Source organism: Alexandromys fortis, unplaced genomic scaffold (genome assembly GCF_014885135.2).
Source record: "Alexandromys fortis isolate MF-2015 unplaced genomic scaffold, M_Fortis_MF-2015_v1.1 scaffold_183, whole genome shotgun sequence".
Taxonomy (NCBI): domain Eukaryota; kingdom Metazoa; phylum Chordata; class Mammalia; order Rodentia; family Cricetidae; genus Alexandromys; species Alexandromys fortis.
In genome coordinates this window covers 2,242,981-2,315,069 of record NW_026068079.1, presented here as the reverse complement: position 1 = coordinate 2,315,069, position 72,089 = coordinate 2,242,981, and the positions used below count along the sequence as shown (strand labels likewise).

The window sequence follows — 72,089 nt, the reverse complement described above, 5'->3', positions numbered from 1 at the left end:
TAACCACTCCTCCCTAACTCATCTTTGTTCCTTTTGGCTTCTATTTGGATATCAATTGTATTGTGTGAACAAACAAGTGCCTATTCATGCCAGAGAAGACACTGATGATGAAAGAAACAATTCTACCTAATTATGGCTTAGTGAACCAGTTAGTTTACTGAGGTTACTTATGGAGTATGCGTAACTCAAAGGCAGCTGCATCACACAAGAAAAACAAAAAACAAAACAACAACAACAACAAAAACCCCATGGTTTGTAGCATTACTTCCTGAGTCTTATGAGGTCCTTCCTTCCTCTAAGGAAGAATTTTAATTTGGAGGAAATAGCTTACAACTAAGAATATGTGAGTTTACATTATTATATGACTTATTAAGGGTAATGGAGAGAAATAGTGTATGTCTTAATTACTTTTCTATTGCCATGATAAGTCACCATGACCAAGGAAACTTATAGAAGAAAGTTTATTTTATTTGGGGCTTGCAGTTTCACAGGATGAGTGTATGACCATCATGGAGAGGAGCATTGCAACAAACAGGCAGGCATGGCTGGTCATGACAGATGCTGAAGCAGTAGCTAAGAGCTTACATCTTGAGAATCCAACAGGAAGGACAGAGAGGAAGGGAGGGAGGGAGGGAGGGAGGAAGGGAGGGGGGGAGGGAGGAAAAGGGCAGAATCTACTGTGGTGTGGCCACCACCAGCAGGAGCTTCAGGAGCTTCCTGGCTGCAGTGTGTCCCCGGTTTATTTTCTGTTTTTAAGTCAGTCAAGGATCCCAGCTAAGGAGACTGTGCCCCTACAGTTAAGGTGCGTCTGTGGGCCTCACCTAACCCAATCTAGAAGCTCCCTGTTATAACCATCCCTGTATCTGCTCTTTTGTGTCTGTATGACCTGATTTCTCTGTAAAATCGGCCTAGGTGTGGAGTAGTTGGATCATAAACAAGCACAGGTACTGCTTTGGTGAGCCCTGCTGGACAGTGCTCCAAATAACAGCACCACTTTCACTTCTCCCACAGCCAAAGAGATTTCCAGTTGCTTCACAACTTAGCTGTGCTGGTCACTTAGTGTTGGCCATAGCTTGATTTCAGTCTTTTGGTGGGAGTGTAGTTACATCACATTGTGGTTTCCATCCTCATTTGCTTGGTGTCCTAGTAATACTATCAGGGAATTATTAACTCATCTGACACACAGTAATCACTTTGTTGAAGCCTTGTTCAAATCATTAGCTCAATATACATTTGAATGGATACTATGTGTCCATATGAAGATGATTTGTCTATTTAATGGACATGTAGAGATTTTCATGTGGCTCTGAATCCTTTACTACATAGCAAGGGTCTTCTCAATATGTGATTTTTCAGTTCACTGACATAGGGGGAACCAAAAGTTCTTCATTTCAGTAAGTTCTAGGTTAAAAGATTTGTGCTCTGTACACTTCTTCATATATGAAGGTATTCTGTATATTATTTTAAAAGGTTTGTTGTCTTACCGTTTACATTCAGTACTATATCCAGATTATTTTTTCGAGATGGGGTTTCCCTGTGAAACAGTCCTAGCTGTCCTGGAACTCATTCTGTAGACCAGGGTGGTCTCAAACCCACAGAGATCCACCTGCCTCTACCTCTCAAATGCTGGAATTAAAAATGTGTGCAATCACCACCTGATTCTAATTTTTAATGTATGGTATGTACCAAGTGCAGGAACCAATAATACATTTTTATGTGGATAGTTAATTGTTCTGACATTGTTTACTAGGGAGAATATTGACATCTTCTTGCTGTTATTCAAATACTCCTAAGTATTTGAATTCATTTACCTGTTTTTCTCTTCCTGTTTTAATTTGGTTTGCTTTGTAGTAAGTCAACTTCTGATGATAAGTCTCACAATTTGCTCATGTTTTTCAAAGCTATTTTGGCTATTTTAAGTTCTGTGCATTTTCAAATTGATTTCACAGTTTGTCAACTTCTTTTCTTTCACTTTTTTTTTGTGGTGCTGGAGATGAGACCCAGGGCTTCAAGCATTCTAGGTAAAAACTCTGCAACAGAACCATGTCTTCAATCTAGTTTGTCAACTTCTTTTCTTTTTTTGATAGTCTCATGATTTGATAGAATATGATTTTGTGATCATATTCGCCCTCATAGCCTCCTTTCATTTCCTGCTTTACCCCCTCTTCTTTCTACTTCGTTCCACAGTGGCTATGTTAGAGAAAAATGACACCCTGTCTTATTTACTTTCCCATTGCTCTTACAAAACACCAAACCAAGAAACTTATAAAAGAAAACATTTAATTGGTCCTATGGTTGGTTCCAAAGGGTTAGAGTCCATGATGACAGAGCAAAGGCAGAGCAGCTGAGAGTTCACGTTTCGATGTACAAGTGGGATGCGAGAATCTTATGAAACCTCTTAGATTATCCCTAATCCTCCAATAATACCACACCCCCAATCCCTTCCAAAAGGTTCCACCAACTGGAGATCAAGTTTTCAAAGGTATGAACCTATGTGAACCTTTTTCACTAAAGTTACTTTTCCTCCAGTCACTAGTGATCATTAGTTCATAAAGAAGGGATGGGCCTCATGGGTACTGTCATGGTTGTTTTTTTTCATTAGTTTCCTAATTTCTATTAGAAAAACCACACTCGTAGGAATTTTAGCTGGCATGGCATTGTTCCTCAGGCTCAGTTTGGGTAGACTTTTTTGGCTTTTACTTGCAGTCTCTGTGTAAGGTCCTCATCTTCTCCCAGAACTGTTTTAGAGTTTTCAGTCTGAAGAATGTTTATATCTCTCATTAGAAATTACCTTCATTTCTGTGAAATTTTAAGTATTATAATTGCTCTACTTCCCTGAATATTATTTTCCAATTACTTCTTGGAAGCTTAAGGGATAGAATTTATTTATAGATATCCACACTTTACCTATCAACTTGTTAAAGAAGGAAAGAGACTGGAGGACGATGGAGACTAGGGGGAGCTGAGAAAACAAAAGTATGGGGGTCAAGATGAGCAAACAAGAGGGGAGCAAATCCTGAAAAATGACGTGGTGTGCATAAGGAGCTTTATGAAATGCAATACCATGAGCAAAGAATAGATACCAGTACACTTGCTTATAAATCTATTAATTTAAAATTATTTACATTTTATCATAATGCAAAATTTTATGTCATATCTTTATTTATTTACTTTACTTTTTAAACTCTGTCTAGATGCTCACTTTGGTATTGAGTGGGCAATAATGGACAACCCTCAGTATTCTACCATGGAGCTTCATTCCAGTTGTGTGCTTTTATTAACATGGTTCCTTTGTTTCCTGGCTTTATGTTAAGGGGCAATGAATGCAGGAGGCACACTCCCATTCTTTAGGCTTTTCATCCAAAAGAAGAAGTAAGATGCATGCTACTCCATCCCTTGGCTCTTGTTTATTCAGCCCCAGGAAGGGCCACTCACTGATCTGCTTGGTCCCTGTGCTGGCTGGTGGAATATCATGTTGACACAAACTGGAGCCATCTGAGAGGAGGGAGCCCCAATTAAGAATGTTTCTGTAAGATTTGCTTGTTGGCAAGGCTGAAGGGAGTCTGCTCAATGACTGAAGTAGGATGACCCAACTCATTGCGGGTGGTGCCACCCGTGGCCTCTGCATCAGCGCCTGCCTCCAGGTTCCTGCCCTGTGTGAGTGTCTGACATGATGGCCCTCGATGAGGTGATCAGTGATGTGGAAATCAAATAAACCCTTCTTCTTTTCTCGAGTTGTTTCTGGTCATGGAATTTCATCCCAGCAGCAATGACACCGCTAAGAGTTCCTCTGGAAACAGTGACCACTTTACATTGTCTCTGTAACGTTTGCAGTTTTACATGGTTTTGGGAATCCAATTCATGTTACTAGGCAACTATCATCTCAGCAGCCCCTCTCAGTATTTTTTAATAAAACATGTTTGTCTGAGCAAGACATATTCAAAGTATGATGTTCAGGGATCCTTGGCTTCTCCTTCTTCATCTGGCCCTTTCCCTGCCCCATTTCCTCTCCGGTGCTCTTCCTAATATACTTTTTCAGGCCTGATCCCCCTACATCTGCACACCTATCATGGTCCCCCTTCCTCCCCAGCGGGTGCGATTTACAGGGTGGCTTCCTAATTTATTTCAGAGCTACACCCTCAATCAGCCACCACCACCACCATGTACACTGAATTAAATTAGTCTCTCAGGACCTGATTGCTTCTCTTGAGATTGGGGATAATAATAGGATCAACCCCACAGGAATAAGATGAAATGAGCCCTCTGGATGTAAAAGTCCTTAAACAAGTGACCAGCAGATAGTAAGCTCATCATACATCATTTGTGCTTTCCAAGCTCCACAAAAGCACATCTCTCATTTCCATTGTACTCATCAAATTTGCTGACCAAAATTAAATAATAAATTGGAATTTGGGGGTTTAAAAATCTATATTTCTGGTAATATCATTAGCCCGAGCCTTTTTAAGGCAGGGGAATGGCAGTATGCTGCTCTGTGCAGATCTTTTCTTCTTTTGAGTAGCCATGAAAGAGATGAAAAAAGCTTCTCAGAAACTGAATGAAAACAAACTTGTCTGAAAATCTGGCTTGAAGCACCACGGAAGCTCTTCTCAGCGGGGTGTCCTTTGTCTCATCATCAGCATCTGGACTTCATGTCTTTAAAGGGGAAACACAAGGACTTTCTTTTAGTGCCATATTTAGCTTTCTCTTACATTCAGATTTAAAATTACTCAAATAGTCATGTCTTTTCGATGAGAATAGTTCTCAAAGGTTGCTGGAGCACTGGAATACAGTGTCAATTTTGCAGTCATGCATGTGTGTGAGAATCTGTGTGTCCACTAATACAACATTGTTGAGTTGACAACAGCTGTAAAGAAAGCAGACCAATCACCCAGGACAGTTTTTCTACAAATACTCACAGTTTGGGTTGGAGCAGGTTTAAGAATAGGAAAAAAAATTGGATAACCGTAAATTTGAATGTACAATAACCACAGAGGAAAAAAATCAGTTCCATTGTCTAGGACATAAATTATGTTTTTATGGGTAAGAGTTATGTGTATTGCTACCAATTTTCTGCAACTTTCAGAATTATGACAATTTAGAGACAATGGAAGCTTGAAATAACCTCACTTCGTGAAGAAATGCCCCCAGGAAGCTTGCGTCTCAGAATTCCCTTCTTTACCTCATTTTATTTTTTTTCAAGTAGAGCATCATTCTTGGTCATGCTTCGTGTAAAAGGAGAAAAGAGTAAACATAGGAAATGTGTGTTTGTAAGCGACAGCAACTTCTATTTAAATCAAGCTGCCCACCACATGACTCAAAGAGCGATGGTGGTGGCATTTTGTCTTTCCTGGTCATCTACTGTGTTTCTCCTCTCTCAGTGATGTGCTTTGGTGCATGTTTTTAGCAGGCCCTCATGTCTGATATTATAATTCTAGAAGATGGAGTAATTCAATTTAAAATAAACTGTAAAGAGAATTTTAAAATCCATGTCACTAAATGCTCTTACTAATGTAAATGGAAAAATCATTTTCCTTTCCCTCCAGCGCACCACCTGGTACTGCCTTGGGTAAGTAGCTACCTGAAGACCAAAACAAAGACTCACAGAGCAGAAACCATGAGATAGCTTTCCTGAAGCTCCGCCTTCTCATATCTTCTTTAGAGAGACTTTTATTCAACTCCCTTACATTTTCTTAACTTTCTGAGATGAGATCTTCAGTTTGCTATATCTTCAAACTCTCCTCCTGCCTTGCCCCTCCCCCGCCCCCCACAATGCTGGTTCTACATGCGCACCCCACGCCCAGCTCAGAAGCCTCCTCACTACCCTAAGTTCACATACTCACATTGCAGCCTCCTCATTCTCAGACAGTCTTGGCTTTGGTAACCAGATAGGCTAATGCACCTTTAAAACCAAAGGAACTCTTGGCCTGTCAGATCAAATCCAAAGTTTAGATAGTAGGAAGCTCTCAGCAGCTGATTCTCTAACTCAGTCCATCAAGATTTAAGATGAAATAAAAAACAAAGCAAAACAAAACAACAATACTACAACAGCAAAATAAATACGTTGTTAAAACACAGCTATGGCGGACTTCTCGTACTGTAAGAGTGGGCGGGACTTTACCTCTGTTTAGAGGGTCCATGCTGTTATCTTTTTCTTCTTTCTACTTTTGGTAGATTTGTGTCAGAGGCCTTTCTTTTCTTCCCTCCCTTCTTTTCCTTTTTCTTTCCTTTTTCCTTTCTTCCCTCTCTCCTTCCCTCCCTTCCTCCTCTTCCACTCTTTTCAAAACTTTCACATTAGGGAGATAAAGAAATGTTACCAAGTACATGGTTAAGGCCTGTGAATCCCACAAACATTGACAGACATAACTAAAATCATTGATTCACTCCCTATCACAGCAGGCAGTCTTGAGGGGTTCAGGTAGAGGTATTGAGTGTGACTCTCTTTGTGGGTGAATTTATAATGTGTGTGAGTGTGAACTGCGTATATCTGAACATACACAGCACCGATAATAACAACCATGGCTGATGAATATTTTCTGTGAAGGGCCAACAGACTTTCAGAAGTGTAGGAGCTCTTGCTAGAGCAGTCAGCCTCCTCACTGCTAGTAAACAAAACCAGCCATGCATTCTGAGCAATAAAAGATGAGACTGTTCTCCTTTAATTGGCAGAGGCTGCCCATTGCTGACCCCTAAGCACAGTGTAGCACTGGGTAAAAAAAAATATATCAATACCAGGGACCCCCAGTCTTTCTCAGTGAACAGCATTGCTGAGTGCTCTCATCTGTCATTTTAAGTAATTGTTTTGTAAACTCAAAAGTGCTGTGTAGGCACCGAAGATAGCATTTGCTCTATCTGTCATTTATTGAAGAAATATACATAAAATCCCCACTGTGTGCCAAGAGTGCTCCTCCGATCACAGTGATGATAGAGCCGGAGCAGTCACATGGCGTTAGGAAAGGCACTAAAGCTGGTGTTGCTGGCTGTCAGGTTGGGCTCCTAGCAAAGATGACAGTATGAAAGTGGGGGTGGGGTTTTACCCCCGAAGGAATGAGTTCTCAGACAGGCCCTCATGAAGGGAAGTGGTTTGTCCTGGGCAGGAAATGAGTACACACTTCGGGATGGGGGTGGCCAAGCTTCTTCCTCTCTCTGGTGCCCAGAAAAGTTGTGCCAAGACTCCAAATTACAGAAAGATCTGGGTGATTCTGTATGGGGGAGTGAGCTGTTTCCTGGCTATTCTGAGTTTGGTTTAGGGTGATTGGAATTATTCAGTTCATAATTTTCCACTCGCCAGTGTTGGTGGCAGAAAGGAGAGATATGGCATTTCTGGAACAGCCAGCCTCAAAACTCAAGATTCTGCAGAGGCTCAAAAGGGCAGGTGCTTTCCAACAGCCCAGAGTAGACTGAAGGGCAGAGGATCAGGCCGGAGTAACTGAAGGAAGAATGTCCACTTTGCAGACATGAGAGGGTCTGCGTTTAGATGGCTTCTTACAGAGCAAAGACACACACACAGGGTGTCAAGTGTGAGTGGCTGGTGGCGAGGCCGGCAGACTCCTGTTGTAGGCCCAATCTAACCTGACAGTGGTTCTTGAGAAATGACGTCTAATTTAAGATTTTGTCAAAAAGTCAAGTTAACCAAGCTGAAGGGGGAGAGGTGGGCAAAATCCTTATGGATGATGCTTGCACAAGGTCAAGTGGCCTCCTGTCTGGCTTGCAGCACACTGAGGCTGGATGAGATTCTGGAGCCAGATGGAGAATGTTTACATCTGGTTCTACAACTAAAAAGTTGCCTATGCTGGGACACGCTTTTACATTTCTTCGACCCCGTGTTTCTCCAATAATCTCGTGTGACTAGCAGGAGGGTGAGAGGGCTCCAGTTTCTGAAGGTTTCGGCTCACCGCTTGGAACCCGGTGAGCAAAGATTCAGTAAGCATTACCCATCATGCTTATGTGCCCGAGTGGACTAAGTCTCTGCGCTGTGACTGACATCAGAGGGGCGTGAGAAGAGCACGGTAGAGGTCTGTGCGTTTGTGAGAAGGCAGCAGCGCCAGAAACCAGGTCTCCTTCAGCATCTGGGTGTTGGTTCCTTAATTGCACGGCGCGAGGACAGCCAGCAGAAGGAAAGCAGGGAGACCACAGAGGACAGTTGCGACATCTGTGGTCCTGGCCATGGGAATGGAATGGTTAATTACTTAGGCTGGGGATCTTTTGGAGGAAGACTGACCTTCAGCTTGATGTGTCCTGAGATACTTTAGTCAAAAACCTGGGCTGGTCATTCCTTCATTCTAATCTCCAGATTCCCATCTGCTAGACATCTGTTTCTGTTGCTGTCTCAGAGATGGATGCTGTTTTCTTTTCTGTATGGACAAGTGGCGCACCTGCGGCATGTCTGGAGTTGCTTCAAGGGGATACTTAAAGAGAGAGCCCTGGGCGCTCTGCCTCTGTAGGAGGAGCTCTCTGTTTTGTGGGGATTGTGGAAAGACTCGCCCTTTGAGTGTCTGCTTCATGGAGATCTTTGCTGAGCCAGTGGCTGTTTGCTCCAGATGCAGAACGAAACACCTTTATGTGTGCATAATAAACCTCTACTTCTTTCAAACCCGAGTTGACTCATTTTCTTTTGCTCTGCTCTCCACAAGGTAAGGTCTTTCAGAGACGGCATCCACAAACACACACCCCAGTCGCATACTGTTCAAGCTTAGTATACATGTTCTCCTGATGATTGGGGAAGGACTCTTCTCATTTTAAAGCAGAGGAATGAGGTCTCTTTGAGACTTGGCAAGGTCAGAAAGCTGGCCATCGCTTGAATCAGGACTCACCCTTTAGTGAGCTGAGTCTGTAAGGACTATCTTTCCCACTAGCCACTATGTGTCTTTTCTCCTTTCTCTGCCTCAGGAAAAGTACAATCTTCCCTGATTCTTCTGAATGGTAGCCAAAGCTTTCAGCACAATGGCCAGACTCTTATCCTAGCTCCAGCTCCTCCCCAAGAGTCTCAATGAAGAAATCAGGCTAAAATGCAAGGTTTAAAAGCTGATGTCAATTACCAATGAATAGTAACATAATGTTGTCTCCGTGATGTGTTCTCTAAAGTTTGGACTGTCACATTTGCCTAGATGCACAAAGGGAAGGGAGACTGTATTTTCGAAAGGCAGATAGAATAGGGGACACAGTGGATTCTAATCAATCTTCTTTACTAGGCAAGCCAGTGTCCTTCAGACATCTTGGTATTTGGGGATAGCCCATTGATGGAGGTGGGTCTTGTAATAATAAAGAAACTGCCTCGGCCCTCATAGGACAGAAAATTAGGTAGGTGGAGTAGACAGAAGAGAATTCTGGGAAAAGGAAGCTTAGTAGAGGAGTTGCCATGATTCTCCCGCTCCAGACAGACGCAGGTTAAGATCCTCCCTGGTAAGCCAGCTCGTGGACTACACAGAATATTAGAAATGGGTTAGAACAATATGTAAGAGCTAGCCAATAAGAAGCTAGAACTAGCCGGGCCAGGCAGTGTTTGAAAGAATACAGTTTCCGTGTAATTATTTCGGGCATAAGCTAGCCATGCGGGCGGCCGGGTGCCGGGGACGCAGCCCTGCTGCTCCTAATTTCAACAGCCCATGATCCTTAACAAAATTCCACATTATGTTTCATCTCTATAAGAGACACTACATTTTATACAAGTCTGGCAATGCCAAATACCAGGACATAATTTGAATGGTAAAAATTTGAACCACTAACTTTAATATTTTATTTAATTTAGCACACATTTACACTTTTAATTTAAAATATTTTTAATTATTTTTTACCAGTTGCAGAATAAATACAATGTATCTGGCTCATATTATGCTCCACCTACCTTTATCTCTTCTTTTCTTGTTTTAATGACCCACCAAATTCAATTAGTTTTGTCTGAATGTTCACGTGCAACCTACCAGCAGCTACATCCACAAAGGAAAATGGTGCTCCTTGTTATTAATTGCCAATATTCCCCCCCCTCCCAAGAAATGAGTTTGTACTCAGGTACTGGAGTCAGGAAGAGGAGTGGGAAGTGCAGTTGTTTCTTTCTAGGTCTGGGCACCTGGAGTGCGTACAATAACTCCACTTCTTCACTGTTTCACCTTCATTTCTGAAACATGCAACAGATAGAAAAAAACACACGTGGCACAAGACACCACACACTGCAAGCTATCCCATGCAGAAATTTTTAATTAAAATTTTTATTAATTTTTTTTGAGAATTTTGTACAGCATGTCTTCATCATATTTACCTCTTTTTCAACTCATTCCAGATTCATTCCCTTCTCTAATCTGCCCAACTCCTTCAAGTCCATTGACTCTTTTTTGAAATGATGTTTTATACATGAGTCAAACACATTCTGATGGTTCCTGACTCCTTCTCCAACTCTCCCCAACCCAATTTCATGCCCTCCTCTCTCTCTCTTCATCTTCCTGTCCCTCTCCATGTCTCCATCTCTATCTCACTTTCTTTGTAATATCTCACCTAGCCCAGAGAGTGACATATGTGTACACATGGGCTTGGGGACTGTACAGTGATGCATGGGTGACCTCCTAGTCGCTACTCTCCCCAAAGAAAAAACGATTCTCATTTCCCCATCAATGGACAACATATCTTCAGCTATGAGTATTACCTCATGAGTCCCTGCCCCATCATGTTGGAAATTTGATTGGCTTGATCTGTGGAGGTTTTATGCGCTAAGCATGGTTTCTATGTGTTCATAAGCACAACAGCCATGTTGTATCTAGAAGATGGTATTCCACAGCATTCCCAACCATTCTCTAGCTCTTATGGCTTTTCTGCCTTCTCTTCTGCTAAGTGCTGGTGAGAGTTCATAATTGTCCCATATAGGGCTGTGATGGAGGAAGGTCATTGGCTAATAACGAAACTGCCTTGGCCCATTTTATAGGTTAGAACATAGGTGGGTGGAGTAAACAGAACAGAATGCTGGGAGGAAGAGGAAGTGAGCTCAGACTCGATAGTTCTGCTCTCTGGAGCAGACGCGATGAAGCTCCGACATAGGCTAGAATCTTCCTGGTAAGCGTACCTTGGGGTGCTACACAGATTATTAGAAATGGTTTAAGAGGCTGAAACTAATGGGCCAGGCAGTGTTTAAAAGAATACAGTTTCCGTGTAATTATTTCGGGGCATAACCTAGCAGGCAACCGGGAGCCAAGCTGTGGGAAAAGGCCCACAGTTCTTACTACAGGGCTGAGCTCTCATAGGCACTTATTGCAGACTGGTTGTGACTGGTGCCCACTGCAAAAAGCAGTTTCTCTGACCAGTTGAGTGTAGCACAGATTTATGGGTATAAACATAAGTATTTAGAGAATAGTTTACAAACTGACCATTCAGTGAACTGGTCTCATTAGGGCCAAAGACCTCCCAGCCATGGACTTTTGGCTATGTTTATAGCAACAGACAGGAGTTCTATCTGGTGGTGGTGATGGGGGAAGACCACGAAGGGACTCTCTAAGAAGCAGTTTAAATAGACTGGGGGAGTGGTCAAGGTTTGGCAGCCATAGGGGCAGGGCCTCCATAGATGGAGGCCAGAGACCAGGACTTACACTATCCTGGGGAGCAGGATTCAAAATCAACCAGAAGACAGTTTGTTACACCAATGACAGTCATACCACCATTGCACCACTGGGCACATCTTGTCTAGTAGACAAGTATTATAGCTTGCAGGGTCCAGAACTAGGTAAGATCGCTGATGTCTTTTCTCTTCAATGGTAAATGTGGCACCTTTTGACACTATGAGAGCTAGCTAGTGTAGAGGAAGTTTCCTGGCTAATTTGAGATTGATTCCTCTGTATTCTGCAACCAGCGAGTGTGGTATCTTCATTGGATCTTATCATCTAGTTATGATGGAAAACTAAGAGCAACGACAAGAGACCTTGTTATTTTGGAGACTGTTGGGGTTTCCCTGACCAATAATTCATAGAGAGGTGTCTCATGCTGAGCACTGAGATTTTATCTATTAACTCATGTCTTCTGGGAGCAGCATTGTCCTCCCATACAGGGTATCTCTGTTCAATAGACTTTAAAATTATATTTTCTAATTATTTTACAAATATGGAGCAGGTCTCCAAAGGCTTTTACATGCATTTTTAGTTTTGATTAACCCACTCCCTATAACTCTCTTTACTCCCATCCTCAAAACTATTAACTTTTAAATTTGTTTTAAAATTTGGAAAAGTAAAATAACTCTGATGCTTAGAGTCTAACCTTAGAAATTATAATTTAACATAACTATATTTTATATGAGTATATATAGATTTATATAATTATATAAGTAATACAATTATTGCTCTTGTATGGAGTTTGAGATTTTAGGATCAAAAAACCCCTACAACTTTTGTTTGATTCAGAGGTACACCAAAAGTTAATAAAAACTCCCTAAAGTTAGTTCCCTCACTAATTATTTCTGATATCAATATGATGAAAACAGCAAACCACACTCAAAGTAGGAAGAGGGGAATGCATAGTTCCACAGCTTATACACTACAGTTTGCTTAGAAGAGCAATCCAGTATGGCAAGGAAAGATGGGGGAACCCTTTCAAATTCCTGGAAAGCACAGGGGAATGCTATCTTCTGTGTCTTTATTTAAAGGGCCTTCCTGGAGTGTTGAAAATCATTCATAAGAAAGACAGCACATAGTACACTCAAGTTACATCTTCATGTTTTGGGTTATTTTTAAGTGCCGAGATGGAAACAGGAAGTCTTATGCAATGTCCTCTCCATAAAATGGACTTTGACTTTAAATGACTTTCTTCAATATTCATTTATAAAATATTCAAAAATAGTCTGCCACATCCCAGGAACTGTGCTGACTGTGCAGTCCTAGTGCATTCTGGGATTGGAAGCCGGTGGCGATGTCTGTAGAGATAACCAGGGGATGCAGAGAAGCGTGCAGTCACTGGGGTTGGGAAAGCGGCAGGAAGGAGCCTGCAGGAGGAAACATGGAAATGGAAAAGAGTGTTGAAAAGGAAATGGGAAGGAAGCTTCCATGTGAATGGTGACAGGGAAAATATGGAAGGCTGGAGGAATGGGAAGATGGGAAAAAGTTAAAAGTCATTTGTGCAAAGGCAACAGGAGGAGGGGCAGGTATAAAGGAGAGATCCATGTGACTCCCGAGTTAAACTCTACTCTCTGCTGGCTGGGAGATGTTGGCCATGCACTCAGTGGCTTGGACTCTGTCATTATTGGGAGCACAGGGGTGGGAGTACAGGGGTAATGCTGTCTTCTCCTAAGGCTGGTTTGAGGAAGAAATTAATGTGAGTATGGAAAATGGCCAACCAGGAAGAGCTGGATGAATGACACCACTACTCTCCCAAAAGTTGTAAGAACCGCCGAGGATGTGAGCTGGGAAGGATGTGAGTGAGTTGACGGTGGCTGGAATGAGATACTGGAGGATTGCTCAGATGTTGACTGGGTAGGAAAGACCACCAGGAAGAGGACAGTGGCTGAGTGCAGCCAGCTTGAACATATTGAGAGTATATCCAAAGGAATCATGGGAGTGAACAGACTTCATGCTAGTGACATTACCAAGGCTAACAAGGGATTGATCACAGTGCTTTAAATGGATTGACAAAACAGAATGGGCCTTTACAGGGACAACTTTACGGTTGCTCCCAGGACATGAGATACCACAGTAGCAGTCACCTCCTCAATAATCCGCAACCAGGAGCCTGCCCTTCTAGAACACTGTCATGACCTGGACACCAACGCAACCAGGAAGCTGCTGCCCTGCTGTGGACAGCATTGCATTATCAGAATGGATGTTCTCCCTGCTCTATCCAGCCCCCCCCCTTCATGATTTATTTTGCTAGTAACTGAACACTGGGATTTCTGCCACTACAGAGTAAATCCAAGTGCCTCTCCACAGCTGCGCTTGCTGATTCAGGGGACAAACATTCCCAAGTCCTGCCTGTCCCGGCTCAATCACATTGGAGTCCTTGCTCCTCTGGAGTGAGGGAAGTATATTTTAGCTTTGAAACATCTGGTTTGTTTACTAACATAGTGGTTTACAAAACATAGTGTATGACTAATGAGATTATCATACGTCAAGATGGTAAATACAAGGGTTAATTTGTTGTTTGTTTGTTTTTTAAATCTTGGTCCTAGCTTGCAATGTGAGATTATTTCTTCTGGTTTGGAAAGATCAGTTCTTGAAAAAGCACTGTACTGGCTGGTGCATGTCAATCTTCAGTATAAAGTCTCAGGAGAGAACCATGGGTAGATGCCAACGGCTACTGAAGGCACGTGACTGGATTTAATGATAAAAGCAAGTTAGGGATGTATTTTTTACAAGAGCTTGGAGAAAGCTGACTCAAAGACAGAAAAGTTGATTGTCACCCCATGAGATACTGGGGAAGATGAGGAAAAAGTGACCTGGACCAGACACCAGGAATCTAGTTGGTCTTGGAGAAGAACCTCTTTCTAGGACTTTTCTTCATCCTTATGCATGCTGGTACTTTTCAGAAAAAGAACGGCATCCAGAAAGGACCCAGACTGCCTTGGAGAGATAGAGTGTAAATGCACTCCACCATGGTGGGTCACACACGGGTGCCTTGCATGGGACTTGCTGTACGCTGGTGCTCAGGACAGGAGTGCCGAATGTGTTTACAAACAGGGACAGTTCTCATGATGGAAGGGGCATTTCAGATTCCCAGGACTGAGATCCACTTCTCCAGGGTGTTTATGTTCTCCTAGCCAAGGTGGACTAGTAGCTATGGGAATCACCATTTTCCTTTGCACAGAGAAATGAGAGTGAGAGGTAGGAGCTACACACATACACACACACACACACACACACACACTCACACACACTGCAATAAATAGTAAAGTCTTGGAAGTAAATTAAATGTTTTTCTTATGAGAATGGGCAAAGGTATATTGAAACAAGGAAATAAATATCTCACATTTAAGTGAATGAACTAGATTTATGTGTGTCAGGGTAAACCTCAAAATTTTACTGTTACATGAAAAAATACAAGTCACAAAATGCTACATAAAGTATATCTTTTATTAAAAAATTTATAAGCACACAAAATTGTACTATATATCCTTATTAAAAAACAAATGTAAATTTATGTAAATGAAAGGCGAGCACAGACTTCTAGAGAGAGCGTGGGGGATGGGAGAGTACGGAGAAGCTCTAGCTGCATTTTTCTTATTTTCAAAGACTCAGATGTAAATATGGTGAAATATTAATAATTATTAAATAAGCTGATGAAGCCTGGGAGAAATATTATTTTCACTTATCTTCTTAATTAAAAATAAATATATAATCATATACAAGCTTTGCAATGCTCAAACAAAAGTCAGGCTTCCTCCCCCTAAGCAGGCTAAGCAGATGTTATACAAAACATGACTGGAAAAGCATATGCAAACATACATGTGTATATACGAACATACCTGTACACTTGCATGTACACCTATACATGTGAATAGGTACAAATCGAACAATAAGCTTTATTGTTTCAATCAAGAAATGCTATTGGCTTGATCATAAACATCTATGGTTTAACTTTAACACCTCCAACCCTCTTCTGTGACTTGGTCATGGACCAATCTACAGAAGCTGGAGATGGCTGGGGTAGAGAAGGGGGATGAAGGATTCCCTGGATGCAGGGCTGGAAAGATATGACCTGAAACTTCACCAAGGCTACAGGGGCCCAATAAAGGAGGGTGAGAACAGCAGAGCAGGAGTCAGGAGGCTGGGAGCCATTCCTAGAGGGCGGGATGAGGCTGGGCGTGTGTGTGTGTGTGTGTGTGTGTGTATGTGCGCGCACACACACATGTGTGTGTACATGCTGTGGGTAGAGTATAAGAGGAGCATATGAGTGTACAGTGTGGAAAATCACTGAATTTTAATTAAATAAGAATATGTATTAGGTAGCCTAAGTATCCAGTTAGAAAAATGTGCTCACCGGCTTTGATCCCAGCACTCGGGAGGCAGAGGCAGGCAGATCACTGTGAATTTGAGGCCAGCCTGGTCTACAAGAGCTAGTTTCAGGATAGGCTCCAAAGCTACAGAGATACCCTGTCTCAAAACACAAGAAAAAAAAAACCAAACCAAGCCAAAACAAAACAAAAATAGAAAGAAGAAAAAGAAAGAAAGAAAAGCATGTCCACTTACATATGTGTGATGACAATAATTGTCAAGTTGACAGGATTTGAAGTCTCTTAGGAGACACACATCTGGTTGTTTATGTGGGAATGTTTCTAGAGAGATTCAACTAGGGATTGGAGACCCATCCTGAATGTGGGCAGCTGTACCATGAAAAATCCCTGACTGAATAAATCGAGAAAAGGAGGACGTGCGATGGGTACTGGTGTCCATCTCTCTCTACTTCCTGACTGTGGATCCGACGTGACTAGCTCCCCACACTCCTGTTGCCATGTCTTCCGGCCGAGGGGACTGTGACCTCTCCTGAAGTGTAAGACAAGATAATCTTTCTCTTCAGTTGTGTCTAGCAGGTACTCTGTCACATCAATGAAAAATATAATTACTGCAGATGTGCCAGGAATCCCCTCAAAAGTATCATAATCCCCGGATTGTGCACTCCCTGTTTCCATTCCGGCTGCCTTATCAATAATTAATTTCTATTATTTATTTTCATTTTTCCACATTTCACTTTTTCTTTTAATTGAAGTGCCCTCTTTTCTGAACCTTTATAGAGATTATAATTAGAAACAGATCAAACCATAGTGTAAAGGTCAGGTACCTCTGCCCAGAGGATAGTCTTTGAAAAACAAAAATGGTATCTTTCTTGACTCAGAATCTGAGTGGGTAGAACATTTGTTTAGTTCTCATGTAGGTTACATGTGCCTTTTCTACAAGGTTTTTTTTTTTTTTTAGTTGACTTAAGCTAAGATTCACTTGCCCCACATTTGAGTCCAGCACAGACACTGCAGGTCCCCTTATTCTCCAGCACTGTGTCCAAAACACTTGATTCTTTTTGACCTATACAATGCAATTCCTTTTCCAATACCTGCAGAAGGGAGCAAGGAGGAGAATTGTAGGCAGCCTTCCTTTCTGCTTTGTTTTCTTGTGTTCTGCTCACACATCAAACAGCTGAGTTTTCTTCTTATAATTTTAACTCTTTCCTAGGCTTTCTGTTAAAAACTTTCTCCTCTTTTATTTCAGAGAAATTCATATTTCTCTATCCTTTCATACAGGACAGGCAGGACTTGCTTTCTTTGCTAAAGTGTACCACCTCCTAGAGGCTCCCACATCAATTCAAATGATTTGTCAAAGTCTGACCCCCACAAGGGTGCAGAAATCTTAAGCCTGACCAGACTGGGGAACTAAGTGGCCATTCAGGTCAGGAGAGGCTCTTGCTGTTTGCTGTCCTGAAGGACTCCCTTTTTCACAATCCTCATTGTCAACAACTTTCTCGGGGACTTAAAAGCCACACGAAGAATGGACTAAGAGGTGTTTGAAGCAGGGAATGCTATATGCACATCCCAGGAGATGTCAGCAGGTCTTCCCTAGAAAAGACACAGAATCACCTTGGCATTCCAAGCTCATAGAGTATCATTCTACATGGCAGCATGGAAGTCCCTGGATCTGCTGAGATGATGAGCAGACAAATATTCCTGGTGGTATCAGTTTCATCATGACATGTGGGGCTTGTCTCTGTTTGGGACCTTCCAGAACTCTATTTGGAACCTCAGCTCACAAGTTTCATCTTCTGAGATGAAGGAAACACTGGGGAGAAACAAATCCACCTCCTAGCCTTTCAGATTCAGACCCTGAGTTTCAGGGGGAGGAAAAAGGTTCAAGATCAAACAATGAATTAGTGGTTAGACTGGGGCTACCCGGCTTTTTCTAGAGCCCATGTGAGTGTCTGTCCACACACTATATCCCTTCCTTGCTCTCCATCTGAAAGAGACTTCACCTTTCAAGGCTCTGTATTTCCCAAGGACAGAAGGAGAGTACACTAATTCACACACTTAGTTTCAGTTGCACTAACACTCTCTTGTTGCCCACATTTGGACAGATGAAGTGCTGTCTGGCAGACAGCGTTTTTCTACCAGAAGGCCAAGAGCGACTATTCAGTCTGAACTACTATATAAGAAGATGGACAGAACGTTTTCAAGAGGAAAGGTGTTTGTGTCCACGTACTGGAAGTTATCCACCACGACTGAAATGGTGGAGTTGACCTGTAAGTAAATCAGCAAGAACTGAGAGAGATTCTGGTAGATGTTCTCGGTTTGCATTCCAGACTTGCACACTGTTACCAGTGCCTGTTTCTTGACCGTGGTATTGACGAGAAGCTGCAATGTCAGGTCCACAGAATGATTGGAACATTGCACGAAGAATTGCAGTTGACAGATAATGAAGTACCAGCCCGGGACCTGGACTACCAGGCTCCCATCCTGGTATCCGACTCCATGAATGTGGCCATCTTGGTTCCATGACAGCTTGGTACTGTTGAGCTGTTTTGACACTGGAATGGTAGAAGCAGAATTATTACATGTTAGGTATAGCCTGGAAAGCTGTTGTTCAAGGTTCCCACTCAGCAACCCTGTTGTCTAGAACACTGCCCACTGTACCACACATTTAACACCGTCTGAAGTACTCTTTCTAGAATATTCTTTCATAGCTCATTGTTTCTATTTAGGAAGGCACAGAAAGAACACCATCTGTCATTTCTTTTTGTTGTTGTTGTTTTGTTTTGTTTAATGCTCAAAGCTGGAGGGCTGGATCACATACAACACAGTGCAGGAAAAGGAAAGACCTAGAAGGAGGGTTTCTCAAAGGAAGGCAGCACCTACAGATGGTTTTAATTATTTTCTATCACATATGATTGTTGGTATTTTCTTTTTACTTTTTTCAGTGTCTATGTGTATATGTGTTTGTATTAGATCCATGAATGTGTTTAGGTGCAGGTGCACACGTGTACATGTGTGTATTTAACCCAGAGGACAACCTTGGGTATCATTCTTAACACACTACGTATCTTGTTTCTTTTTTTTTCCTAAAGATTTATTTGTATTTGTGTGTATGTATATGACTATATGCAGTGTGTGTGTGTGTGTGTGTGTGTGTGTGTGTGTGTGTGTGTGCTTTTGGAGGCCAGAGGTGGGCATAACATACTCTGGAGATGGAACTTAAGACAGGCAGTTTTGAGACACTGATGTCAGTGCTGGGAACTGAACTTGGGTCTTCTAGAAGAGCAGCAAGTGCTCTTAACTGCTAAGCCATCTCTCTAGCCCATTGCCATGTGTTTTTGACACAGAGATTTTCATTGGCCAGAATCTTGCCAAATAGATTAGGTTGGTCAGCCAATGTGCCACAGGGATACCTTGTCCTTGCCTTGGCAGTCCTGGCATTGTAAACATGAGGCTGCTTGGCTTTTACCCCAAAGTCACTTCCCTGGCTCCTTTCTCTTTTAGACCTTGCCTATCTGGACTGTAGTTTGCAACAAGGTCTATGCTATTGTGTCATTTGTCACGAGTGAGCATTTAGTGTTGACTACTGGTTTGATAGGCATTGAAGATGATGTCAGAGAGGTGACACTCAATACTGTTCAGTTTTAGTATTGAGTGGCTCAGGAGAACCTGTTAACTTTTGCGTGCAAGATAAAATCAAAGTATGTTTTGTGCATGCATGAAACTGTCAACAATGAAACCCATTATGGCAGGCAATTGACATATTCTAATAAAAAATAAGATACACCTTTAAACTTGGTCTGAAGTTTTGAATGTATCCTTTCCTTAAAACGCAGTCAAACATCCTTGCACGGGCTTTTCACATGCACAGTGAGAGGCCTGCCACCTAAGACTGTTAGAAAGACAGAGAATCAACAGAGCCTCTAAGCTAAAATGTTTGTGTGAAAGCCAATTCTCTGAGTCCTAACAAATGAAAATTAGTACTGACTGGTAAAGGTGTGTCCAGACCTGGGAAGCTGGTGTGCTAGTTTAAGTTGATTCAACGCTTTCTCTTTAACCTTGCTGCGATTCAACTGAAAGGCATGAACCAATCTGGCTGCAAAACGGCTGTTCAGAGAATCTTGGCCATCTCTTCCGTAGTTCATTCTTTCATGCTCTAAGTGCCTCTTACTTGCTCATTTACAAGGGACTCTCACCTGAAGGACACCGCAGTATGCAAACAGGCCCTGTTCTAAGAAGTTCATTAAGCTATCAGTTTGAGGACCAGACAATTTTGTGGTTCCCCTGAGAAGAACTTGGAAAAGGTAGAGATGGAGGCTGTTTTTTCTTCACACTGGGGAAAAGACTTGGCCCAACTGAGAAGACAAGTGCACAGCTGTGGGGTATTGGGAGAAGGGAGAGGTGATGGAGGTGAGGGACAAAAGAGTCTTCAAAGGCCAGGTAGGAGGCACAGATGGGTGATGCAGTGGCTCCCACCTGCTGAAGGAGCTTTTGAACGTCTGTCCATCTGTCTGTGGTCTCCAAGCTCATGGTTATCTATTTATTTGAATTGTGCCATTTCTAAACCTACAACTAAACTTTTTGTTGTTGTTTTCAGCAAATGGGGCTAAGGAAAGAAGAATCTTGTACCTTTGGAGAGAAATACTCTCATCTTTTTCATCTAAGACATTCAAATTCAATTTATGAAAAGTATGATGTTAGTTAAGAGCACATGCGTGAGTCAGGTTTAGCTAGAGGACTCTAACTGTGTCTTCTGGGGTACAAATTGGCACAGGGCATGGCCTTTGCAGGGTTAGATTTTTCTGTCTATGGTTACTGACCTTTAAGGTAGGCCCATGACTTCTTGAAGGGAGTTCTTTTCAGGGTACATAAGAGGTCTTCCGAGCAGTTTCCTACAAACAAGATCAGGTGTGAATTATCTTGTGGTTCTCTGGGAACTGCAGACAACCATATTCTTTGCCGTGACCCTTGGAGACGGCCATTTACTACCGTTTGTGGGATTAAATGAAAACAACTCCAAGCTTTGGTTTTCATTTTTCTGTTAAAAGGCTTAAGATTTTTACATTTCTGGAGTTTATTTTTTATTTATTACTGCTACTTGGGTTGTTATAGAAGATTATGGAAGTTAAACAAATACGATCCGACTTGCCATAGTGTATTGGTCCCCATTTCTGACAGTCCTCATGAAAGGTGTTATTGGGTATCTCTAATAGGTGGAGGGAGGCTGGAACCTCATGTCCTTCAGCCCAAACACCGGTCTTCCCAACAGCAACACTGATGGAGCTACTGCTCCCCAGCCTGCTGTGTGGACACTAGGCTCACGGCTTTTACCTGCATCAGCTAATCTGGTTCTCAGACTAAGCCAGGATCAACTTTTATGAAGACACTCAAGGACATTCTTAAATCCAAGTAAACAGGTGAAAATGTGAGGATTCCCTACATCTGTCTCATTCTAGAAGATGGAATTCTTTCTTTAGGCCACCCGGTTAGACAACAAAGATAAAAAAAAATCCCTTTCAATTTTAAGAGGACAGAGCAATACTGGCATCTTACAGGAAGCCTCCCATCTGGGGCTTCTTTGGTTGAGGCAAACACAGTATTTGTGTCATTACAGCATCTGAGAAATATAAGTATTTTTAATGTCTTCACTAAGGATGATAACTTTCTTATTGTAACAAGCTATTTTGTATGATAAGAACCAAGTTATACATTTTCTGTAATGACTCATGAATTTGATTTATTTTGAGCAAATCTCTTCTCTTCTTTGGGCCCTGGCGCCCCTGTCTGTAAGCTGATGCTGATGTCTTTTTGATGATGTCATCAGAGATAACCATTCAGTCCAGCCATAAGAGACTAACAGGCACGAGCTCATGCACTAGGGCCTGTGCCCTGCTGTGCTTTCTTATTCTGTCTCTGAGTAGTATGACCACCCCGCCCATCCCCTTGCTTTCTCTGCCCAGATTTGAGAAAATTCCTGGAACCTGTGAGTGGTTCAAAGTTGAGTGAAGAGTTCCCTCTGCTGTCCGAGCAAGTTCACTACCAGAGGAAGCCCCAGCAGAAGTGGGGGCAGTGTTCTTCCCCATCTGCTCGGGCCCCACAGGAGCATCTGGCTCCGCAAGGGCTGACGGCCAGCATTCATCCTCTCGATCCTATCCATGCGCATCATCTAAGCAGTGTTCTTGTGAGGCCTGATGCTGCCCTGCACAGACATGAGTGTGTATAATCAGAACCCCGATCCCAAAGTGTGATATTTGAATGGATTGTGACTGCGGTAGACTCCTTGTTGTCCACTGTGATCTTGGAGGTTGTGGAACATCAACCAGAAGGAAACAGAGAAATGCAAATCTGGTTCTCTTTGCTGGTAACCACACTCTGATTTCTGTTACCTACAGCTCCCACGAGTGGTATCCATGACTTCTTGGGTTCTGACTCCTCCCTATCTCTCTAGTTGCAGCCTGTACCATCCCTCATCCCCCTTTACTCTGTGTCTTTAGAGTAAACAAGGTCACCATCACTACCAGCATCATAGCTAATGCTGACTATTTTTTGTGGTACTTTGCTGAACACGTTACAGCCATGATTTCATTTCATTTTCACAACTGTCCTGTGAAAGACAGTTTATAGTTTATAGTAGTTTCCATCATGGATATGAGAAACTCTAGGCTTTAAACGTTAACTTGCTTATTCTCAGCCACACAGCTAGTTGCTGGTAGGCTGGAGATTAAAACTCAGCCAATGAGACTCTAATGCCCAAACACATTTTCTCCCACCCATTGGAATTTGGAGGCTTGCTGATTCCCCAAACAACCACATAGATATGCTTCTGCCTGAAGACCTCCAGTTCCTGCCCCTGGAATCCCTTCCTCCGTCAAGTCCTTTGAAACACACCCTGGCAGAGACTGCTGTTTAGTCTCTCCTGCTGCTCAGGCAAGAAGACCCTTCATAAGCATTTGCTGCTGGGGTCATTTCTTACCTCCTTTGGTAGGTACCAACTCAGTCAGTACTTGGAACATCGGTGTGGTGAGCAGGGATGCTTGACTCCCCCCCCCCCCTCCAGGAAGAACGCTGATCCCACTCTCACAGGTTCTGCCAGTTAGTTGGGAAAGTAGGACTCGTGCCCTTGACCAGAGTCAGGATGTCACATAAAATACAGGCTCTATCTCTCTTGTCCAAAGGCCCCTTTGCATCAGGTGGCTTGTGGTGACATTTGCAAGCTCTGAGCATCTACAAATGGATGGTGGCAGAAGTACAAGCCCAGGCTTGCCTTTCACACATGCAGGGTTTTTTTTTTTTCTGTTTTTCCCCCCTTTGGTCTTCACGTGTATAGTGGGGTAACCTCAGCTGTAATTCTGAGAAACCCAGCGATGGAAAAAAGCAATCTTATTTTGCATTTCCTGAAGTCAAATGGCAGGCATTTTTTAACTTTTCTTAAAGGATCAATTCATGCTAAAGGAGAAACATGGGCTTCTTCTAAGAATGGTGTTAATGGAGCTGGTTATCTAGGGAGTCACACTGTTGAGCTTAGGAAGACCTCAGAGGCAGCATGTCTGTTCTTTCACACCTGGACATATTGCCAGAGAAGTAGAGTAACAGATTCTTGGTGAGGCCCAAACACCAAAGATCTCAGTGGTTTCTGAAGGATTAAAAAGCCCTCAGCCAGTGACTAACACCCCTCTGACGTGCTTTCTCACACATAGTGGTGGACAGACCTACACCACATACACCCTAAGTTATAACCCAAGTCAGAGAGATGCAAGCTTGAATATTTGGCCAGCCAGGTCTGATCAAGGACTGGGTAGGTTGCTTTGAAAGTCACAGGACTCTTGTTATGACCTACACAGTGTTGTGTGGGGTACCAGCCATGTAGCTCAAGTCTCATCAGCCTGTTACTCAATGATAAGACATTCTACAGTGGATATGAAGACTTCTAGAGGGGACTCCATGCAGCAGGAACCCTTCAGGGGCCCTAGAGCTTTGAGGATTGGGTGCCTAGACTGTGAATCTCTGTTCTCTGCTTTCCCAGTGAATATGAGTCTAGAGGGGCTTAGTTTGAGAAATAGAATATGAGAACTATCTGGACGTGGAGGCTAAATTGATGGGTTGGGTGTTAAGATTCTGGGAATTTCTCTTTCCGATTTTATGTTACTATCTAGATGGAGAGCACTGTAGGCTAACGATCTGGAAATGTCTCTCTAGATGATTCTAACAGAGAGACCTGCTGTATCTCTGCAGTGCTGGTACCAACGTGGGGTGGCGGGGGGCTGGGAACTGGGGCCAGGATGTCAGTTCTGGCTCCAACCCCAGGTAGGAGACCATGTCTGCACATGTTCAGATTTTCAGAGCCCCAGGGGACAGAAGAGAAAAAATTCACCTCGGTGGCAATCTAAGTTATGAACATTCTTCTTCTGTAGGAATCTCATATGGTTTTTGAAAGAGAAGCTGCCTGCAAGAGCCCCTGTCCACAGTTGGCAAGCACATCCTTCCATGCTCCCAGTGTCGCCCCCAGTGCAAGCTAGTCCTAGGTCACAGAGTGAGTTAAGACAGAGACAGGATGGGAGTCTAGAACTGCAGATTCTTTGGCTGGCCAATCTGTCTTTAGACCATTGGGGACTCCATAAATGTCTTGGTAATCAGAGCTTTCAATTAGATGGAGTTGGTGCTTTGTGTTTTTTGTTGACAAGTTCTGACTTCTAGAGGGATGATGGACTAATCTTTTGCTTTGGAAAACTGGAGAGAAAGGTATGTCAACGATACCCCAGTGTCTCCTTCCCCAGAGAAGAGGGGAGAGAAGGGGGTAGGGATGGAGATTGCTGAAGGTAGTGAAATAGACCATGCACTGGATGATAAGGATTGTGGCAAACTTAAAACTAGACCCTGTCCTGGAGAATTTATAATGCTGTGTCCAAAGGGTCAAGGGAGTGGAGATGATGGATTTTATGAGAGGGAAGATTGAGCCCAGAGATGTGGAGTTTGGGGACCTCATAGCAGGTGGAAGATCACTAGCACTGGGCTCAGAACACTTGCTGTCCTCACTCCTCGTGCTAGGCTCTGTTTTCCTGTGGAGCAGGGCTGTTAGAGGAAGAAATGAGTCTGCAGCCATTCCACACAGTGCAGCTGAAGTCTCAGACACAGCTGGAGGGAGGGGCTGGGAAAGCATCCCCGGGGCCTTCCCGATCCTGCAGTGTGGGAGAATGGCAAAAGAGAACTTCAAGTCTGTGTTCAGAACTGGGTCAAGTCAAAGGTCAGGGTAACTGGGCTTTCTAGTCAGATGATATGTCATCTAAATGACAGTCAGCTTATGCTCCGCAGAGCCTCTCCTGTTGGGACCAGGCAGAAGGCGCTTCTCAGAGCACATGCTATTCCACTGAAAGCTCTGGCTCCATCTTTCCCTCTCCCGGATTTCAGCTTTGGTACCAGCAAAGTTAGGACAGTAACAACACAGATCTGGGGCTGATGTGACACACATCAAGATTACAAATGGCAGCCGGCCCAGCACATGGCTTTCAGAGACACTGCAAATGTGAGGTCCCTCTCTTCCTGTCTCTTGTTACCTTGGCGCAGCTCTGTGGCACGGTAGAGAGGACTGGCTAACGAGACGCCACTAAAATGAAACCCATGCAATTGACTGTCAGATTAGACTTTCTAGATTCTGTAAACAACTGTTCGAGGCTTTCTGATACTTTTAGGGAAGTATAAGGACTTCTTGGAAATATTTTAATCTTTGAAGAAACGGAGAGTCCTGCATTTTAGTTTCAGCTCCCTTGGAGAGCACTCAGGAAAGTCCCAACAGCGACATCTAGAGGAATCTCCACTCTCAGGAGCATTTGGGACCAAAGCGAACCCTTAAACTGGTGGGGTCAAGTTGGGGTGGGGGTAAAGGGGGTGGGCCATTTCACAGGCCTGAAATCTAACCATTTCCTTTAATGCCACCAGGCTGAGAGCATTTATGATACAGACATAAAGAGCAAGTAAGAAGCCATTTGTAAAGGGCACATGGCTGATGGCTCTGGATTCAGGGCAGCACTTGGGAAACCCCAGATAAATAGCACGCTTATTGTTGAACTCAGAGATGGTTAAAAAAAAAGGTTGAAGTCAAATTGGAATTCGCATAAATCCTGTGAAGGTTTTTGGGAGCTGGAAGCCTTTTAAATCCCAAACTGTTGTGGTATGTACGGTAAATATAATCGACTCGAGGAGTACTTATCTGGAGTTCGTGTACAGTGAAGGCAGGTTGAACTGGCATTGTTGGGGCCTGGTGTTTAAGGAACACCTTCAAGTTCTTCTAACATTCTAAAGAGCCCTTAGAGTGCTCAGATTATTGCAACGAAGAAGCACTGAAACACTCTGAGAAAGTTAGACTTTGGCTCAGACCCGGGTCTGAATCCCATCCTGGCTACATGCTAGCTGTAATGGCTTAGCACAAGCATGTGGGCCTCTTTGAACTGTTCTTTCTTCTCCAAGGTGAAAATAATATACACCTCAGCAGCTGGCCAGAGGATTGAATGCCATGGGTACACCACTGGCCCTGCTATCTAGCTCACACTGATATACCACACAAACAGTACCAAGCAGTTGGTTCCTCTTCTCTGGCCTGGGGCCTGGGCTACCTAGCTGGCAGGGATTCAGGATCACAGATGTTGTATCTGGGGCTTGAACTGTGTATAAAAAGCAACCAGTTTGAAGTCTAGGACTTCTGCCCTTCTTCCTCCTCCTTCCCCCTCCTTTGCTCTCTTTAGGATAATAGGACAAGGTGACATAGCCAATGGGTTAGAGATTTGCAAATTATCTGCCAATCCTAGCATCAAATTTCAGCCTTTCCACCTTCTTCCTGTTCTCTCCTCTCCCCTGCCCTACCTCTTACCGCCCCCCATTCTTTTTGGGTGTGAGGATTAGGAAGCCTGACTTTAGAACCTCCGAGAGCCTCTCCAGAACTCCATTGCACTTCAGTCTGAAGGGCTCACTTCCTGGGTATTTTCGACAGACTCCTGTTAGCTCTGCCTTGAGTAAGAGAAAGTGGCTGTCAGAGTGGATTTTAGGGAGAGTGTTCGGACTGAATGGAGGACAGATAGTCTCAATAGTCTCCTTGTGGCCAGTGCAGTAACTGGCTGAAAGGCAACTTACCACTGCCCCCACCTGCAGGACAAGCTGAGGGAAAGTGTCCCGCAAAGGGGAACAAAGTAACAAACTGGAGACTCAGACCTTCTGAATACAGCCCCAATCCTCAGAGTGGAGCAGGGCCCGCTCTCTTACTTTCTTGAGAGGAAGGGATTGTGAGGGAAAGGAAGGCTGCCACTCTGTCATCTCTGTCGTTAGTGCTGCTTCTGTATGGCACGTGGCCATAGACTGCCCGGGTCAGTGGTGTCCTGGGCAAAGCCTGGTCAGCTTGGGTGCTCAGTTTCCACACCTCGGGATGGCTTTCTCACAGGGCCCTTCCTATGTAGTCCCTTTGGACGCCCATGTTTCCCTTAGAGTCGCAGAGGCTGGGGAGGCAGTTTGCCAAAACGTAAAAAAAATCAACATAATGAAATGGTCAAAAAATTCTAGGATAGCTATTCAATTCACAGATTTTATATTGGAAGCAAAACCCACCTGTCCCTTGCTTCAACCGTATGGTTTAGCCATGAGATAAACCCTCAGAAGTGGGAAACACAAGACTCTGGGAGAAAACAGAGTTGCTTCACGTTCCGAACCAGGACTATAAGAATGCCATGTTCTGGTCTAGTTGTTTGTCTTTGGGGTCCATTTTCAGCTGGAGGCAGAGTTCAAGCCAGACTGGATAGTGAGCAGAAGGGATCCCCAGAACCTGCATTTAATGTCTGAGTTTCCTTCGGGCTTCCAGGACCTCTGGGGCCCATGAACCACACAACCTTTGCAGGGAAAAGATATCTTTTTCTATGGACAGGGATGGAATCAACCCAGGTCACACGACCTCAAATCTACCCAGAAGCTGCAGTGGCCCCCTGTGTTCCAGAACTTAATGACAGAGTATGCTAGCTTTCGAGAAGTTTCTAGTGGCTGGAAGAGTTTCTGCCATACAGGGCAGAGTCTCAGAGGTTCCCACAGTGTCACCCGCCTGGAGACATTGTGCTGTCCCTTGCCGCCATGCTAGGTTTTCTGCAGGTCTCAAATCTTTCTGCAGACATTGCCATACAAAGAAGCAAGGCTCTGCTGAGACTCCTGGGAAATCCAGGTAAAGGGGGCTGCGATCTGAGATTTAGACCAATAAGACCAGCGCACAAGGAACATAAAAGAGTCTAAATTCTGTGGAAGCAGAACATTTGACTATGAACTGGGACAGTGATACAGGAGCCTTAGAATGTGGAGAAGGTAGGGTCATTTCATGGAACATGGGAGAGCAAAGCATACCAGACAGATGTTCTGAGGTTCAACGCAGAGGAAAATGAAGATAGAACTTTGGTTCACTTCACGTTTATGGTAGGCTCCCTGCAGGAGGCACTAAACCCAGTGAGAAGAATACTGGAACGGTTTGCCTCCCAGGGCTTCTGTTTGGCCATGAATCCATCTGAGCCCTCAGAATGCCCCACAAGTCTCAAGTGGGGTAAGTGTGGGTTGGCAGTTGCCTGGGGCCTATCCTGGCCAGGAATGGCAAGTTTGTGGTAGGACTCATTACCAACACGGGTGTGGTTTTCTGTGGTTTCCCTGTTGCTAAGGTATCCTGTGCCAGGGTATTTCGGTATGTCTGCAGAGCCTGCATCCCAGGCTCTGGTCACTGCGGGTTTCCTGGAGGTGGAAGATTTACAACAGCTGTCATGACTGAGGGCTCCCCATCCTGTGGCTTCTGTCCTTGGGAAAAAGCTCATGACACCCCAGGGATTTCTTTCCAGAAACTGTGGAAAGTAGGTCTTCCCTGCCTGGGATGTCTCCTAACAGTGTTTCCCTTTTCTTCTCCTCCTCTTTCCTTTACAAAGAAGGCAGTTTGCTTGTTGTTTATGCTGAAGCCCAGCTTGGTGGTGAAAGAGGCTGTGGCTTCAGATTTTCTTCAGACAAGTGTCAGGCTGTTTCCTTCTGTCTTTGTATACAGGACAAGAGGGTTCTAGTTGCAGGAAGTGTCAAAGAACTCTACTACTGTGTGTGTGTGTGTGTGTGTGTGTGTGTATTCCTGTATGTATATGTGTGTAGAGGTCAGAGGTCAACACTGGATAGCTTTCTCAATAGCTTGCTGTCTTATTTTTTTAAGACAAGGTCTATCATTGAAACTGAAGCCTTCTGATTTGGCTAGACTGGCTGGTCAGTGAGCCCCAAAGATCTTCCTGTCTCTACCTTCTCAGTGCTGGTTGTAAGTATACACAGGTGCTCCTGGTTTTTCTGCAGACGACGGGATTTGATGGAGCTTTCACATGCTACAGTAGGCATTTTACTTACCTACAAGTCTGTGCAGCGAGCACTCTTCCCAGCCCCAATGTCAAATACTTTAGAATATTTAGTAGTGATGTTTGGAGAGGAGAAAAGAAGTTCCTAAAGAGACCTACCCTGCTGGTGTGGGGAGCCAGGTTTTGCCCTCAGATGTTATTCTTTCTCCCTCCCCTTGCTACCATGGCCGCAGTTTGCAGAGCTAAGGCAAGTGCAGATGTGCATTAACAGTGGGCGTCAGGGGCAGCATGGAGCAGGGCGCTCGCTCCTCAGAGGGAACCTTGGATTCTCACAGTTGTCACACTGTGGTCTCTGGCATAACCCCATGCCTGTACTCCTAGCTCTTGGGGCTGACTTTGACCTACCCAAAGGAAGTAGGGAAAAGGTAGGGTATCATCAGCCTCGATGAACGGAACCTGGTTGTAGAAACACTGAATCAGAAGCTAGTTTTTGTCATTTTTAGTTTTTGTTCTGATGCTCTGAATCATGAGCCAGGGAAGGAAGGAACTTGTAAAGGGTCAGACCCACGGTTCCCCAAATTTCCCATCTCATGAACTAAAGAAATATCTCCCTCAAATAAAAATCTGGGGAGCAACATAGAGAAGACATTTTGCTTCTTATTATCATTAGAACAAAATCAGTGACAGAGCAAACAACTGGTATCTATATATATTAGTTTCCTACCCTGAAGGGAGGGGCATTTTCGCCAAAACACAGGAGGGTGTGAGTTCCAAGAAAGAATGTTTTCACCTTAAGTGTAACTGACTAGCTGGCAAGAAGAAAGCTTTGTTCTCTATTTCCTATTCCATGTGATCTGGTACTAACTATAACCTGCTAATTGGAGTGGAATTTTGTATTTAGCAACCTATGATTGGTGTGTCTACAAACAAAAAACATGTCTTCACTGTGGCTGGGGTCCTGATGCCTAATCAGGGCTATCTTTGTCATTGGCACTATTTCCAAGGGAGGTGGCTCCTGTCCCTCACCAGATAGAAACTTCCTGTCTTACTAAGAAATATCTAAGTAGAGGTGGCAGAGAACAATGGAAGCATAGACTGAAGGGATTATCTTTAATCGGTGATGATCATTCCTTGAAAAGCTCCATGGGAACATATGTAATAAATTAGCAGAGTGTCTAACTGTATATACTTCCTGTATCACAAATATATATATATATGTTATATATGTACACACACACACACACACACACACACACTGTCTGCTATTCTGGTCCCTGGGTCAAATCCAACCACTGCTCAATCTGTAAATGAGTTCTAGAGGGAAAGCAGTCAGGCCTGCACAATTGTTTGTCTCTCCTAATCACGGCAAACTGCAGGACTGATTTCAGTCAAGATGAGAAGATGTGCAGAGCCTGGAATATTTGCAGTCTGGATCTCTAGAGACAATGTCTATGGTCTTTCCACTTTACCTTGCTCAGGCATGGGAAATGATATCACATTCTAGGGACTAAGTGACTTTGGCCAATATTGAGATATTGTTCATCAAGCTAAGGTTATTTATTTGTTTGAAAATATTCAGAATGCTTGTCCATCCAGGGCTACTTGCCCACACTTTCTAAGTGTCCAGTAGGATGCCCTAAAGGAAAGAAACGATAAGTGCAGTGCTCTTGGTGTAAGACCTGCATCTGTTTCTCTACGTCCTCTGGTCTCAAGAATGCCCAGGATCTCTACCTGGTGTCTGGGAGGGACTTCATAACTATCCTGTCTGCTTCCCTTTCCTCTCTTAGTTCTGTGGGTAATTATCTGTGCTCGCTACCCAGGCCTTGAATATTGTGGGTGGAATTTAGGTGGGGACTGATGTTTTGAATGTAGAGAAACTGAGAGATGTAGACATTTTTGTGTAGCTCTTATGATATTGAGCAAGACACTTGCTCTCTCTCTAAGTCTGATTTGTCCTTCTCTGAGCTATGACATTAGATAGATGATCTTGAGTTTAATATTCAGTATTATCTGAACTCTGCATGTACGCCCTTAGGGACTAGTAGGGACAATATGCTAATCAGTAGCTTCTGTGGCTGGTAATGTAGAGGGAATGAGTCTGTTTTCACAGGTCTTCAACTTCGTTAGGCATTTTGGCTATCACCAGTTATTTGACCATGACAATCTATATGCTGCTTGTGATGCCAAGCAGTTGTGAGCTTGCTCTGATTGGCTCCTCTAGAACCACAGAGAGACAAGCACAGTCATTTCTGCTTAAGGGAAGTGTAATAGACTTCCTTGTGGGACATACAGTTATATTAATTTTTTTTCAATTTTTCAATAAGAAAATTTCAATGTGTTTCTAGCTCTAAATACAAGGTTGCCTTGTGTCCCTGCCAGAGTCCACAGCCTGGCTGCACCAATGGTGAGTTTTGTTAGGCAGGTGGGAGGTTGTGTGGCTAGGCACAGTGATTGGGAATTACCCAGATAAGTCAGTAGCATCAGCTCACCCAGCCCCCACCTCCATCCGCCCCACTCCTATTGCGGACAGTCATGGCATTTCTTGTAGATAAGCAGGCACTGCGTCTTGTGATGGCATGTGAATGATTCATCCTAAATCTGAGCTCTTACCTCCTTTCAGGGGAACCTTCTCAGTTGTTCTGGGAGTGGAGTCCTAGAAGGAAAGAGAGGAGCAGGGTCAACATCCATATCTCACAAACAAGAAACAGGACAAGATGGCTGTACCAGGGGTACACAGCAAGTTCACGGAACTCAGGCCCACAAGTGAAGCTTCCACCTCCCAGTCGAGAGCTTTCTTCCTCTCCTCACATGAGACTGGTTTTCCCCTTAAGTCAACATGAGATCAAATAAAGTCAATAAATATATGCACTTTTTTTCTTTCCATATTTGGTTCATCTCTAAGTGTTGTGAATATACATGGAAAATATCTTTCTACCTAGATGGTTTTTGGAAATTCTGTATTAACTAGTGTTTATATTCCAACGATTGTGATGATATGGTAATAAACTGGTTCTCTGACCTCATAGATTTATTGCAAGCTTATGTCCAGCTATAATGAACAACTATTTATAAATATGTAGCACAAACAGAAGTATATTCATTCACATTGTATTGCATATGATTCTATTATAATCATAAATGTCTACATAGACTTTATGTAAAATGGGTAAGAGGTTGATGGGAACATTGTCTGCTAGAGAGGAAACTATGCTGGGGGTCAGAGAGGCTAAAAGAGAAAGGTAGCTACAGTGTTCTGAGAAGGTGGCCCACAGAGATGGAGGGGCACTAGTTTCCAAAAGATTCCTCAGAGACTAGCTTTCCAACGTCCTTCACTTCCTACCTAATGTTAGTCTAGGAGGGCATGAAAGAGATCTTCCATAAAGGAATGGAATGTCACATTTGCCTTTGGACATGTAGGTCATAGTCACCTCTAGTGCACTTCTCTGAGACAACAATGCAGAACAGAAAGGACGAGTATTCACATGGGAAAAATAGCATCCCCATCTCTACCAAGCTGGAAGGTGGCCTCTGACTCCATGAGACTTGCCAAGCAAGGGCTGATGACCATCTGGGGGTACCATTTTAATTTATGTCCCCAGGAACCCCGTCATTTTCCTTCTGTGGACACTGTTATCTGAGAAGTAGGTCTTTTCTCTAGTCCAAAAGGCGGCACTCAGCCTGGGAGGCCTTGGGAATACAAGTCCGGGTGTCACACTGATCTGGAGACAGTTTATAAATTTGGGCCTCAGTTTTTCAGGGGAAGGGATGGGAAATTGACTTTGAAGATCCCTTCCCCCCTCTTGTTTTCTGATTGTGTTTTTCACCTGAGAGTTCTGAACGAGGATAATACTGTTTTACGTCTGTGATTGCATGATCACCCATATGCTTCTTAGGAAAACCTGACATCACAAAATTCCCCTTTATGTTGTCTCTGTCAGACGACAGGCAGCATTTCAAAACTTATCAAGCAGCTGACTCAGTACCAAGCATGACTTTCGATTGACATGAAGTTCAAACACACGAAGAAAGGAATCTCCATTTAGATGAAGCCTGATGGGACTGAATGCACCAAGTGCCCTGTATTCAACTAGGTACCTAGAGTGACTGGCAGGAGAAAAGATACCAGCAGAGCCACCCCAGGGGCAGAGACGCTAGCGAATCATTCGCTCAGCTTTGGGTGACCTGTGGTGTGCACTGTGTCATATAGACACACTGTGGACCTAGTTTATAAACACAGCCATTGAAGACCTACTGGAAAATATGGAATCATAACTGTGAGTTGTGGAAGAGCTATGAAAGGACCAGAGTGCTTAAAAACAGAATTTCTTGTTTTTTTTTTTTTAATTTATTTATTTATTAAAGATTTCTGCCTCCTCCCTGCCACCGCCTCCCATATCCCTCCCCCCCCCCCAATCAACTCCCCCTCCCTCATCAGCCTGAAGAGCAGTCAGGGTTCCCTGCCTTGTGGGAAGTCCAAGGACCTCCCACCTCCTTCCAGGTCTAGTAAGGTGAGCATCCAAACTGCCTAGGCTCCCACAAAGCCAATACGTGCAGTAGGATCAAAACCCAGTGTCATTGATCTTGAGTTCTCAGTAGTCCTCATTGTTAGCTATGTTCAGTGAGTCCAGTTTTATCCCATGGTTTTTCAGACCCAGTCCAGCTGGCCTTGTTGAGTTCCCGATAGAACATCCCCAATGTCTCAGTGTGTGGGTGCACCCCTCGCGGTCCTGAGTTCCTTGTTCATGCTCTCTCTCCTTCTGCTCCTGATTTGGACCTTGGGATTTCAGTCTGGTGTTCCAACTTGGGTCTCTGTCTCTGTCTGCTTTCATTGCCCGATGAAAGATAGTCTCCAGGAGAATGACTATATGTGGATTGATCTGTAAATTCTCATTCAGCAAGTTTGGTTAGAGCTTGGCTTGTCATGATTTCTCACAGGTTCCCAGGTGATGCTGATACTCCTGGTCTCCAGAACAGCATCAGCTTTGAACATCAAGGGTATAAGCAGTGTATCTGGGAGGAGGATCAATTGTATGTGATGGCGGTGCAGTCACGGAAGGGAAGGCCTTGCTTTTGCCTGTTAACTGAGAGTTCCTTCTTTCTCTTTAGGCAGGGAAATGCCAAAAACATTGGCAAAGGTTTCTGTAGCTTAATCCTTTATCCAGGGTCCAGGGAATTCAGGACAGAAGTATGACTGTTCCTATGTTGAAGAACACGAGGTCTTTACAGCTTCCTCTAGCTACCTATAGTCGATGTGATTCCAGAGTTAATGTGAGAGACAGGCCCAGACATCTTTCAGAACCTCAAGCTGATTTTGTAAGGAAGGATGCCAAGTTACTCTAGTCAAGGGCCAACGCTGGGCTGAACTTCTCCAGCGAGTTTCCTTCTGGCCGAGGACAGAACAGTTCATTGTTCTTTTCTCCCTATTTTGCAAGCAGTCCTTGTATTGGAGGATGGAGAAGCAAAGCCTGAGGGTATGATGACTGCTCACTTCATCAGACATGACAATTATTGTTAGATTTTGTCAGAGATTGTTTAGACCCCAGGCACTATGCTGAGTGCAGTCTGGAAACCGTTTTAATAAACCTTGCCCAGGAATTCAAGACCTTGACTTGGGGAAAGGAGAGCTATCCTGCTTAGTGACTTGGCTTTGGGTAAGGTAGGGCACAGACTTGACCTAGATGCAAACAAATGAATACCCCCTGGCTGTTGTCTCAGCCCCATAGAGTAGCTCTGGAAAAACAGTCACCATGGTTACCAGCCCCTTATACATTTCCTTAAAGATATTTCCTCTTTTCTTTTAGCCTCTGTGGGCATCTGATGGGCATTCCAACAGTCCTAGAGTTCTTTCTGTGTAAGGAAAGAATGGTTGTGCTTAGTTTGTCCCCAGGTGAAATGACCCCACCTTAATCATTAGCCTAGCACTGCTTTCTTCTCTCCTTTCATTACTGTGATTAGAGGGCCAGTGATTCCTGCTCTTGGCTGTTGGAGTCACACCAAGATGTAAATTATTAGCAATTGTTTGAAAACAGTGGCTGTTTGAGAGGGACTGCTTTAGCCTTAGAATGTATTTAATTTGTCATAATTCCCTGGAAGCTCACGGAACAAATGTGTACAAGTTCCTGGCTTCCCAAATTTGCTTCTCAAACCAAATCCTTTGTTACTGAAAGTTACCAAAGGCTACCAACGTGTGGATGTTCTAGAGTGAATTCCAGACCCTCTGCCTTTCAGCTTTGTTGTCGTCTAAGGTGGGTTTCTGGCTCACAGCACATGAACATCTCTATTATCATTACACTAAGATGATTAAAGATTTAACGTAGGTTGCTCTGGGAGCCAAATCCTCTCTGGGCCTTGTTGTATGGCCTTTAACCAGATTCCCAGAATTCCAAGTTGTCTAAGACATAGAGGAGTGACTTAAGGATCACAAAAGACCACAGATATGAGAAACTTTGTCATACTGGCTGTGAAGGCCAGTGACATGCAGCCTTGCCTCACTAGACTCAGGCATACAAAAAAGCAGCATGTTTTCCCAAAAGCCAAGGGGAAACTGAATGACAGCCATCGAAGACTGCCAAGGAAAGTGTTTGTCTTGGGAACTTGTGGTTTGTCAGGTCTGAAATTGCTACCACAGTGACTTAATCAGCATTTCTCCTACTTTCCAAGACTTACCATCCTGTGAGACATTCATGAAACTAGGGATTCTGATGCAGTGTGTAAGCTCTGAGGTGTTACTAGGTCTAGTTAGTCTCCTGGCTACGTCAGCATATCTGAGCCATGGCCCACCCTGTGAGCGTCTGAGGTAAGCTCTGAGGTACTTCATAGGTCTGTCTAGTCAGTCTCCTGGCTATGTTAGCATGTCTGAGCCGTGGCCCACTCCATAAGCGTTACTGACTTTAAGACACGGCACAATAGCCAAGTATGATACTTATGATCTTGAAAGGTGGCTCCGAGGAGTTGAACTTGGATCAAGATTAGGAAATCTTCCTGCTCTGAAGATAGAATTGGTACTTTGTGCCCTTGGCTTCATCTATCAATGTATTTTGTTATCTAGTTCCACTTCCTGCTTTGTCTTTGTCTACTCTGGAGTACGGCCATTGTTCATACTGCAGTAACTCATACAATCCAGTTTGTCTTTCTCTGAGGCATGCATGTCTCCACTCCTTGCCTGACTAGCTGGGTCCCACCTCCACCTGCTTTTATCCTGCTAAGGAGAGCTCACGTTATATAACATAGCGAGTGAGCGGAAGGAATGAAAGCATGTAGTAATCTTCTGTCATCAGTCCTCAGGATGGTAAAGGATTCAGGGAAGAATCATCAGAAAATGCCAGACTGCTGAGTGGAAGACATATCTTCAGAGCGCCACCTCATAGATTACACTCACAAGAAATGTAATTCCCAAGAAAGAGTGCTTCACAAATCAGATGTGGCTAGCTGTCCCTTAATGATAGGACTAAACATATAGCCATATATAACCAGACATATGCCCCTAGCTATGATCTAACAAGACCAAGCATGGATAAACCTCAGGCAGACCCAGAACGCATGTTGTTCTACTACATCTCTTGCAGAATAGTCAGTGCCACAAAACCAACACTTGAGGGTAGGTGTGATGTGGGTTAGCACACGGCTTGCCAAATTTTCTTGTTTTTAAAGATGTTCTGGGAAGATTCTTAAAATGAAGGTTTGACTCAGTAGCTCTGGTATGGGACTAGGGAATCTTAATCCCTTTCTGTGTGTGCATTATTGTGTGGGTGTGTATCTGTTAATATTCATGAGTCTGAGTGTGAGTATGTATATGCAGTGATGTACTTGAGGTGGTTAAAGGACAGCCTTGAGTATCAGTTCTTAGCTTTTGCCGTATTTGTTTCTTTGTTGGTCACTACTGCGTTTACTACCTGCTAACTGGTTGAGAAGCTACTTGATTCTGCTGTCTCTAGCCCCTATCTTGTTCTAGGAACATTGGGTTTACGATTGTGCACCTAAATGTTGGACATGCAAATTTAGGTCCTTGTGTTTGGTGGCAAGGGATTTAACCAATGGGCCATTTCTCAAACCAAGTCTGTATTTCTAAGAAGCTCTCAAGATAATTTATTTTTGATTTGCTTGTTTATTTTATTTTTCTTGTGGTTTTGGAGATTGAACTCAAGCCTTGTTGCCTATACTAGGCAAGGTTCTAGCACTGAATTATATCCCTAGGCCTTTAAACGTTTTTATTTTGATACAGAGTCTCATTAAATTGCCCAAGAAGATTTGAACTTTGTGACCTTCTTGCCTTAGCTTTGAATATAGCTAGGACCACAGGTATGTGATGCCCAACCCTGTAGGGCTACCCATTAAATCACAATGTTTCAGATTTAAACATAAGTAGTTATCACACATAAGGCAGTGTGTGAGCCTAGGCTGAATTCTAGACTCTCCAAATAACAATAAAACAAAACAGCCACAGAAGACATGGGGATGAAATATGGACTGTATTTGATTGTATGCCATTAGGCAAAATTGCCGAGTTAGCGGGAACGTTCTCCGCTCTAGGAACAGTGTCATGGTGAATAAAGAGGGAATCCGCACTGCCTACAGCTTGCTTTCTGACGCTGAGAGGGGCAGCATGGATGTGATGGGTACTTGATTAGTTTAGGTGGAAGCTTACATGGGCTTTATCATACCAGTTTTGAACATTTTCCAAAGACCATTTCTAAATTTCCTCAGGTTCAGCTTACATTATAGTTACTGCACAAAAGCCACCCTATCCTAAGCAGAGGTCACTACTCTTCTTTTTTTCCGGAACATTCCGCCTGAAGCTCAAGTTCATGGGCTTCATTTTCTCAAGCTGGAAGAGTCCATGTGCGTCTTCCCCTCAAAACCCTGTGTGGGGCTTGGTCCTTAGAAAATTCTCAGCATCGGGAAAAGCTCAATTAGTTAAACAAATTCTTAAATAGAATGAACCCAAATTCAGGGAGTCACTTAAAAAGTGTCCCAGGGCACTTCAACTCACTTCCACTATCTACTATCGAACAACAAACTGCTAACAGCCCCAGTTCTATCCCAACTTATCACCACACCCATGTCAGCGCTCGACTTCATTCTCGACCCAGACTCACTCATTCTCTCTCAAAAGAGAAAGGCAGGCTTACTTGCTTTCTCTTTCTAGAGATGGTGTACAATATGTGGAAAGCAGACAACCTGAGACCTTGGCTGTACCACTCTGGATGGTGTGTGTGTGTTTGCCTTGGCCTAGAGAAGCCCAGCCTCCTGGTTTAGGAAGCAAAGAAGTGAATAAGGATGAGGGTCCAGAGCTTTTATTCAAATGTAAACACCTGTCTGTAAAGTGACAGGGAATCCAGAGACATCATGGATTTCTCTTTCCTGGGGAGATAAGATATGCTCTACTTTAGTTTTTATTTTGCTCTACTCTGTGGGTTGACAGTTCATCTTGACTCTGGAGTCTTTCCAAGGTTATGGGAAAAGTATCCATACACTTGAGTTACTCAGTCTTTCTTTCTTTCTTTCTTTCTTTCTTTCTTTCTTTCTTTCTTTCTTTCTTTCTTTCGTGATGTAAAGAGATGTGTCTTTTACGATAGACTTCCCTTTTTCAAGATAGTACCACCTATGTGGAGGCTGATAGACAACATTTATTTAGGTAACAAAATATATATTCTATTGCCATTCCTAGGCCTTTATTTATAAGTAATGGTTTGGAAAAAATGCACAGAGGGCAAAAAGTCCTAGAGGGAAATGGAACAGCCCCCTCCAAGGCACAGCTAAATCACGAAGCATCGGCACAACAGAATGAGATGTGGTTCTACAGTGGCACAAGGCACGCTCTGCACATAGACATGGAGGGGTCTCTAAGATACACCCCAGGTGAATAGAATGACATGTGTGTGTTGGGTATTTGTAGATTCTCATATTTATGTAAGAGTGCACAGGAATTTGTCCATGGTAGCTATCTCTGCAAATACAGGTTGCTGTTAGGAGGACAAGGTGTGAGAAACATTTAATTTCTTTCCTCTTAACTGTTAGTTAGTTTTCCCAAGCAATGTGAATGTATTTCATAATAAATGTTTTGTTGAAGGTAAATAAGTACGGATATTGCAGGAGGCTTCGAAGACATCACGAGAAAACTGTATGAGCAGTGCAAGGACAGGAACTTGGCTAAAGCTGTACACTCGGTGTCTATAGTAGTGTCTTGTACAAAGCAGACACTCGATAAACACTAAGATTGATGCCTCGGTTTCCCTTTTCTCTCTCCTTTGGAGCTTTCACTTGGAGCTTCTTGGTCCTCTAGCCAAGTCTCACGCATGACATGGTTAACTGACCCTTCTCCATCTCCTTTCTCAGACTCTGCTTTTGTCCTGGGGGACGGCTCTCCCTCACTTCATTCATTCCTTGAAAAGTGTTCCTATTTCTCACTCTGATCAGACTCCGATTTCTTCTTCAGTCTGCTGGGTAAAGACTCCCTCACTGGTGCTCTCAGGTGGTCCTGTGTATGTCAGCAAAGCGATTCTGTTCCCACAGTTCCCCAACCAGTCCCATGGCACACAGAGAATGCTGTGTGGCCATCACCCACCCGTGTTTAATACTAGGATCTGAGTCTGAACTCTTTGGATCCTCTTTTTGGTTTCTTTGACAGATTTACCCCTGAGCTTCTTCGGATGCCAAGTCCACCTGTTTCCAAAGTCCCCATCCTTCCTCCTACTGGATGTCTCCCTGAGAGCGCAGGCCTGGGGACCTCACATTTCCTTAGGTCCCGTCACAGTTAATATACTAGAAATGATATACACAAAGCATTAGATTCTCTATGCCATAAGAGTTAAGATGGAAAGCCCTAGCCTGTGACGAAGTAGCTGCCATTTGGGAAATCACTGCACACCAGAACATAGAATCAGACTGTGAAGTACATCTTTCCATACCCAGGCACAGAGGTAAGTCAAATCGATGCCCTAGAGGATAAACTTCAGAGAGAGAAGTGGGAACCAAGACCTTCCACTCTTCTGCCACCGTCAGTGCAAGCAGAGGGAGCAGCCTTCCCATGGATCAATCAAAAGCAATTAAGCAGCCCCCCCCTGTGCCTCTTGCTCAAGGCAGCTGACTTCAAGCCCTGTCCCCTGCCTGGGCTTCATTTTCTGTGCTGCAGCCGCAGGGCAGAGAAAAGCCCGTCAAGCGTTCACAGGAATCATTTCCACAGCAGACTGGACCAGAGTTCCCTCTGGTTCTCACATCACCATCATCACCCCTCCCCGTCTGGGTTTCTCCCTCACACTCAGCAGTTCAGCTGAGGACCTTCTCAAGGCACCCACAGTCTGTCTTTTCTGACCACTGCTTTACAACAGCACATTTCTGTGGCCAAACCACACTGACAGTGGCAAGTGTGTCCAGAAGGTGCCCAAAGGTTTGTCTAGAGAGTCATTCTGAGCAGGTGATGAGCCCCACTAGCCCTGACAGCCAAATCAAATGTCAACAACACCATTCTTACACTCCCATGGAAGAGTAACCTCAACACTTCCTTTAAATGTCAGTACTTGATGACAACAAGGCCCGAGTTCTCTCTCAACAGCTAGAAAGTTGCTGAGCCTTTCGTCCAAGACAAAAAACAGAAGCCAGAAAAAAGTCTAGAAGATTATAATATGATGATGAGTGAGAATTACAAAATAGTACCAGACGCATTCACATTTGGCCAGGGAGTTGTCTACATGGGTGCCGTTCATACAGTCCCCAAATCCCCACGACTGGCTCTCACCCAAGCCTGTGAGTTGTGCATGTTGACGGTACAATATTTTCTAGAGGCTGAGTTTCTAATTTTCTACATTTTGGCTTTTGCCTTCAGTTCTTTTGTCTTACTCCCCTCCCCCATTTCAAACAAAGTAAATCTCCCAAGTCAGCGTGGTCCTGCATGTTGTGTGAGCATCTCCGAGGGTACGGGTGAAAAAACATCGCTATTTTCTGTCCCTCTGCTCTGTTTCTCTCAACACCCAAGGCTCTTCAAAGCTGGTGACTTGTGCGGAAGCTTTCGATTTCTTTTGTGGGTTTTAACACTAAAGTACCCAGAGCTCTGGAGGGAGCCTTGGCTTCTCTTCCTTTGTTTTTTCTATACCACAGTGTCTGAAACTTAGCTAAAACACAAAAAACTAAAAACAAACAACAAACAAAACCAACAGTAACAACAAACTCCCGGCAGTAGAGAGGCCTGGGAAGACCTGGGAGCATGGATTGGGGACATTACCCTAGAAACAGGCTGAGCACCTTACAGAGGTGACTTCTCTCTGCCTACTGCGAGGATCTGCCTCAGCTGGGCTTCCAGCGTCCTTTCTCAAGGCCAGTGGTTCCTCTCTGCTCTTTTGGCTCACATCTGGAAATTTTTGAGCTCAAGTCCAGTTACATTCCTCTAAAAAGTTACAACTTAGTGCGAGGCACTCATTCCTGTTTCTCTCTCCCCTTTCTCTGTTACGACGTCTGTATATATGCATAGTTTTTTATTTGCATTTTTAATTTTTTTGCTCCCAATTTCTCTATTCTCTCTCCCAGAGAAGCACAGATTATAAATAAGGAAAGAGAAGCAAAAACAAGTTTACTCACCTTCTTCTGGACTACCAGGACCAGTATGATCGTCATTGCCACAACGAGGCACACCAGCGCGACGGTGCTGAGGTAGAAGTAGCTGTGGCTTGTGGTTCTCCAGGACCTCGTGCTTCTCCAGGCGCTGGCCACCGAGTCGGGTGGCATCTGCATGGCTGGGGCAGGGGACAGGGCCCCACAGCTGCCTGCTTGCTGCAGCCCTGGCTCCATGCTTTATATAGTCTGCCCCACATCACACCTTATCTCTCCTCATCTGATTCGATTCTGCCCTCAGCTCTGTTCCAAGAAGGATTTTCCCCCTGCATCCTGGATCATGTGATTTGGAAAAAAGCCTTCACCAGTTGCCGGACAGAGGAACTCTTCTCTGGGGGCGTGAAGCGAAGGGTGGATGCAAGGGTGGGGGAGAGGTTCATTTTTCATTGCCCGGGATTAATTTGAGTGCAGAGAAATTGTAGCGAGAGATGATGGCTGATGTCAGAGGGCGGTAGGAAGAGGACAGTTCCGCATTTGTGCGCACCAACCACTTCTGTTTCCTCTAGGCTCAGCCACAGAACGCCTTCCCGTGGGTATCCTGCACACTGCATTCTACACGCTGGTGGCCCCGAAACGCTTCCAGATTAGTCTCTTTGCTGGATCCCTGGGAGACTACAATCCTGCAGTGACTGCTAGGGCTCCCTGACAGTCACGGCCTGCTGGAAACTGGAAACACACCCTTTCTTGGGAAAGAAGAGCCCACAGTGTAGACACTCATGTACCTGGTGACAAGCTTGTGGCTGTAGGACATTTGTGGATAGTTTCAAAAAACGATGAGAGAATAAGAATTTGGAAACAATTAGCTTTTGAACTAAAACTCCTAAAACTCTTGCAGTGTGATTTTGGGGTCTGTTAAATTTGCTGAAGAAGCTGGCTTGCCACAAGTTCATATAAGAGGAAGAAGTTAGTGAGGTGCCAGGACAGGGAGGTTGAGCAGTGTGCAATGTGTGTGCATATGTGTGAGGTGTTTGTTGGGTGTGCTGGGGTAAAAATAGTGCTCCAGGTATTTGTGATAAATTCGTGCATGGATGTTACTAGAATTCAGCATTCTGGTTCAGGTACAGTCTTGGGAATTTGATACAGTGGCTGACTTCACACTCCTCACCAGCCTCAGAGACAGGTAACATTTCTTCTTTACAGAATGGAAAACAGAGGCCCAACAAGCATGAAAACTTGTCCGTGAAACCTACCAGTGCTAATATAATGGAAGAACTTGGTGTCCAAACCAGCATTGTCTCGAAAGCCTGCAGGAATCTTCTGCTACTGGCTGAAAGCCTCATACCCCATCCCCCCCATCCTAAACTTTCCTCTGCTTAGCTTTGGTCCCGGGATAAGTCACAATAGCCCTTGCTTTAACCCCCTCTGCCTTACAGTCATTGAGAAGATCAAACAAGATGATGTAAGAGTGCTTCCTGAATGGGAATTGGCTTGGCAGCTGCTGTTGAACAATTCCTGTTAAACAGCCCAAGTTGCCCTCTGGGCCATGTCTGGAATTTAATACAATAAATAGAGTCCCTGGGACATAGAACTGGAGCCCATCTGTGGATATGAACCATTTTCACTTCAGAATACCTCTTAAAGTACTTATCACTGTTTCATAGCTGCCTCCAGATGTGGCCTTCAGGGACCTCATTTTCTGTTTCCCTGGGTATTGACAGCATCCTCCCTTTTGATTGTAGTCACCTCTGTGAGCCATGGGAAACACCAGAAGCCCCAAAGAAATGCCATGCCCAAAACCAGCCTTGGGTTGGAACTTTCTGGCTCTCTGGAAATCTCTCTTTGAGCATTCTTCAAGGCATCTTAGATTTGGAAGATGATCTAGAGACCCTTCTGGTGGGTTCATGAAATCAAAATACACAGCGGTGGGAGAGGCAATGAGAGATGAACTGGTGAACAGGTTTCTTGGCAGCCAGAGTCATTACAAATGGAGACATTTGACTGTCAAGGAGGCTGAACCACCGTGGTCCCAGCTGAGTTTAGGTTTGGAAGAAATATACGTCTACACTAGTTTGCCTGATGGTTTTTGTAGGATGAAGTAAGCTAGTATTTTTTTTGGGGGGGGGGTACACTTGGTTGCTTGGGGAGAAGGCCCCGTCCTTTGCTGGGTACGGACAAGGAGTGGGTGGCAATGTGCCCAGGGCTGCTGAGAACTGGCTGCTCCCTTGGCTCTCTCTGTTTAGCCCCTTTGATCAAAATGGAAAACTTCTGATTGCTGAATGGAAGCTGTGGGTGTTGAAAAATAAAAGGGCTTTGCTTAAAGTTCAGGTCTTCCTGAAGGCCTGTGGGGTTGAGGAGGCAGTGGAAAAAAATGTTTGTCTTCTGCTTACAGTTTTGCATACTGTACAATGTCCTGGGAGGGAAGGCTGACAAGGGGGAAAATCACCCTTTGTTCTTAGAACCCTCTCAACAGTTGAGATTTTCAGATTGTGGGCCAAATTTCACTTCTTTTGCTGGTGCACTCCTCTGCTCATGAAATTTCTATGGCTCCCTATTCCATACTCCTTCGTTCTTAACTACCCTGTGCTTTGCACCTGTAGAATTTGGTCCATCACCTAGGAATCGGTTCCCTGTGCTAACAGGAACCTTTCTAGTTCTACTTAAGCCACACGATATGCAAATGGAAGGATCCCATAGAGTTCTTTGTTGAGTGATTTTCAAATCCTTTTTGGAGTAAAACTGCACAGGAAATGTACAATGAAAAAATAAAAGCAGAACTTGCTGGTAGGAGCAGAGGAGGGCCAGGCAGAAAGGCTGATGCTAGCTGATTGCTTGCTGTATCAGACCCAGAGTCATTACAAGATAAATGAAACATGGAGCCTTTTGATTGCTTAGCTCAAATTACTCATTTCTCAAAGAAGGAAATGGAAACACTGAAATGAAGTGACTTGAAGGGTTGGGAACTCACCCATTGATCAAGCATGAGGAGCCAAGTGTGTTCTCCAAAACCTATGTATAAAAGCTGGGCACAGTGGAATGGGTTTACACAGCTGGTGAGACAAAAATAAATAGATCCCTGGAATTTGCTGACTAGTCCACGCAGCCTAACCAGTGAGTTTCAGGATACTGAGAGACCCTGTGTCCAAAAGCAAGAGCAGTGGTTCCTAAGGAATAACATTGGAAGCTGACCTGTAACCTCCATGGTGTACTTGCACAATACATGTGCACAACTGCACATGTACCTGTAACATTTACATGAACATTCACACCACACACACCCCTTTCTCAAATGGAGTGACTAGGTTCACATGGGGAGGGAGAGAGACAGGTTTTTTCCCCCATCTTCTTGCTCTCCAGTTGTCTGCTGACATTATGCTGGACCCATGCAGGTTTCGATGAATGTTTTCTTACCTTCTCTGGCTCTGTCTTTCTAGTCTCTGAACTCTGGCCATCTGGCTTCATCTCCTCGTGTAAAACTTGCCTATAGCTCAGCAGTCCACCAACATACTCTCTAGATACCCAAGTCCAGGCCATGTGACCTAATTTTTTAATTACCTACCTAACTCTACTTATTTACAAGTGTGTGAATGTGTATAAATTTTCCCTACCTTGTGAGATAACAGAGTCTCCAAGCCACTATGTACTTTCTCATTCTCTCTATCCTATCTGCATGATTTAGGGCTGGGTCTATAAAGAGTCAACTTTCAATCAATCATTGTCTTGACTTGTTGTTTATGGAACAAGAATGTTCTAGAGGATTGGGTATACAAGAGAATTGTGTGATGACATTTCTGTCTTTTGCTTTTCAACTGTTTCCTATGTCCCGCCTTCCATACGTATCCCTCAAGCTGTACTCCCGTTCTAGCATGCTCTAGTGAAATTCTCCACTGGTGTCCTGCTAGTGTAGCAGTAGCTGCTAAGGTACCAGTTGCTTCCCGCACCTGACCCTGTGCTAAACAAGCTAATCTCTCATCCTTTGATGAGTAAAATTGTTTTGAAAGAGTAGGAAGGACACAGCTGTGGCTTCCCACCTTTCATTGCTTCCTAGTAGCATGCAGTTTGGGAACTCCATCATACCTAGGGACACTTAAGGGGTGTTCTCTAGCTCAGCACCATTGGCATCAGCATCATTAAGGAAAGAGTGAAGTTTAAAAGCTTTGGAGATACCGAAGCAATTGCTTGAGTTGACATCGGGAAATACATGTTTAGGAAAGCACCTCAGTATCCTGGGAACGTTTGACAAACAGGGGGCTAATGAGTAAGAAAGAGACTCTAAGGTCAGTTGTGGGCAGGTATAATATAGTGGTATTCTATACTACTATATAGCTGTGAAAAGTGAAGAATAAAGTTAGTCTACAGAGTCATATAGTTGGGAAGTGCTGGTATGAGAACTGTTTTTCTGGTACCTTGGTGAGCCATCTGTCTAACCTCAGTTACAACTGTGGGATCTAAACCTACTTTTGCTCATGAAGATGGAGCTATATCTAGAACAAAATGGAGATGATTTTTTATCTATAAACTTTAAAAATATGTAGTATATAGGGGATGAATTCACCTAAGGTATGTTTAAAGCAACAAAGCCCAGAACTAAACTACTTTTGGAGGAGGACTTGAGAGCCTTCAGTCTTTTTGGGGGTAACTTCAAGAACTTGGCAATTTTCTAAGAGTCATTGTGAGTGAAACAGTGACAGGTTAGGAGCATGGTCAATGAAATATGGCCCATATTTGAATCTGGCAGTCACCTATTTTATTCAATAAAGTTTTATTGAAATAGTCATGGACATTGTTTATGTACAATGGTAGAGATAGTAGCTGTAGTAATGCAGTGGGACAGTGGTCTGTACCCTGTCAGTTGTATCTATAATAAATGCTGGTTGGCCATAGCCAGACTGGAAGTATAGGTGGGGAAACCAGGCAGAATGTAGAGGCAGGGAACAAGAATTCTAGAAAGATGGAAGTTTAAGTCTGCAGTCATCACCTAGACAAAGAGGAAGCCAGACACAGAGCAAGCAATATGTGACTGCCTTGCCAAAAAAGATACCAAGCCACATGACTAATACAGACAAGTATTATGGGCTAATATAAGTTATAAGAGTTAATAAGAAGCCTGAGTTACTACGTCAACCAGTTTATAATTAATGTAGACCTCTGTGTGTTTCATTGGGACTGGACAGCTGAGGGACCTGGTTGGACAGAAACCTCAGTCAACACAATAAGGACATCATAGTCTTTACAATCTACAATCTTTACTATTTAGCACCTTATAGAGTTTGCTGGCTACTGATTTAGAATGCTATAATATACTCAGAGCAAAACAGTCAAGAAGGCTTGGGGGAATAACGGAGACAGGGTTAAACTTCCTTCATAAATCCTTGTGAAAGTTTACCTTGTTAACCAATACTTTCAGATAATAAGATTCTTTTGAGGGTTCTGCTGTTGTGGAGAAGCTCTGTATATGTGTTGGTGGAATACAAAAGATGACTGTTGGAAAGAACTTAGCATCTGAGAAGAAGGTAGGGTGAGGAGCATCTGGGAGACACACATCACAGACACTCTCAGCTTTCCATGCCTTTGTTTATAGATTTCATGTGGAAGTTTTCTGACAATCAAAATTTACGGGTAATAATGAAAATGGTCAACATAAAGTCAGAGATTTAAAGGGAGGGAGTAAGGTTAATGAATTGAGAAATACATTTGAGTATGTCAGGTATCTATAAGCTTCTTGGTCATCGGGGCAAAGAAGGGAGCATAGTGAATGACATCACTGTCCTCTGCTCATGAAAAGCGAGGATCTCAAAAGCAGAAATGCACAATTTACTGGTTATAAAGACACTTTCAAATATATAATTTTTTTTGAAATGACTGAGGTTTATTTAAAGCATGCCATTCCCAAGAATTAGAATAACAACCAACTTTAACCAGTAGAAACATTGAAGCATGTTTTAAAAACAAATGTAACTTTAGCCAGACCTGTCAGGACGTGCTTATAATCCTAGCACCTGGATGACAGGGTCAGGAGCACCCAGAGTTTGGGACTAGTCCAGAGTACCCAGTGAGAACTTGCTTCAGCAAAGAAATTTACTTTCATAATTAGTTCAGTGACACAGAACTAATGATAAAAGTCAGAAAACCAAACAAAGAAACAAGAGATTAAAAATATATTAATTCCCTGACCTCTTCCAGTTAGTTGGTATAGAAAATTCAAGTGCTTGTAACTGTCCTTCAGAATACTGCTAGCACTGCATTTGTGTGGTAAGTTGAAGAAAGGGTTTTCCTTGCTGATAAGTAACAGTACAGGCATCCTCACTGAGCATGGGGAGTCTATGTGCAGGACACCATCAAGGCACATTGAGGGAGGCAAGCATCATCATATCATCAAGATAACAGCGAGGAGGGCGAACATCATCACATTATTGAGATGACAAAGAGGGAGGTGAGCATCATCACATCACAGAGATAACCAAGAATCATCCCTTTCTTGCATGGGGCTTATGGGCAGGCTGCTATGACGCTCATTTAAACAAGTACCTGTAAGATAACATGGATGGTGCTCTTAACGTTGGTCAGAAGCTGTGTGCACACATGGGGAACTGGTGCTGATCTACCGTTCTTTAGGGTTCATTGTGTGTGGGGGGGTGGCGGCAGTATCTTTTTGACTTCTATACTAGCTGTAAATTACTAACAGGAAGTAATCCACCACCATTCTTGACAAGCCACCCAACTTCTTCCCCTTCTGGACTGAAATCTGTCAGCATCTGCTTTGCCTGCAGAATCTGAGCTGGATCATTTTGCAAGGCTTCCTTTGCCTCCCTCTACTTCTCATCGGATCCATCCTACTGAATCATTCCCTCCTTAGAGATGCAAAGCTTTATTCCAACACCTGTCAACTTCTTCCATGACACTGCTTTGGTAACATGAGAAGCTCTTCCTTGCATCTCTCGTTCTTGAAGTTCACCACATTTTTTTATTTTAATTTTTGAAGCCCTCATTCAAATTTATAACCTCTCTTTTAAAACAATATGTTTAGAAATTTTATTATTTATGTGCGTAAGTGTTTTGCCTGCATGCATGTCTTCGCAGCACATATGTAACTGGTACCCGAGGAGGTCAGAAGCGGTCATGGGATTAACTCAGACTAACGTTACAGATGGTCATAAATTGATATGTGGTTATTGGGAATTAAACCCAGGTCCTCTGCAAGAGCAACAAGTGCTCTTAAACACTAGGCAATCAATCTTCCAACCACATGGCATTTTTCTCTAGTTGTTGCTACACACACACACACACACACACACACACACACTCCTAAATATATAAATACAATCTGCTCAGTCCAGGGAATGTTGCTTGTATGTACATGTTTTAAGTTGCTGTTCAAATATTGCCATTCTTCTACCCTTCACTTCCAGTAAATAATAAAACTCTTGTTTTTCTCTTTTTGTTTTTTTTTAAATGTGTAACCCAAGCTGACCTCGAACTCATGATCCTCTTGTCTCTATCTCCTTCCGCAAATCCTACTGCGTGCATCACTACAACCGACCTCTCCTCTGTTAGGATTTATAGCATGCTTCTTTCTCTGGTTATTAGTAATACTTAGAAGAAGAACAATTATTTCTATAGATTCAACAACTTGTCTGCATTTTGGTAAACTTCAAGTGTGTGTCATTCCCTCATGAATATATGTGTTCACTGTTTTGGTAATTTTACAACAATCCCGAGTGTCAGCTTTTATGTATGTTCCCCCGTGCTGTCCCTCCCCATGTCAGTCCTTCCTTTGCATAGCAAACATGCATGTCTTCTAAAGAGAAGAGCCCCAAACTGTCACATACTGACAGAATGGATGCCGGTAACCACTGGGAAGAGTTGGACAAACCAGTGTCATTTACAGAGAGGGGGAAGTGAGGAGGTAGAAGGGCAAAGAGGGCCATACATTTTGGAAGTTTCGGGTGTGAGAGTCATTTTTGATTTGTTTTATTTATTATTAGTCATATTAATATTATTTACTATTATTAGACAGGATTTACCTTGTAGTTTAGGCTGGATTCAAACTTAAGATGCTCCTGCCTCAGCTACCTCAGTTCTGGAACCATACAATGACATTTAGTAGAAATCGTTTTGCTGTTGTTTTTACAAACATAGCTCTTTTGTGGCCCAACTAACGAAATATTTAATGTGTGCAGTCTCGTTGCATACTGTATTGGACGCATGGAGCATCATGGGAGGTGTGAGTAGACACCCATGCCCCACAGAACTCGTTTCTGATGCAGAATCAGGAAGTGACATTTTTCTCTTTTAAGTGGGCTACATTTTCTTCTTTCAGTTTCTAGGAAATAGGTAAGCTCAGCAGTCATGACTTTGAAGTAAAAATCCATTTATCTCCAGATGGTTAGGGCAGCCAGGTCAGCTATGCTCGCTGTGCAGGGGGCATGTATTTCTGGCTGGGAAAGGCCAAGCCAGGGAGGAACAGGTGAACACAGAGATTACACCAATGCGTTTCGCACAGTGATTATTTTTACTGAGAACAAAAACATCCTGACCCAACTTTACCTTTTCTAATATTGATCTTTCAGCTATGAAATGCAGGGCACACTGGTAGGCTAAAAAATGCCCAAGTGTGCAAATGTACTTGTTACCTGTGGGTCATGGGTCTAGAGACACAACTTTGTGGGGACCCAAGTTAGAAAGCTTAGGTGGAGGGTCCTGCTGAGAAATCTTGCCTCAACGAAATGTTAGAAGCTGGTGTGCATTTAAAAACCACTCATAAAGGAACCCAGAGAATATAGAGCCAAGCTCGTGTCTCCTTCTACTGCTTCTATTTCAAAGCAAGCATTTGAGGAGAGCCCAGGTGGGGCCGGTGCTTGGAGTCTTTGTGCTGGGGAGGCGTCCAGTCATCCCAAATCTTGGTTGCTTTCATTGGAATATAGCAATCATCTTACTTTTGGTACCATTGGGTTGGGAGGAAGCTGTGGACTGAAGAAACTTTGGGATCCCTCCAAATACAAAGTGGGTACTTTTTTGCATTTTTCAGAATGTACTTGTACTTTTGTTGACTTGAAGTGTTAGACACATTGGAAGATCATCCCACGTAGGCCACACATCTAGACACACCAGCCATTCATACATATGTATGTATGTATGTATGTATGTATGTATGTATGTATACACATACGTATAAATGGAACTGTTCTAGTCAAACTGCAGGACATGGGTGGCCCCTCTAGGTATGGACTATTTTTGTTTCAGTGAAAACACATGATTCGCCAGTCCATAGAAAGCCTTGCCTATGTGTGGGACGGAAGGCTGTAATGAAACATTGTCTTCAGCTTCCAGATACAGATGGGGGAATCAGGAGCCATGTATGATCATCTCTTCATGTGTGAGTAACACAGGTGAGTAATTTGGGGCTAGAGAGGATATGACTTTCTAGTCTCATTCTCTAAACTGAGAAAAAGGTGGGCCTGAAACTTTTGATCCTTTTCTTTCTTTTTCTAATGTTCTAACACATGTCTTCAAATGCGTCAAGGAAGTACAAGGATAAGCACCCACAAACTGCTAACCTTTAAAGATCAGGGACTTACAAAGCTATCAATTTATTTCTCATTTCTGTGAGATGTAGTCTGTGGCAGGTAGTTCTAGAAGCCTCGAAAGTGGGGAGCAGGCTTTAGTAAATTCCCTTCCAATCTAATCGGTAACTTAAGACGCTGACTTTCACAAAGGGTTGTTTTGTTCCATGGTTTTAGCGATTCCAGCTCATGATATGGTAGATCCATTTTTTTATGACTCAAGTGGAGGCTCAGATGCTAATGGCAGGGAACCTATGGGAGAACAAACTGCTCTCATAGTCAAGAGGCCAAAGAGGAAGGAGGAGGGAATGGGTCACAATCTCTGTTTAGAGCATGCGCCGATGCCCTTAAGACCTCTCGCTTGGTTCCACTCTCTAAGGGTTCTATTAATTCCCAGCAGCACCAACCTGGAACCAAGCCTTTGGCAAGTGAATAAGGGCAAGATAAATGTTCAAACCCTTGCAGCAAGGTGACCGTGGAACATCACAATGCAATAGTCTCGGGGGCACCTTTGGGAGTTATTGTACTGCTGCCTGCATTCTATAGGATGGAACTGAATCTGACCCCAATCCAAGTACAAGTGAGGCTGGGAAATACAATGTGTGTGCATGTGTGTGCATGTGTATGTATGTGTGTGTGTATGTGCATGTGTGTGTGCATGTGTGTGTATCTGTGTGCATGCATGTGTGTACATGTGTGTGTATGTGTTCGTGTATGTGTGTGTTCATGCACACATGTGTGCATGTGTTTGTGTACATGTGCACGTGTGCGCATTCATGTATGTGTGCACGTGTGTGTATGTGCACATGCATGTATGTGCATGTGTGTGTGCGTGTGTGTATGTGTATCTTGCAAGAAGAAATACTGTGATGATCATAAAGCATTTTTCACTTTTTTTGAAAATTATGTTTTGCTAGACATGGTGGCACATGCCTTTAATCCCAGCACTTGAGAGGCAGAGGCAGGCAGATCTCTGTGATTTTGAGGCCAGCATGTTCTACAGAGCTATTTCATAGAGAAACCCCATCAGAAAGAAAGAAAGAAAGAAAGAAAGAAAGAAAGAAAGAAAGAAAGAAAGAAAGAAAGAAAGGAAAACAAGAAAATTATGCTTTAAGACCTGGCCTTGACAACTAATAGGAAATTCTTTAATAAGACTGAAGTTCTCATGGCCACATGCTTGAAAGAAAGAATCTCACACTCCAGTTTTTAATAGGAGACCATGAGCCTGCTTAGTAATGCTGTAATAAAATACCAGATTAAACATAAATTAAACATCGGACATTTATTTCTCTCCTGTCTTGTGCTAGCATGCTTGACTTCTGGGGACTTCTGTCTTGAAGACAAATGTCCTCTGCTGTGCTCACAGGGGAGAGAATGGGCTAATCATAAGAACCTCTACATTACAACATTATGTAAGCCCAAGAGCCTCCAAATTCTTTACCTCTGAACGATAGCATATTGGGATAAAGCCATTCAGCACACAAATCTGGAGAGAAGTTTTTTTCTCCATAGCATGTTTTTTTTTTGCATTTCTCTTCCCCATCCCAGGACTCTTCATGATTTGAAATATGCTTCAGTGGGCTCTGGCCCTCCTGTGGTTCTGAAAATTGGAATTTCTAGTCATGTGACTTCTTGATGCCTTAGTTTTCTTAACTGTCTCTCTTTAGAGGCCTCCAAAGAGCGGGAAGTGAGGAGATGAATGTAAACGTGGTGATTGTCATGGCACAGGCTGAGAGGGAGAATTGATTTTCTCTTTTTCCAGTGTCTTCTGAGCACTAAGTCCAAAACAATTTTCTATAAACTCGATACAATGGTGACCAATAATTCATGCACTTGCTGAACGGTCCTCTTGGGATTTTCTTCCTTAGAGACTTGTATTACTTTTGTGCCTTTTGTTTAATGATGTAATCTGATTAATTTGGTGTAAAAAGGAAACAGGATATTATACATGCACACACACATATAAGGGCAACTGGTCCCCTTTGATAGTGGACATAGAACTTTATGGGGTGGGAATAATACTTGCACAGAGACTTGGAGATCAGGTGATTTTATACATTTCTCATTGTGGCATAAATCACTCAGGGGAGGAAGGTTTACTGTGGCTGACATCTGGAAGGCATGGCGGCAGGAGGCCCACATCACATCTGCAGCCAGGGAGCAGAGATGAATGTTGCTGTTCATGCTGTCCTCGTTCCATCTTGAATTCTGTTTAGGACTCCTGGCCCATGAGATGGGCACTTACATACAAGGCAGGTCTTCACTATTGAGTTAAACTTTCCTAGAAACGCCCTTGGTGCCATGCCCAGAAGTGTTATCTCATCTCCTTGGTGATGCCAAATGTAGCCAACTAGACACTGAGGTTTACTCCTTGCAAAGAATAATTAGGAAATAACATAATAATATTGATGACAATAATAGCACTTATTGAGCTCTTACTATGTTCTGAGCCTTATACTAAGTGATTTTTATGTATTGTTTAGGTCATTTAATCACCGTGCCCTAGTTATTAACCTTTTTCTTTATAGTTTTATTATTGTTTTTGGAGAAGGAAAGGGAATACCTTCTTATGAGACATTCCAACTTGAGTGAAATCCTGTACTGAATGCTACTGATTTGTTTGTTTTTGAGACAGGGACTTACTGTGTATTCACAGATGTTTGGGACTTTGCTGTGTAGACCAGGCTAGACTCAAACCCACAGAGATTCTGCCTCCTTAGTGCTAGAATTAAAAGTATCCCCTCCTGCTTCGGTCCTCTTCCTGTTATCACTAGCCACGGTAGCTTCCTCTTCCTGGTGTCTCTAAACCCCACCTCTTCTCCTATTTATAGCCGTTTATGAACATTTTACTCCATTTGTCTATAACATCTGGTTCCTGATATTACCCCAATGGATGTATACTTCAAAGGGTCTTTCGGGGATATGACTTTTTGTATTGAAACTGAAAGTGTCAGAATTTATAGATTATGTACTTAATAGGAGGAAGTGAGTTTTAAAAATATGTAAAAATGTATCTGATGGTCTTGAGGCTGGGCAAGTTTCCATGTTCCTGAGTCATGGTGGGGAGGTTTGTCCATGCAGGGACAAAGAGGAAGTAGTACTAGAAGAGGCTGGAAATGGACAGTGACAGTGGAAAGGATTTATTTTCAGTCTGAGTGAAGTAAATGGATGGATTTAGGAAGAAGGGTGCTATGATCAGATTGATTTCATCATCCGATTAAGTGCTCAAAAGCATCAATGAACACTACTTGTATCTGGGATCTATATAGATTACCAGGGAGGGGAAGGCATCTCCACAGGCATTAAAGGCCTAATTCTTCCTAGCAGAATCCTGGAACCATAGGGAGACAGATGTATACAATGTTAGCAGATGACTGGGGGCAAAGCAATATCTAACACCGCCACAGATGAGGTGAATATGGAGGATTTGGTCAGGGTGCAAGCGTGTGACTGGGACTGTGCCAGACAGATAGATAGGTCTCGGCTACCAACAGTGGAAAGACAGACCAGAGAAAGGAGAGCAGTGTTGGGCATTGCCAGTCAAAGCCATCAGTGTGTGAACCAGAGAGACAGCATATGTGTTTCATCAGGATGTTTTGCCATCGGCTACTTGGAATCAGTAGGAATCTGCTAGAGGAGCCATGAGAGGATAAAGCAGGTTGACAAACTGAAGCGAGACAAGGCATCCCCCACGAGTACAATAATTCCAGGGAAGGGAGTTAGGGCTTTATGCTGTGGACAGTGGTGAGTCATGCAACTCTGTTTTAAATTTAAAAAAACTTTTGTTTGTTTGTTTACTTTTGAGCACTTCATAGGTGAGTACAGCACTCCAAATGCAGCTAAGAATTACACTGCTTTAGGAAGTGACAGTAATGGTTTCTCCTCTCGGGTCTAGGACTTCATCGGCCACAGGTGTTGAATCTAGGGTTACGGTAGCAGACACGGTGTACTTCCTATTGAATTGACCTTAAGTCCAAGAAGGTGGATGTTGGTAACCCCCAAAACATAAGTGTTTCTGTTGCAATGCTGCTCTTTGCTGTGGTTTGTAGGCTTTCTAGCTGGGTAGGACTTTGAACTGCTTCTCTCCTTGAGGGCTTGAACAGCGCCTTCAGATGTGAGAATTAATCTTAAGGAGCAGACTTCCAGACTAACTGGAATTCCTCCAAGTCCTGTGCCTGAAGCAGGTGGTGTCTTCAGCAATACGGTCTTACTGCAAATTCTGAGAGGCAAAAACCAGTGTCGTTTCTGGAGTCTCTTGGAGTCCTTTGACAGATGGCTTCGAGGGATGTTTCTCATAGCTAACAAAGAAGTGTTTGTTAGGTGTTTTTTGGCTCTTGTGAAGTTCATTAGCACCACAAATGGCATAGCTTGACTCTCTCTCTCTCTCTCTCTCTCTCTCTCTCTCTCTCTCTCTCTCTCTCTCTCTGTGTGTGTGTGTGTGTGTGTGTGTGTGTGTGTGTGTGTGCTCTNGTGTGTAAAATAAGCATATATATCCATACATATATGTATTTAAACACAAAATATTTCCCCATGGCTTTTTACTCATTCTTACTCCTCCATCCCTTTTCTCCCTCCCCCTCCCTCAGTAGTGCTCTCTCTTTTGTTTCCCAAGATAAAGTCCCCAGTTGTTTTCTTCTTCCCCACGTCACTTCCTCTGAGTCCTCCTGCCTTCCTATGCAGAGTTCCTTCTTGCCCCTACCTCTGTCCCTTTTACTTTTCTTGTTTGTATGCTTACTCCAACTTATTTAAAGATTTAGAAATATGAATCACAAATAAGAAAGAATTCCGGGATGAAGCTTGTGATAGTTCTTTGAAGCTATGTGCTCTGAGGTTCATCTAGTTAAATCTCACTGGAGAACGTTTCTACAGCACCAGTGGATTGGGAGTGGGGCATGCTGTCTTGGCCTTTAATAGTTTGGGTTTTGTAATGATACCTAGGCAATCAGATTTATTTCATTGTCTGCATGTCTGATATGAGATTCTAGTTTGTCTCTGCTGAGTGGAAGTTTGCTTCTATTTTTATTGTTGCCCAAGTTTGTTTGATTTAAGATTAGCTATGAGGAGTCAGTAGGTGGATCCTTCAGCTACTCAGTATGGATTATGGATTGGAAGGACAGGGTGATTCCAGTTCAGCAGTAAACAGGGAAGAAGGTAAGTGGGATAAATGACAGGATCTGCTCGGGCTGGTGTGCCAGCCGCTCTATCAAAGCTGTGTCTGGGACTGTGGTTGGTTAGGGATCATGGACACTGCTGTGGTTTGAATGAAAACAACACCCACAGACTCATAAGTCTGAATACTTGGTCCCCAGTTACTATAACTGTTTGGGAAGGATTAGGAGGTGTGGCCTTGCTGGAGGAGATGTGTCACTGCGGGCAGGCTTTTAGATTCCAAAAGACTTGTGAATTCGTAGTGTCTCTCTTTTTGCCTCTACCTCGAATCAAGATGTACACTCTCAGCTCCACAATTATGGACTCTGACCCCCTGATACTCTGAACTGGAATTAAATGATTTTTTTATAAGTTACCTTGAACACAGTATTTTATTACAGTAATAGAAGAATCACTAAAATAGGTACCCACCAAGAGATGCCAGTCTGCAGCACAGTCTACAGGTGGAGGCTAAACCTGAGGATTGGAGGTGGTACCGGCAGGTAAACTCCCAGAGATTCACCAGCCCAGACACAAATATGTATCCCAGACTAGGCCTGGAGAGTAGACATGGTACAGGTAGGCTAGGACACAAGGAACTCACAGATTCGGCCAGCTGGCAGGATGTGTTGCCTGGGCTAAGCCAAGATGTTTGGCAACAGTCCAGGCAGGACTCACCAGAGCCCAGGATGTGCTGCATGGGCTAGGTACGGGGGACTAGGGTTAGGTGAGCTCATCAGACTGGGTTGGAGCACAGGATGTGTAACCTGGCTGGAACTGGAGGCTGCGTAAGATGTGGCTGGACTAGGGTCAGGAGTGCACACCAGACTCAGCCAGTATGCTGGATGTGTGGCCTGGGAAAGGACATTGACTATGGCAGAATTAATTAATTTATTGTATGTGTGTGTTCATAAGTGTGTTTGTTTGTGTGTGTATGTGTGTGTGCCATGGCAGTGTAGGTCAGAGAATAACTTGTAGGAATAGATATTTTCCTTATATGCTGTGTACCTCAGGGGTTGAACTCAGGTCACCTGTCATTGTAGGAACTATTTGTAAAAATAAGCATTTTCAATAGACCCATGGAACATTTGTATTTGTTGGTTTTTATTTTCATGTGTGTGTGTGTGTGTGTGTGTGTGTGTGTGCGCATGCGCACGCATGCACGCGCATGTATAGAGGTAGAGTCTCATTTAGTAGCTGCGGTTGACCTGGAACTTCCTACACAGATTAGGCCTCTAGCTCACAGATACTCACCTAACTTTGCCTCCTGAGTGCTGAGACTAAAGGTATATGCAGTCATGCCTAGTTTTGTTTTGTTTTGAAATACTATTTTAAATGTTCTTCATGTTTTGAAATTTAATTATATCATTTTGTCCTTTCTCTTTTCTCTCTCCAATTCCTTTTACACATCTCCATTTTGCTGTTTCTCAAATCCATAGCCTCTGGCCTCTTTGTGTGTACATACCTGACCACTTATTGGGGAATGTGGACTTTTCCTGAGAAAGGCTATTTTTTCCCTCCTCAGAATTCCTTACCTACCTGTAATTTCTTCTGTAGGGCTGAGCCCATGAACTTCCCCCTTCCATGTTAGCTTGTCTGTTGGTGTTTTCCTCGTTTAGGCTGCTGCATCGCTGGCTGAGACTTCATGGACACTTCCCTGACATTTCTTGGAAAGGAAATCTCACAGCAGACACCGTGTTCCTCTGGATTGCACAGTCTTTCTGCCCCTCTTTCTCAGTGTCCCTGAACTTAGGTGCAGGAGTTGTGTTGAAGGTGATCAATGGGGCTAGGCATCACATGGGCACTTTGACCAGCTGTGGTTTTCAGTAATGGTCTCTGTCGGGCTGGTCTCTGATACAAGATGTAGCACTTTGTTTAAAGATTCAATTTTTATCATTTTCAGTTATGTGGAGGATGTATGCCTGCATGCGGCCATATACACACAATGCCAAAGGCATCAGATCCGCTGGAGTTGGAGTTACAGAAGGCTATAATCCACCTGACATGGTTGAGAACTGAACCCAGATGCTCTGGAAGAGCAGCAAGTGCTCTTAACCACTGAGTCATCTCTCCAGCACCCTCCTCCTTCCTACCCCTAGAACATTTTTGAGCTCCATGTAGGAACATCAAACAGAATAGGGCTGGATAGATTCCCAGGAGAAAAGTGTGGGCTGGTTATCAGAAAACCACTGGAGAGATTCAGCTATCTCTCCTGTGATTTTATTAGCAGCAGGCCTTGTTTTATCTTTGAAATGCTGGCTGTGGACTCAAATATGCTATCATTTACCGCCACCCTCCTATGTCAACTTCTAAGCACAAGGAAGTTCGTCTTCAATGAAATAGAATAGAAATCTCTTAAGAACCATGGCTGCTAATCTTTTAGTCTGATTTGGGGGGGCATAGAAACATTGTTATATATAATCTATGACTTCTGTGAAGTTTTAGCACAGACTTCTACTTGTTTGAGTGATACAAGTGAGTTGTGGTGAGAAATTGGTGAGTTGCCAGAATATTGTTTAATTGTGTGTAAGGAGTTTATTATTTTTTTTTTTTGACTAAGAGAGGGCCCAAGGAAGGTTTACAAAAGAAGAAGAGAGGGAGGGAAGAGAGAATAACCCACATTCAGGCCATGTAGAAAATTGAAAGCTCTTGTGAACACTTTCTGGCATTAAATATTACTTGAGTTTTTTGATGCCCATTACATTGGGTGAGCCAGCTGGAGAGCTTTTATGGGTGGTAACAGTGAGGGAAAGTAGGCTAACTCATAGTCCTGGTTCTAGGCCTGGGTGGTAGCTTGGTTGTTCAGCCTGCCCACTTTATACCTGAAATAACATCACACAAATTATATTCTTTTAAACACTGCTCAGCCTCTTATTAGTTCTAGCCTCTTATTGGCTAACTCTCATATCTTGATTAACCCATTTCTATTAATCCGTGTAGAACCACAAGGTGGTGGCTTACAAGGAAGGATCTTAACCTGTGTCCATCTTGGAGAGGAGAGCTATAGTATCTGCTTCACTGCCTTCTTCTTAGCATTCTGTTTGGTCTACTCTGCCTACCTAAATTCTGCCCTATCAGGCCTAGCAGTTTTCTTTATTAATTAACCAATGAAAGCAACAGATAGACAAATGACCCTCCTCCATTATATAAGGTCTAATCTGAGGTGCTTGATCCACTTGACATTGAGTTTTGTATAGGAGGAGAAATAAAGATCTAGCTGCATTTTTCTGCATTTTGAAATTCAGCTTTCCCAGACAGCTTGCTGAAAATATTCTTTTTCCAGTGTGTATTTTGGTATCTTTACCAAAAACCAGTTAATTTTAATTGTGTGGACTTATATCTGAGTTCTTAACTCTCTCTCTCTCTCTCATTGATTTGTGTGTCTGTTTCATCTCACTTTCCCACTGTTTTTATTAGTATCTATAGCAGGATCTGAAATCAGGTATGGTGATATCCCAGCAGGGTTCTTTTTGCTCAGGATGGGTTAGGCTAGCCTTGGTCTTTGTGCTTCCATATACTTAAATTTTTTTTTATGTCTGTAAAGAATGACATTGGTATTCTGATTGTACATGGGCTGAATCTTCAGGTTGATTTTGGTAGAATGGTCACTTTAATTCTTCCAATTCATAAACATGGGATATCTTTCTATCTTCCAATGTCTTCCTTATTTTTTTCCTCAGTGTTTGAAAATTTTCATCATAGATGTCTTTCCCCCTGCCAGTTAAGTTTGTTCTCTAGACATTTTTATTTCTTTTTTGGTGGTTATTAATGGGGTTGTTTCCTTTATTCCTATATTCCTCTTTCAGTCTGTCATTGATATATAGAAATGATACTAAATTTTGTGTGTTAATTCTGCATCCTTTCTCTTTTTTAAAGGTATTTTTGAGTTCTATTTAACCATCCCAGCTTAAAGTCAGTAGAACACATGGGGGATGATAAGAGGTGAGGATCCTGAGGGTTAAAGGATTAAGTAGGGATGAGGCAGGAAAATGGGGGAGAAGAAGCAAAGCTAAGCCTTAGGGAAACCCACTAGTTAGAGAACTAGTTTCTAAATACAACCTTAGAGTAAAGAGTTTGAAAGCCAACACAAAGATATCCTTGCTTAGTGTCTCATGGGGACGGGGTATCAGCCATGACTACATAATAAGGCATTGATTTTGAAGTTTACTGAGATAATTTTTGGTGAGAAGAAAAAACAATCCTTGCTAAGAAGCCGGGTCCTCTGGAAGAGCTGCCAGGAAAATACCTCAGTTGTTTAAGTGCTTTCTGCATAAGTAGAAGAATCAGACTTTAATTATTGGAGCCCACATTAAATCAATCGATCAATCATCAATCAACCAATAAATAAACGCAAGCTGACATTTGTGCTCTTGGGAGGCAGAAATAGCAAGCCTTCGATGGGCTGTCAGCCAGACAGTCCAGCTGCGTCAGTGAGCCCTGGAGTCTTGGAAAGTATGGTGGAGAGAGACAGATGAGCGCACCAATGCTGACTTCTGCCTGCCACATATGCGTTCATATTCATTCATATGCAGTGGAATTGAGATAATGGGATGAGTGGTGGCATACTCACAATCAATATCGAAACAATATGTTTGTGAAAGTGAATTTTGCTGTAGGGTAGTTGGGTCCATGGTTCTCAGCACGTGACTCAGGAATCTCCCTGTAATAGTTGTGTTCCTCGATACTGTGAACAAAAGCAGCTTAAAAGAGGAAGGGTTTGCTTTGGCTCATGGTTTGGGAAGTGAAGGGGCGTAAACGACCGGCAATTAGAATTAACCAGACTAACTTTAATATAAAATATTCAGCTTTAATGAAGGAAAGAAGGGGAACTTACAAAGCAGGGTTCCAGCGGAGCACAGGAAAACAAAGAGGAGGAGACAAACGCACGAGGATGCTTTATATGTTTTCTTTGGCCCAAGGAAAACACCCAAAACAGAATGTGATTGGCTGAGGTTCCCCATCAGGGAAGATGGACAAAGGGGAAGGAATGGCATCAGGCAGTCTGTTGGTGGCAGCAGCTTAAAGCCAGGACCCCTCCTCCTGCTGGGAAGCAGGAGGCAGCAGGGATGGAAGTTAGGTTGATATAAGCCTTAAGGCCTGCCACTCAGCACCTCATTTATCTACTGGACTCCACTTTTCCAAGGGTCCACACATTCCAAAACACCAGCCGGAGGCCAAGTATTCACACTCATGGGCCTATGGAGGATGGGGGATGTTCACATCTAAACCACAGCAACCACTAAATTCATGGCACCAGCGAGATTAATGTATTTCCACTGCAGCTCCAACCTGCTCTGGGCTCTTTTCATCTCATTTTCTTACCGGTGTAAATGGAGTTGTCAGATGTTTGATGATATGTGATGTGTGCAAGAGACTGAATGGAGGCACAGAATATAAGAATTCCCCTGCCTCGTATTAACAGATGTCACCTCAGCACAGGGTTGTATAATTGTAAAACCAATGTCACTCTTCTTAGTAATTTTAAAAACTGTTTTTTCAATTTGATATATTTATCTTAATATGTAATGGGATCAATATTGTTATGTTAAAACCAGTTTACAAAATATTAAAATTTTCTTGATATGACATAGCTAAAGTCGTAAGTATAAAAGTTCTTTGGATTCTTTGTTTTCAAAAAGAATTTTCAGACCAAAACAATTGAGGACCACTGCTTATGTTATTAATCCACTGTTCTCTAGTCCCAGTACAATAAAAAGTACTTTCTCTTCAATAATTCCAACACAAAAAGCCAGTGGTGGTGATGTAGGTGCTTACTGCTGCTGTTGTAGGGAGTAAGAATCAACGCAAGAGAGGTTATAGGGAATCTTGTATGCAACACTCCAAGAGGGGTAAGTGACAGGAGCAGGTGGGACAGCAACACAGTTGAAATTTACTTGAAAAAGCAGCTTTCAAAGGATCCACCACTCATAAATGGAAGAAGACATTCCTCAGGAATGAGTGACCATTTCCAAAAGATATCAGGGACATGGAGAGAACGGTTCATCAGCTGTGGTTGAGTTTGACATGTTGTGTTGGGAAAGAGACAGACTGGCTGTGTCTCATGAGCTGGTAGTTTCTCCTGTTAGGTTGTGTATTTGATTCTATTAATATGTAAAAATGATATGCTATGGTTGATATTACCAACTTGACAAGATCTAGAATTACCTAGGAAACACAACTCTGGATATGCCTGTGAGGGACTAATTTGGTCAGGTCAACTGAGGTAGAAGACTCATTAAAGTGGGAAGCAGCTTTCCCTGTGCTTGGGTCCTAGACTATCTATAAAGCAAAAAGCTAACTGAGCACAGGCTGGGGATGCAATGTGACCAGCTCAAACTTCTGCTTCCGGGACTTTCTTGTCATGAAGAACTGTACCCTCAAATTGTGAGCCAAAATAAACTCTTTCTTCCTTAAGTTGCATTTGCTAGGATATATTTCATAACAAATAATTAAACTAAGACTATGAAAGGAAGAGGCTACAAATGCTGTTAATGACCTTGCAAGCATTTTTTTTAAAAAATAAATCCACTGATATAGTCATGTAGAGACACAGCGTTGACTTTGGACTGAAAACCAGCGCTCTTTGCTACATTGTTCCAAAAGCCTTTCACCTTCAATTCCCTTTGAGCCAGTCAATCACATGAAGTTCCTTACTCCGAGTGATTGATGCTCAACTTCATAGGCATGCATTTGCCCCTCTACTTGAATGGTTCCTTCCTCAACAAGGCTGGCTAGTTTTGAAATTCTCATTTAAGTCTCATTTTCTTACAGCCATCTTCTCTGAAGGTGGAAGTGAGTTTGTAGTTTCTCTAGTGTGCTGTTTTGAAAGTGTCCCCAGCAGGCTCAGATATTTGAAACTTGTTCCATAGCTGGTGTTGTTATTAGGAAAGCAATGAAGTCACAGGATGCCAGGAGCTTGAGGAGATGTGGCATTATTGGAGAAAGTGAGTGAGTGAGAGTTGAGAGCCTTGTGCCATTCCCAGTTTCCTCTCTCTGCTTGATGCTCGTTGTTTTTAAACTGTTTTTATTAAGCTATACATTTTTCTCCACTCCCCTACCTCCTCCCCACCCCTTCTACCCTATTCCATGGTCCCTCATACTCCCAATTTACTCAGGAGATCTTGTCTTTTTCTACATCTCCGGTAGTTTAGATCCATGTATGTATCTCTTAGGATCCTCTTTGTTGTCTAGGTTCTCTGGGACAGTGATTTGTAGGCTGGTTTTCTTGACTTTATGTCTAAAAGCCACTTATGAGTAAGTACATATTATATTTGACTTTCTGGATCTGAGTTGCTTCACTCAATATGACGTTTTCTAGATCCATCTATTTGCCTGCAAATTTCAAGATGTCATTATTTTTCTGCTGTGTAGTACTACATTGCGTAAAATTATCACATCTTTTTTATACATTCTTTGGTCAAGAGGCATTTAGATTGTTTCCAGGTTCTGACTATGACAAACAATGCTGCTATGAACATAGTTGAGCATATGTCCTTATAGTGTGATTGGGTATATACCTAAGAGTGATATTGCTGGGTCTTGAGATAGATTGTTTCCTAATTTTCTGAGAAATCACCATACTGATATAAAAAGGGGCTGTACCAGTTTGCACTCCCCCAAGCAATGGAGGAGTGTTCTCTTTATCCCACATCCTCTCCAGCATAAGTTGTCATAAGTGTTTTTGATCTTGGCAATTCTTATAGGTGTAAGATGGAATCTCAGAGTTGTTTTGATTTGCATTTTTCTGAGGGCTAAGGATGGTGAGCATTTCCTTAAGTGTTTTTCAGGCATTTTAGATTTCTCTGTTGAGAATTCTCTGTTTAGGTCTGTACCCCATTTGTTTTATTGTATTATTTGTTCTTTCAATGACCAATTTCTTGAGTTCTTTATAAATTTGGAGATCAGCCCTATGTCAAATGTGGGGTTGGTGAAAATCTTTTCTCATTCCGGCTGATGTTTTGTCTTCTTGGCCATGTCCTTTGCTCTACAGAAGCTTCTCAGTTTCAGAAGGTCTCAATTATTGATTGTTTCTCTCAGTGTCTGTGCTACTGGTTTTTATTTGGGAAGTGGGATCCTGTGCCAATGAGTTCAAGTGTACTTTCCACTTTCTCGTCTATGAGGTTCAGTGTGGTTGGTTTTATGTTGAGATCTTTGATCCGTTTGGACTTGAGATTTGTGTGTGGCAATAGATAAGGATCTGTTTTGATTCTTCTACATGTTGATATCCAGTTGTGCCAGCACCAATTGTTGAATAGGCTTTCTTTTTACCATTTTATAGTTTTTGCTTCTTTGTAAAAAAAAAATCAGGTGTTTGTAGGTGTGTGGATTGGTATCCAGGTCTTCAATTCAGTTCCATTGGTCCCCCCTGTCTATTTTTATGCCAATACCAAGCTGTTTTCAGTACTGTAGCTCTGTAGTAAAGCTTGAAGTCAGGAATTGTGATGCTTCCAGAAGTTCCTTTATTTTACAGTATTGCTTTGGCTATCTTGGGTTTCTTTCCTTTTCCATATGAAGTTGACTATTGTTCTTTCGAGGTCTGTGAAGAATTTTGTTGGGGTTTTATGGGCATTGCATTGATTCTGTAGATTGCTTTCGGTAAGATTGCCATTTTTATTATGTTGATTCTACCTATCCAAGAGCATGGGAAGATCTGGTGTCTCCTTCAAAGATTTAAAGTTTTTGTCATACAGGTCTTCCGCTTGTTTGGTTAGAATTACTCCAAGATATTTTATGTTATTTTTGACTATTATGAAGGATGTTGTTTCTCTGATTTCTTTCTCAGCCCACTTATCAAATGTGTAAATGAAGGCTACTGATTTTTTTTTTTTGAGTTAATCTTGTATCCTGCTGCATTACTGAAGCTGTTTTTAAGTTGTAGAAGTTCCTCAGTAGATTTTGGGGGGTCACTTATGCAAACTATCACATCATCAGAAAACAGTGAGAGTCTGACTTCTCCATTTTTGATCTATATCTTCTTGATCTCCTTATGTTGTCTTATTTCTCTAGCTAGAACCTTAAGTACTATATTGAATAGATATGGAGAGAGTGAATAGACAACCTTGCCTTGTTCTTGATTTCAGAGGAACTGCTTTGAGTTTCTCTCCATTTAGTTTGATGTTGGCTGTTGGCTTGCTACATGTTGCCTTTATTATGTTTATGAATGTTCCTTATGTCCCTGCTCTCTTCAAGACCTCTATCCTAAAGGGATGTTGAATTTTGTTGAAGGATTTTTCAGCATCTAATGAGATGATCATGTGGACTTTTTTTCAGTTCATCTATATGGTGGATTACCTTGACATATTTTCATATGTGAAACCATCCCTGCAGCTCTGGGATGAAGCCTACTTGGCCACAGTGGATGATTATTCTGATGTGCTATTGAATTTGATTTTCCAGTATTTTATTGAGTATTTTTACATCAATGTTCATGTGCCTATGTAATTCTCTTTCTTAATAATGTTTTTGTGTGGTTTGGGTATCAGGATAATTGTAACATCGTAAAAAGAGTTTGATAATACTCCTTCTGTTTCTATTGTGTGGAACAATTTGTGGAATATTGATATTAATTCTTCTTTGAAAATCTTGTAGAATTCTGTGCTGCAACCATCTGGTCCTGAGATTTTTTTTGTTGGAAGACTTTTGATGATTGTTTCTGTTTCTTTAGAAGTTAGAGGTCTATTTAATTTGTTTATCTGATCTATTTGGGTAAGTAATATTTATCAAGAAAATTCCATTTTCTTTTATTTTTCCAATTTTGTGGAGCACAGGCTTTCCAAATATGACCTGATGATTCTTTGGATTTCCTCTGTGTCTGTTGTTATGTCCCTCTTTTCATTTCTGATCTTGTTAATTTGGATATTCTCAGTCTGGCTTTTGGTTAGTTTGAAAAAAGGTTTGTCTGTTTTCCTGATTTTCTCAAAGAATCAACTCTTTGTCTCATTGGTTCTTTGTATTGTTTTCTTTGTTCCTATTTTGCTGATTTCAGCTCTCAATTTGATTACTTTCTGCCATCTAGACCTCCTGGGTGAGCTTGCTTCTTTTTGTTCTTGAGTTTTCAGGTGTTCTGTTAACTCCCAAGTGTGGGATTTTTCCGGCTTCTTTATATAGGCATTTGGTGCTATGAACTTTTCTCTTAACACTGCTTTTATTGTGTTCTATAAATTTGGGCACGTTATATGATCATTTTCATTTAATTTGGAAGTCTGTAACTTCTTCCTTCATTTCTTCCTTTATCCATTGGTGACTTAGGTGAGCATTGTTTAATTTCCATGTGTTTGTGGGTTTTCTGAAATTAATGTTGCTGTCAGATTCTAATTTTAAGCCATGGTGATCTGATAAGATATATGGAGTTATTACAATTGTTTTCTATCTTTTGAGGTTTGCTTTGTTACCTAGTAAGTGCTCAATTTTTGAGCAGGTTCCATGAGGTGCTGAGAAGAAGGTATATTCTTTTATGTTTGGATGGAATATTTTATAGATGTCTGTTAAGTCCATTTGAGTCATAACATCTGTTAGTTCCCTAGTATCTTGTTTTGTCTGTCTATGATGGTGAAAAGTTTTGCTGGGTATAGTACTCTGGGATGGCCTATGTGGTCTCTTAATGTCTGCATAACCCTGACCAAGAGCTTGTTTCCTTGGAGAAGTCAGGTATATTTCTGAAAGATCTGCTTTTATGTGTCACTTAGCCTTTTTCCTTTGCAGCTCTTAATATTCTTTCTCTATTCTGTATCTTTACTGTTTTGATTATTATGTGGAGAGAGGACTCCTTTTTTTTTTTTGGTCCAGTCTATTTGGTGTTCTGTAAGCTTCTTGTTTCTTCATATGCATATCTTTCTTTAGGTTGGGAATGTTTTCTTCTACGATTTTGTTGAATATATTTCTGTGCTTTTGAGTTGGACTTCTCCTTCTTCTATACCTATTATTCTTAGGCTTGATTTTTTTCATGGTGTCTTATATTTTCTGGATATTTTGTGTTAAGTTTTTATTAGAGTTAATGTTTTCTTTGACTAATGAGTCTATTTCCTTTATTGTATCTTCAACACTTGAGATTCTCTCTTCTATCTCTTGTATTCTGCTGTTTATGCTTGCATTTGTAGTTCCTGATCAGTTCCCCATATTTTCTGTTTCCAGAATTCCCTTGGTATGTGTTTTCTTTATGTTTCTATTTCAGTTTTCAAGTATTGAATCATTTTTTAATGTTTCATTTCTTTGTCTTGATTTTCTTTGAGGGATTTGATAATTTCTCCCAATTTTTTCTTTCCATTTTTCTGAGGGAATTTTTCATTTCCTCTTTAAGGGCTTCAAACATTCTCCGAAAGTTATTTTTATGTCATTTTCTTCTGCTTCATCTATATTGGAGTGTTCAAGTCTTGCTGTTGTAGAGCCACTAGTTTTTGTTGATGTCACATTGCTGTTTGTAATGTCGAGTGTGTTCTTTCCTTGTCTACCCATCTTTTACTCTGATTGGTGCAGTTGGGATTGTCTGTGTCTCTGGTGATCAATGTTCCAGGTGCCAGTGGAGCCAAGGTTCAAATGGTTGATCCACGTGGTGCAGTCGGAGCCACATTTCCAAATACCCTGGAGGTAACTCAGTGTTCTCGGAGGTCGCTTGGTTGCTCCTGGAGGTTGCTCTGCAATCCTGGACGTCATTCAGAGGTTACTTGCTCAAGCCTGCTCCCTCTAAGGTCACTGGCTCAGGCCTGGTCCTGTTCCCTTAGTGGTAACTCCCTCGTTGATGCTCATAGTTAAGGATGTGTGTTTTCAGCTTCCTGTTCTGGTCACCATGTCTGCTACTCAGTGTCATTTTTGCCTACCATAGCAGACTTTTACCCCTGTGCAACCAGAAACCAAAATAAATTCTTTCTTACATACTTTGTCTTTGTCCATGGTGATTCTCACAGCAACAGAGAAGTCTTAATGTATCTGCCATCATTATTCTTTCTCTCACAGAAATTGGCAATATGAATTCATGGAACAATTTACACTGTTATTTTTGAGACTCTATTTCTGAAAGTTAATTGTCACTTTATCAAATAATATGTATATATAGTTAAGAATGTAAATTATTTAGGAGGGAAACAATACTAGTTTATATTAATTCCCACCTTACTTGGTTCTGTTCACTGGATAAATAACCTCTATTACTTGTGAGCTTTATCCTTGAGCTAGAGAAGATGAAAAACTGTCCTTTTATGAGTGTTTTTATTTCCCATTTTCCCTAAATATTCATTTCACAAATTTTGGATAACTAAGAATCAGTATTCATGATTTGACTTTAATATAAATATTATATACCAACTTACCCTTGTGGAATATTATGGCTAATTTTATATAGTTATTTATTAAGCTAAAAACTCCTTCTTTATCCAAAGATGGGGTTTTAATTTTTTAAAAATTTCTTCTTATCTTTAAAACTACTATTTTATCAATTAATGTTGTTTTTCTTTTTAAATAAGAGTTTTACATTTTTTTCCTTTGTAAAGGACCATACTGTTCACAGAAGTAAATAGAGGCCAAAGACACAGCTCCACACTGCTGCCAGTAAGAGCTGGAATCTTGGGCCAAGCGAGGAGCCCTCACTTTCTTACAGAAAACATTTTTTAAATGAATTGGAGTTAATGTAGCTGAGAGTCCATATAGCTAAGCACAGCAGCAGGAGAGCACACACCAAGAGCATGAGGAACAGCCATGTGTTAGATTTGGGAAGCTATGGCAGCTCCAACTTCAATGGTTGCTGAAAAGAGAGATGGAATTATAGAGTGCTTCCTCACTGGATAGACTTCAGCTGACAGGGAAAACCTGACCTCACAAGGAACTGAAATTTCCAGAAAATTACAAGTTCACAGTGACATAGAATAAGGTCACTTGGATGGTCACACATTCTCAGACTCTACGCTTGGGTCTCTGTTATTGACCTCTCTGGATGGTCACACATGCTCAGGCCTATGCTCGGATCACTGTTATTGGCCTCTCTGGATGGTCATACATGCTCAGACTCTACGCATGGGTCTCTGTTATTGGCCACTCTGGATGGTCACACATGCTCAGGTCTACACTTGGATCACTGTTATTTTAATACACTTATTTGGAAATACCTTAAATAAAAGGACCATTCTTTTTATTTTGCTGGAATATTCCCTATTCTGGAATAATTGACCCTCAGTTGACAAGAGACTTCAACTAGGCTCCAGAGTGAGAGACTCCTTTCCTTTTTAAGGTTTCCTTAATTTTAACTTTCTATCTCACCTTAATTTGGCAAATAGTTCTAGGATTGTTTTAGTTCAGACAGTCAGTTACAGCTATACTGATTTTACTGTTGGGAGGAGAAAAAGTATAAAACCGGACTCGCTGAACATAGCAGACAATGAGGACTACTGAGAACTCAAGAAAAATGGCACTGGGTTTTTGATCCTACTGCACATACTGGCTTTGTGGGAGCCTAGGCAGTTTGGATGCTCACCTTACTAGACCTGGATGGAGGAGGGTGGTCCTTGGACTTCCCACAGGGCAGGGAACCCTGATTGCTCTTTGGGCTGACGAGGGAGGGGGACTTGATTGGGGAAGGGGGAGGGAAATCGGAGGCAGTGGCGGAGAAGAGACAGAAATCTTTAATAAATAAATAAAAAAATAAAAAATAAAAAAAAGAAAAATGAAAAAGAAGTAATTGTGGAGTGTGGGATGAAATGTGAAATACTGACACATTCTGTAGATTCACATTCAGGGACCTGGGCCCCTGAGACACATAAATTCTTTGATGAAATCCTTCCAACGGGCCCCAAGGCCCACTCTTTTGTTTAGTGACACTCACAGAATGTGTGTTTTCTCCAAATTCTAGAAGTATAAAAACAACAGTGCAATGGACGGTAGTTTTCATTCTTTCTTTGTGTGACTTTTGTTTTCTGTTAACAGTCAGTGAGAATGAGTGGAGAATCCACTTTATAATCCAATTGCAGACTGACGATATGCTCCTCTGTCTGTTGACTTTTTCAATCCAAGTAGATGATTGACTGACTACTGTTTTGCAAGAACTCAGCTGCTGTATTTCTTGGCTTGATGCTCAGGATCAATGTGAAAATAGGCAGGCACCTATTTGACATAATTGCCTCCAGCATTTTGTCAATACTCAGTCACTGGGCACAGATACACTGTAATACATACATCTTTATGCCTTCCAATGGGAGTTTTATTTTATACTTTCAGAAGAAATAAAGTGACTTGTTGGAAAAGAAAAGAGGAAAAGTAATGAATAATATGTAATTGAATTGTAATCCAGGAAGAAACAAACATGGTGATGTACCAATAAAACTTTATTTTTTTTATGTATTGTGCTTTTTAAATTTATTTTTCCATTCAAAAATGTACACTGCCTCCCCTCCTCCCATTCCCTTCACACTTCCTCACCCACCCTCCTCCCTTCCCCTCCCTACTTAAGAGAGGGCAGGGAATCCTGCCACGTAGGAAGTCCAAGCACCTCCCCCCCCAACGAAACACATACACACACACACACACACACACACACACACACACACACACACACACACATCCAGGCCTAGGAAGCTTTGCATCCAAATAGACTAGGGTCCCAAAAAGCCAGGACATGCAGTAGAAACAAGTCCCAGTGCCTTTATCAATGGCTTCTCAGTCAGCCCCCATTGTCAGCCATATTCAGAGTTCAGTTTGATCGCATGCTCATTCAATCCCAGTCCAGCTGGATTTGGTGAGCTCCCATTAGATCAGTCACACTGTCTCAGTGGGTTAACCAACCCTTTGCGGTTCAGACTTCCTTGCTCATCTTCTCCCTCCTTCTGCTCTTCAGCTGGACCTTAGGTGCTCTGATAAGGGACTTTGTCTCTATCTCCATCCGTTGCTGGACGAAGACTCTATGTGGTTATTCAAGATAATCATCACTGTGATAGTGGGGCAAGGCCAGTTCAGCCACCCTCTACTTTAAGGCTTTGAAGAAAGAAATTGAAGAGGACATCAGAAAATGGAAGGATCTTCCATGCTCTTGGATGGGTAAGATCAACATAGTAAACTTTATTTAAAGATACATTGTACAAACAATGTGCAAGGTTTAGCCTGTAACCTGGAGTTTCCTGAGGCTGTTCTAAATGATAACTAAAGTTGGTCTTACTCATTTTCTTTGGTTTCTCCTCTCTGCAGGTCTTTTCTGGAGCCCTCCACTCAGTTGCTGCTGGTGTTTTTTGTTCTCTTGGCATCTCGTGAGTTCACTGCTTTCCTGCTCATGACTCGGCTCTTAGCCTCTGTGTCTTCCTGGTTCTAGCTTCGCTCTTTTGTTCAGCTGGGGGGATTTTTTTTAGCAACTTCCTGAAAATAAGGGTTGTCTAGGAGATAAAATATCTGAAAACGTCTAAATGTTCCCATGATATTTGTAGATAGTTTATATAAGTGATGGACTCTTGATTAAATATTTCCTTTGGATTTTTCAAGCCTTTCTCCAGCTATTTTGTAACTTGGAGCATTTCTGACAGAGGCCTAATTGCCATTTTGATTTTATTTGCTCATGATTTTAACTCTTCTGTCTCCATCCCCACTTCTTGGGTTCTGAGATTCCTGGTGACATCTTAGTGGCATGGCAGT

General features: G+C 42.6%; 1 protein-coding gene across 1 annotated transcript; it reads right to left on the bottom strand.

Annotated features, from left to right (window-relative positions):
- Positions 1–15,113: 15,113 nt before the first annotated feature.
- Positions 15,114–42,262, bottom strand: Tnfsf8 (TNF superfamily member 8). The gene is made up of 4 exons (XM_050121793.1): positions 41,809–42,262; positions 31,849–31,891; positions 20,728–20,799; positions 15,114–18,462 (listed from the first exon to the last, which is right to left on the bottom strand). Exons 1-4 carry the CDS (start codon positions 42,016–42,018, stop codon positions 18,068–18,070), a joined length of 720 nt encoding a protein of 239 aa, XP_049977750.1. The 5' UTR covers positions 42,019–42,262; the 3' UTR covers positions 15,114–18,067.
- Positions 42,263–72,089: the final 29,827 nt, after the last annotated feature.

Bases quoted from the DNA above. Each gene is read 5' to 3' on its own strand.
- Tnfsf8 (XM_050121793.1), bottom strand. From the start codon at position 42,018: ATGGAGCCAGGGCTGCAGCAAGCAGGCAGCTGTGGGGCCCTGTCCCCT. The intron at 20,800-31,848 runs GTAAGAGCTCAG...TCTTGTTTGTAG, and splicing joins GAAGGTTCCCCTGAAAGGAG to GAAACTGCTCGGAAGACCTC. The intron at 18,463-20,727 runs GTCAGTAACCAT...CTACCATTCCAG, and splicing joins GTCATGGGCCTACCTTAAAG to TGTCAAAACAGCTCAACAGT.